We start from the raw sequence: 70,708 nt of genomic DNA, 5'->3' as shown, positions 1-70,708 counted from the left end.
TCGGTTGGGTCAGGATTGGCCACAGGTCCTCAGGGCACCCTCACCTGGGGGAAGCCCATCCTTGCATAGCAAGCTCTGTGGCAGCAGCTCAGCCTGACTCTCAGGTTAAAGCCACTTCCGGTAGCTCTCCCAAGTCTGTCCATTTCATCTCATCTCCTAGTCCTGCAGCACGAGTGGGTTGTGGGCCCTCAAACTGTTCTCAATGGCCCCTACAGCTTAGTCTCATTGACCCGGCCCCTTCCCTAGGCACAACTCTCTATGTCCCCCATGGTTCCCTGAAGAATGGGGTCCAGAGAAGCAGACAGCCAGCTCTTGTCCCACACCTGGAGCCCTGGGCTGGCCCCCTAACCAGGACCATAGAGAAGGTAATAGATGAGCAGTGATGGGGTTCATCTGACTTTGGCTCTGAAGCCTCAGGTGTTGGAGGATAAGCTTCTGTCTTACTCAGGGGTCTTTGGTGTGTAGGAAACAAAGCATCCCAAGCAAGGGAAGCAAATAAGCAGGGAATCTGCATCTTCCAGAAACTCAAGGTCAGAACCCTAACAGTGCAAGGCGTCAGGAGCCTGGGCTGGATGCTAGTTCCAGATCCTTTGTGGCTGGAGGACCTCAGGGCCAGGTCTTCATATTCCTCACTGAAGTGCTCTGTCTGCCTCTCCCTCCCACACACCCTCTGTGTGCCTGCTGAGTTTCCAGCTCCTTTCCACTCCTACTTTCTCAATTTCCTGTGCCTTAACCCTCGATGGCCCTTCAGGACTCATGACCCACACTTGACTGCAAGCTCTTTCTGGATGCATTATTTTACCTTCTTACTCCTGCCACTAACTGATTTTCTCCGTATTTTATAATCCAGATTTCCAAAAACAAGAATCTTATTTGCCATCTCCTGATCTGATACCAAAGTCTTGTCCAATTGGCTGAGTTGGAGGATTACATAGTACAACACTTGCTGCCTAGAGGGGGCGATATCAGACCCTGGGATGACATGCAAGGGGGCTGCTTACAATTGGGTGAGGGGTGCCCTGCACAAGAGTGCCTGGCTGAGGGGGCAAGTGGGGGCTGACATTCCATCCACAATCTTTAGCAGCCACACAGCTTTGTGCGGGGCTGCACCAGCCCAGAGGAAGGGAGAAGGGTGTGCCTCTGGCTGAACAGAAGTGGCTCTGTGATGAGTCAGATACTATGATTAGCACATAATCTTTTTATTACTTAAGACAATGCATCTTTTATCTAGTCTTCATTCCACCCTGTATCAGCTAGCTTTTGCTGTGTAACAAACCAAATCTCTCTGCTGTGGGCTGAATATTTCCATACCCTCCAAATTCACAGGTTGAAGCTCAGTGTGCCCATTGTAATGGCATTTGGAGGTAGGACCTTCAGAAGATAGCTCCTAAGAGTGGAGCTCTTATGATGAGATTAGTGCCCTAAAAAGAAGAGTCACAAAAGAGATGATCTCTCTCCTGCATGTGAGGTTACAACAAGAACCAGCCATCTACAAGCCAGAAAGAGAATTCTCATCAGGAACCAAATCAGATAGCACCTTGATCTTGGACTTCCCAGCTTCCAGAACTGTGAGAAATACATGTTTGTTGTTTGAGCTACTCAGTCTATGGTATTTTGTTATAACAGCTCTAGCTGACTAAGACATTCTTCCAAATTAGTGACTTAAAATAGCCACCAGCTGGATGTTTTTGAACAGTCAAAGTCCAAAAGGATAATGGCAGGATCAGAGTTTGGGTTGTGGAGCAAGAGTTCAGAGTCACATGTAATAGTGTCACAAGGAAAAGCAGATGAAGGAGTGAGGAAGAATGAATCTGGGTGATTTGTCTTAACAGCCTTGGAACATACAGATACTCTTTCTTAGTCTTTGGGTGCCATATCCCAAATGGATGGGGGTATAGACAGACTTAAATGTGTGAGAGATGTAGGGTGAGATCAGGGTTTTCCCTGGATTCTCCCAGAGGAAGCAAGGATGTTCCTGAGAAGAAAGAAGGTGGGTGGGGCCTTTTGCTTTCTTTCCTGGCCCATCTCTCTCACTGACACACACACACCAAGCTACCAATGCCCTGCCTTCCCTTTCTGGGTTGTGATAGCCAGATGCAGGGTGGGAAGGTAGCAGACAACAGAGTCTGGGGATTGTGACAGATGTCTTTCATATCCAAAATGTCCTTCAGGACAGCATGCGGCACATAGTAGGCTTTTGGTTAATACTTGTTGAATGAATGATAAATGAATCAGGACACTCATACAGATGTGGGCACGTTTGGAAGATGATTTGTCCATTTGTTGCTTTCTTCTATCCAGATAAGGCTGTTTGCACTCTGGCTTCATGAAGGCTCATGCTCTGTGTGTGTGTCCCAAAGGCCAGATGAGTTCTATCTTGTTCATACCACACTGGATCAATCCTAGCAGAACAGAGTTCTTCTCTACCACTCCATCCCAAGAGGTAATGTGCTTTTATGGGAGGAGCTCTGGACTCAGAACTAAACACTGGTATTATGGCCCCTTCATCATCACGGACTTGTTGAGTAAGCTTGAATTGTCACCTACTCTTGTGGGGGGGGGGGACTCAATTTCTTCTGGGAATAATTCCTGCCCTTCTAGGGTCATGGCAAAATTAAATAAGCTAAGAATTAAAAGAGCTTTACAGATAATAAAACATGGTGTGTGGAGGCAGGACTGTGATGATAATGATATTGAGTGTGGCATTCAAGATAAGACAAGTTCTTAGCCAGGCAAAATACACATGCTCCTTGAGGGCAGGGCACGTGGGTGATTCCTCTCTCTAGTCCCTCAGGGCCCAGTAAGAGGAGCAGTACATGGATGCCAAGTGAGTCATTGAAAGGAACTGAATTTCTGCAGAAGACCCTTAGTAGTGACCCAGACCTGGAGGTTTTAGGCCCAAGGAAGACAAGGATCTCCATCACCTGCTATTCTTCAGGGATTAGCTGTTTCTCCTTTGGCACCTATCCACCCATCTCTCTGGGCCTCAAGGAAACTGCCTGGAATCTGAACCTGCGTCTTCACCAATTGCTTCCTTTGGACTCCTTTCATCATGGACTGCTATTATCAATGCATGCAGCCTGGCTGGGGACCCAGAGGGAGGACAACGCACACCACCAGCATCTGCTAATCAATCACTCCCTTTTGAAACACTACTCAGTGTGACACCAAAAGCAACAATATGCTAACTACATCCATTTCTTGTTATTGGAAGCTATTCAGTTGGGTAGCTATAATAATGGTACATCTATGTGTCATTTCACAGTGTGCAATTCTTAGTTGTAGTTGACCAAAAATCGATAAAGACATGCACTACAGTCCAATCCCACTAAGTCATACCATGCATGGGACCATGGGGCATCCTCTGGACCTGCTGCACCAGAGCCCACATGCCTCTCCCCCACTCCACAGCTGGCCATTGAGGATGCCCAACCTCAGTCCCCTGGGCACAGTCCCAGGGTAATGTTCAAAGAAGAAGCTGAGGTGGCTGTGAGAGGGTAGATTTGACCCAAGCCCAGAGAACAGACTAGGACTCCAGAGAGAAAGGACTCCAAGTGCTCAGAAAGTGATGGATGGGGCCCAAGGACTCTCTAATGTTCATGGACATTTTACAGCATTTTGCAGACGGTCTGAGGGAAATCCAGATCCAGGGAGGCTCTACCTCTCCCAGCCTAAGCACGTGTCTCATGCATGATGGTTATGCTCATCCTCTTTTCCCTTCTTCTGCTTCTCCAAAATGACCTCAGTCCTAGTGCTCTGCCTTGATAGTGTATCTCCTCTCCACAGCCCTCCAGCCATGTCTGGCCCATATTTGACTCTGGGAATGAAGTTGGGTAGGGGGTCAGATTGGAGCAGAGAATGTGAGGAGCCTCGGCTAAGTGTTGGATGGCTCAGCAGGACCCAGCCAGCCCGTTCCCGCACACTATTCTGATACTAGAGCCTCCAGCAGTCCGAATCAGCCCTTTATGTATCCATTTATTTAATAAACATTACCTGAGCATACAATATGTACCTGTTTGACAATGTCTGTTGATTGAAACATTTGAAATGCTTGTGGGAACATTTGGTAAAAGGTTAAAATATCAGAGTTGGATGCCGATGGAATCAGAGCTCTTAGTCTTCCGTGGATGTCACCTGGCCCCACTCACTCACTCTGCAATTTGGGTGAATTATTTAATTTCTCTGTGCCTCATTTTCTGAATGTGTAATACAGAAAGAGTAACAGTGATGCTAAGGGTATGGTAAGGATTAAATGAGATCAGACGTTGAGCCATATGAAATTGCCACCAGCTGGATGTTTTTGAACTAGAAAAACATTAATTTCATATGGTTTGAACCTAATAAAGTGCTTAGCACAGGGCTTGGTATAGAACAACTGCTCAATAGATAGTAGCTTTGCTTCTTGTTATCCAGCTGGTACAAGCCTAACAGTGAGTTCTCTCACCTCGACTGTCTTTCTAGTCCTGACATTTGGAGATGAAGCTCTTTCTAGTACCACCAGGAAGGTTTTGACTCCAAGTTTGCACATTCAGTGGGTTCGTTTTACTCAAGACTGGGGGGCAATCCTGCTAGAGCAGGCAGTGAATGCCACAGCTAAAGACTAGCCAAAGAGCTACCAAATTGTGCCCAAGAGTTGACATTTCTTTAGGTCTTATTCAAAGTGGGACACATCAATACAAAGTTAACTGCTAATGCTAATTACCACTCTCATTTATTTTAACCTGAGTTTTATTTCTAGGAAATCCTGTTGGAGTGGGAATTGCCTCTCTACTTAATCACAGAGAATGTGTCCTTTAATCACAAATATGTTTTTTTCAAGTGCCAGGAGGAGGCAGAAGCAGGAACAAGTCTACTGTGGGCAAAGAAGAGTGTAGTCCTCTGTCCCAGAAGGGCAGGAAGGGGAGTGGGAGATGGGATGAGAGTCTGCTTTCCAGATAGCTTGAGTCCAGGAGGAACACAGGGCCTGGAAGCCAGGACCACGGACAAAGCCTTCCTGTCTCTGCATCTTTTTCTCTTGAATGACCTACTCAGACAGCATTGTCACTGAAAAGAGCAAAGGCTCTACCCTGCCAGAAAACAGCCCACCAAACCTGGGGTCCAGAGCTGCCCCCCTACCCCGGCAGCACTGGTCTCCACTCTGATGCAGAGTGCCTTGATGGCAAGGTGGACTTCTCAGGGCTTTGTGGATTTTCTCAATGCCCCTAGGGCTCTCCCTGCATTTCCTCCCGGCCAGGGCCCAATTCCTAGTTTTCAAGGAAGTGAGACAAGGCTGCTTGCTCTGTAGTCCCCTGGGGCCTTCGGCCTTGGCAGAGCAGAAACAAACAGCCACCTGCAGCAGCTGCAAGCCCCTTCCTATTTTTCCTTGTCTCCGTCCTCCAGCGTGTTTCCAGTCCTTAGAAAGAGTATATGCTGGGGACCCTGAATTCCCTTTGGCTTTTACCAAAGAGGCTGTATTTTTATTTACAGAGTCAAAAAGTTGAGTGGCAAAGAGAAAGCAAAAAACAACCTGCAGTTTGTCAGCCATTGCCTTTGAGCAATGGAAAGTCCCACCCCATGTGTTGCACATGCGGCAATGAGGCTCAGAGAAGGGGAGGGGCTCGCTCAAGGTCACAAAGCAGTCTCTTTTCCTTGCTCTAATAAGCTTTTCTTTCCACAATTCTGTATGAAGTGCCAACTGGAGGCCACCCCCAGAGACGAAGAAGAGAACCAATCTCAAAGTCTGCATCTCAGCCATAGAGTCCTCTGTGTTACGAGGCCCTGGGGAAATGCAACCCCCAAGTTTGAAGTGAGGAAGCCCCCTCTTGAAAAATCAGTTAAAATGCCTTCCTTTATGCACATGCCAACTTTGACTTCAAAAAGACTTTATTCCCAAGGATAAACAACCCCATGTTTGTGTAATATAATTAAGTGAAGGCATCTTTAAATGTCATACTAGCTTGTGCCCATTTCAAATTGTTATGCATCAACAGAACTTAACGAGATAGCCAAGCCTTCTCCTTGCTGTGAGACGGAGATAAGCCACAGCACTGTGGGCCCTTTAATAGATTGCCAAAATAAAGCATTTTCTATGCAAATTATTCATGCAGTGGGACAGCTAATCGCTTGCCAAGAGCCCGCCCACTGCCTCTCTGCAATTAGTTGTGAAGTTGAGGGAGCTCCAAACTCTGCAGGAGCACTCAGGGTACTTGCTCCTATAGCTAATTTTCAGGTGAGCAGAACTTGCTTTCTGCTGGTGGTGGGGCCTGGACTCCCCCACCATGGAGACCGGTGAGGGGTGTGAGGGGGTGGGCAGTCAGTAGATAGGTCAAGGTGAAAGGGAATGGGAGTTCCTGGAGTGTCATCCCAGCCCAGCACCTGTTTCAATGTTTGCAGTGGGTATTTGGGCAGCCTCAGTTCCCTCATCTGTAAATCAGGGTGGACGCTGGTCTGAGGTTCCCAATAGCCTGGTGTTTCAAGGACAAGTGGCAAAGGGAATTGGGAGTAAGTTCAGTCCTTTCCCTGCTCAAGGGAGAACCCACTTTGGGCTTGTAGGAACCAGAGACTCAAGATCAGAATAGGGATTTGGAGTCAGGAAAACCTGCAGGGTCCCAGTCAGCTACCTGCCCATCCTGCAACTGTTATCACAGACATAGGCAGTCTCTGTGGCAGCCAAAAGAGAGTCCCAGATAATTTAACCAATGATTAGCACTCAACCGCTCAATTCTCACGCAAACCCACCAGCTCTCTCTGCCCCTCCTGAGTCTGTCCCTGAGTCTCTCACTATCTCTCTCTCTCTTCCTCCCTCTTCCACCAACAACTGGCTGTGGGAGCCTCTGCAAGAGGAGCCGGCATCCAGTGGCCTCCTGAAACCAGAGCAGCTTTGATCTGGGAAAGGAAGATTGGGATATCAGGCTCTGGCACTGACTTGTGCAGGGCTGCTCCCCTGACCTGAGATCACACATTCCCTCCCCAAAGATGATGGGGCCGAGACTCTAGCCCACTTTTGGCCCCCAATCTCAAGATTTGATGAGATGGGCTGAACCTAAGTTGCCAAAGGAGCAGACTTGCTCAGTGAGGGATGAAGGAGTATCTCGAGAGTACACATCACGTTTATATACATGTGGAAGGAGGGACAGTTTTTGATGTTATGCGCAGCTTTAGAAGTTAACTGCTCACTTGGCAGTTTAGGGCCTAGGTAACCCACGGGTTCTCAAGTCAGTGGTTTGCTTACTTACCAGAAAGTTATCTTTTCATTAGGGTTTAACACATCAAAATGGCAGTCATTTAAGCTAGCAGAGTGATGGATGATGGATACTCGCCTTTGATATTCTCCGACAGCCTTTCGATGCACCCAGAAGTCCCAGGGAAGGCACGGATGAGAGGACCACTTGGCTGGGAATCCAAGGATCAGCTGTGCTCCTTCCCGTGATGTGCAGCTCTGGTGACTCTCACCGGGAGGAGCTCTAGAAATGCCTGTTAATCCTCCCATGCAGAGGTCAAGGCCCCGAAGGGCCCTGGTTCTCAACACAGAAATGACCAGCGGGGACACTGAGCCCTGCTGCTGAGCCGCTTTAGAGGCAAACGAACTGCTTGAATTAGCTGCTTGCTACTTCTCTGGGCTTCCTTCCTTCCACCCTCATCAGCTACTTGACCCCACCTGTGGCCTCCGTGGAGCCCAGGAGGCATCACTCTGGTGTTACTCGGTATCACATCTGGTCCCTGTCTCTGACCCTAGATCTGATCACTTCATTCTAATTTGTTACAAGGCTCAAGGCCCCACCAGGTCCCCTGCCCAGTGCTTAGACCAGCTTCGACCAACCAGCCCTGCCCACTGCCGCTGGGGCTGGGGCCCTGCTGCCGGCTGGTGCTCAACCCTCCTTGCCCCAGGTGCTGGCTGTGAACTTCCATCACCAAGCTCTGTATGAGGTGATTCCTCCTGCACCGAGTGGGCTCAGGCGCGTGGAGCCCGAGCTAGGTCGTGCCTGGAGTTTGGTCCTCCCTATGGCCTCCTGGTTCCCATTGCTTGACTAATATGCCGCCCCTCAGAGAAGGCGTGGTGTGATCAGGGTGGGGGACTCTCCCCACCTCCTCATCCTTGGAGGGCTCCAAGGCCAGGTCCCCCTAAAGCCCTTCTACCTGAGACTAGGCTTTGTTAGAGGTCTCATGGTGTCTGGGGGCCAGCCTGGGGACCCATTCTCCCATGTGGGACATCATTTTTGTAGAGAGTGCATAGTGAGTACCTAATGGCTCCCAAATGGGTTCCTGGAGCCCAAATCTTGTATAATCAGAGCTTGTCTACTCTGTTAGACATGTGCAGCCTTGCTCCACACTGGACAAGATCCCCCAAAAATCCATGACCATGGCAGTCTGTTTCCCTGCCTCTTTGCTGGCCAGCCCTAGTGTTTCCAGCGTACTTTGTACCCACCAGTACTCAGGGCACAAGCTTCAGTGGGAATTTGCATATTTAACTCTTCTCCGCCTCAGGTGATTCTAAGACAACTGGGAGTGGGAACTCTGATCTTGTCAACTGCTTCTCAAACTTTAACAAGCATCAAACATCTAAAGAGCTCGATAAAGCCTAGATTCCTGGGCCCTATGACCTAGGATTCAGATTCAGGAGGTCTGAGGGGGCACCCAAGCTCCCAAGTGATGGATGCTACAGGTTCATGGATCAAACTTTGAATAGCAAGGGTCTTATCCAGCCTCTCAGCAAAACAGGGCAGGGGATGCTGGCCACCCACGCAAATGCCCGTCTATGAGGATTCGGGTTCCCACCCGAGGAGGGCAACAAAACTCCAGCCAGACCCAAGTGGGCCATGTGGCCACGTGTCCATTCTCTGACCTGGCCCAGATGGTCAGGGCATCCAGAGTGTCAGCCCCTGCCATTGGCTGTCCCCTTATTGACGGGTTGTCATTGACGACAGAAACTTGGCCAATGGCAATCAATCAGGGGGCCCGCGCGGCCTTAAATACCAGCAGAGCAAACAGCCTCAGACAAAGCTGCGCCATATATCAATTACCAAGGGGCTGCGTGCTCCTCTGGGCGGAGGGAGCCGGAGCGAGCGGCCAGGGCTGCTGCCCCAGCTGATAAGGGCCCGCATTGTTCGGGGACAGCTGGCGGCCCGATAAGGGCCTGCTCGCCCGAGATAATGGCAGTGGGCAGGAGCCTCGCAGCAGTTTAGAATTTCTTGGGTCTCCAAGAGAGGTTCTATTAAGCCCACTGACCCCAATTGAATATTAATTAGCTAATTAACGGATTTATTGTTCCACGCCATTTCTGGAGAGGCCATTTTTTTCGAGTGCCATTATTTTTGTAAATGATTTTTCACATTGTGCATAATTGAATCTTTGCAGCTGCCAGCATCTTCTGCATGATTTGGCAAAAAAAAGGAAGCAGAAGCACTTAGGGTTTTTTCCCCCCTCTCTCTCCCCGAACAAATGTTTTCAGCCCCTCCTGCTAATGCCGGAGTGAGGGGGAAGTGGAGGGGCTGGTTCTGTTTCACAGGTTTGATTTTTAAGCTGAACTGCAACGTCGGCACTCCTTTCCTTCCTTTGTAGGCAGCTGAGGGCCCAGGCACTCCGGGCGGTCCTGCACCAGGCCTTTGTCTGGCTGTCTTCAAACTAGCCAGACTTAGCTTTTTGCAGCCCAAACTCCTTAAAGCACTGTGCTCTCTATTAGGGGGTAGGTAGAGGGAACAAGGCCTGAGCTTGTCCCACCCAGAACTCCCGTTGGAGGGAGGCCAGCTCTGACCAGGAGAGCAGTACCCACTGGGGGCTCTGCGTCGGTTCCCCCCCTGACCTGCCCCAGCCCCGCCCTTCCCCAGCTGAAGCCTACCTGGGTCTGGTTGCTCTGGGGGAACAGAACCCCATTCCAGCATCTCTCTGCTGCTCTTTAATAAGTCTGCTCCAAATTCCATGCCAGGGCTGCCTGAGTCCCTGGAGCTGGCATCTGCCCATAATAAGTTGACCCAGGCGGTCCCACAGGCAAATGGCTGATTGAATCAAACCCATTCCTCAGAAGAGGGTCTAGAATGCGAGGAGGGGGTATATGCGCTGGGGTGGGGCTGACATGGAAGGCTCGGCAATATTGCCAGGCAGCACTGGGGAGCCCCGCTGGACCTCTCAGCCTCCTCCAGCATCGTTAATGAAGCCAGAGGGCCGGGCTGAAACTCCAGGAATATTAGTCAGGGGTCCCCAGTGGGTGGGTCTAAAGGACGCTTGTGCCCAGGACCTGCCCCTGGCCACCAGGGGCTGCAGAGTTTTATTGGGATTTTTTATTAAGCCACCTCTTTTTGCGCTCATCCCTGTCCCTATCCTGCTGCTTGTGCTCAGAAAAAGGAATTCTGAGGACTTTCTGAGCAGAGAGATGAGTCAGGAGGAAGGTCTTGCATCCTCCTCTGCAGACACTGGCTGGGACCATGCCATCTGCCCGTGTCTTTTCCTCTGGGCTGGAATAAAGTCCGCAGACAGCATGACAGATGTCATGGGCATCCTCACCAGGTGCAAAAGTTGTGGAAGGGACCTGAAAAGTCTGGCTAAGAACTGGAGGTGGCCCTTAGAGTTGGAGGAGGTGGGTCATTCAGGCTCTGTTGTTCAGAAATGAGTCAAACACTTCCTTAGCACAATAATCCAGGGGTGGACAGCTTTACTAATAAGGATCATCCTTATATCGAATGTGCATGCTCCTCCCTATAACCCCCCTGAGAGTCTCCCTGTCCCCATGACAACCATTCAGCTAGTAACAGCAGTAATCATGGCAGTATCTAATATTAATTGAGGAACTACTATGTGCCACACACAGTACTAGGCACCTATCATGCATCACCTCATTTAGTCTTCCTAATAGCCCTGTGAGGTAGATGGCATTCTGAGGCACAGATGTGTGATGTAACCTAGGCAAGGTCACTGATAGAAGTAACAGCACCAGACACCAAACCTCACATTGCCAGACCCCAGAGCCCCGACTTGTGACCGCTCTACTCCCCAGACTGGAACACCATGGCCCTGAGGCTGTTCTTCTGCAGTTAACAAGCTCAGTTGCTGCAGATGCTCCTTGTCTAGCAAGGTCTCCCTCTCCCTGCGATCCTGGACCTCCTTCCTGATGTCCAAAGCCCAGATGTAGTCTGGCCAGAAGAAAGAGTGAGTCCATTACCTTCCATATTTTAGATGCTACACTCTGCTAATGCAGCCTAGTTGGCAATAAGGTTCTCAGCAAAGGGTCCCACAACTTCTCAATACCTCCTGTCCTCCATGGTTCAGATTCATTAGTTTGAAAAGGAGCCAAAAAAAAAAAATAGACATCAGAAGTCGAGTGGACCCCAAGTGTATACTCCCAGCAGCTTAGTGAAGCCATCAAGGACATAGGTGTTTCCATTCCTCCATTCTGACTTCCTGGGTGTCGGTTTCATTCTAAGGCTGGTTTCCTTTATGGTTATAAGATGCTTCCAGTGGCAAATAGAACTACTTCAGGATAACTTGGCTACCAACTCACTCTGGACCAATACAGGTGCTTGGTACACTCTTTTGATTTAGACTGATCATCCGTGGAATGGAGCTTAGGAGTCAACGAAATGACCACCACAGAGGGTGTCTCAGGTAGATGCTCCCTGGTTCCTATGACAAAGAAAAAGATACTTGTGCTTGACTCTGCTTCAGTTTCTCAACCAGACCTGCACTGCTTCTTCCTGGAGTTCTCTAAGAGAAATTCACCACTGTAACAAAGCTGATCTCACCAGAGGAATGCATATTCCTCCTAATGACCTGATTCTTTTTTCTCTCCAAAAATTATGACCTGGCATTATTGTGCTAAGGAAGTGTTTGACTCACTTCTGAACCTGCCTTCACAGGCTCCTCCATTCACAGAGAACGCTCCCATCTGAGTCATTTGGGATATTGGTGCCATTCTTAATTTCTTTCTCTATGAGCCCCGACTGTCTTCCCAGGTAATGGGTGCTGGGGGAGACTGAGGAGATAGCCACAGTCCATCTCAGCTCATAAAAGATTGTCTGCCCGATGTGAACACCATTCCTTCGGCTGTTTTATTCTCTGTGCCCGCAAATGCCCTAGGAACAGAACACAGGTAACAGTCCTTGGAAGGAGATCTGGGAGGCTAGGTTGTCTGAAAAGGGAAAAAGCAGACCTTGGAAGCTAGAGGTGGGTAGAGCAATTCACCTCTTCATCCCCAGGAGGGTTCTAGTATATGTTTTCTGAATGGGTATAAAAATACAAAATCCCAGCAGGGGCCCATGAAGAGCAAGTCATGCAAAACTCATTTCTCACCTGGTCAATTGAAACTGCAGGTGTCTCCACCCCTGGTGTCTGCTCTCTCTGGTTCACCCTTTTTATCACCCCAGAGTGATCTTTCAAAGAGCACAGATCTGATCATGTCCTTGTTCCATTTACAAAGCTCTGACATTTCCCTGTTGCCTCGAGGATCAAGGCCCATCTCCCTAGCCCAGCATGAGGGCTCCTGCCAGCAGCCTGGCTGCTCTGCTCCAGGGCCTCTGTGTTGTGCTGTGGTCACACCGAGCTCTGGACCACCCTCCACCCAAGCCCACTCTCTCCCACTTCTGGGCCTTTCACTGCCTGCTGTGTGCATCCTCCCTTGTTGGATGGTTCAGGTGCTCTTTCCTCAGAAACCCTCCGGTCTCCCAGGCTGTTAGTCACTTGTCTCCCTCCTTCCTGAAGCTCTGTCAGGACATTGACCACACTGAGTTACGACTTTTTTTGCTGGCTGGCTCCTGAATCCCCTTCTGCCTGTGAAAGTTTTTGAGGGGAGGGACTTTGCTTCCTCTCTTTTGTATCTCCCTTGCCTGATCCTACTTTAGACACTCAACATACATTGGATAGAGAGAAAAATGGATGGGAGGAGGAATGGAAGGAGGGAGGAATAGACAGATGAATTTAACCAACCTCACTTTTTTCCACCTATGTCACTTAACAGCTATCAGGGATGGTTTGTGGTGTCTGGACTTTTGCTAGATTCTTTCATAACCTCATCCATGCCTGTGATGGAAAATTGTGTGACATGGTATGACTCAGCTGTTTGAAGAACTGCCCTCAAAGAGCACCAAATAAGGGTACCTTGATAGGAGATGCCTAGTGACCAGCCACAGAGCTCTGCCCTAGCCTATGTCCTGTCCAATTTTTAGCCAAGAGAGTGATCATCTCTTCTTGCGATCAGTATTATTACCCCTTGGCAGAGGCAGCATTTAAAAGTATCACTTCATGGTGCTGAACTCGGCCATCTGCTGAACATTTCTGGTCTATCACCAGAAATAGCCACCATTCAGGACTCATTTTCTCTTTCTCTTTCCTCCTTAACACCTTCTCTCCATTCCAACTCCCCTCAGAGTCCTCCTCAATAAAGGGCACCCCCTGACCCCAATCATGTGCCTTGTTCCCCAAGCCAGAGACCATCCAGTATCTCCATGAACTACAGCTCTTTCCTGCTGCCTCCTTCCTTACATGCCACCTTCTGCTCAAGAACCTATTACAGCTCTTTATTGCCCTGCACATAGAAGGCTTAAACTCTTCTGCTCAGCTTCCAATTTCTTGCCCCCCCCCATGTCAACTCCAAACACATTCTATGTCCTAACATCCCTTCTGTTTCAAGCAGTCAACTTCCGCCCTGTACCTGTAAGGCCTTCCTGCACATTTCTAGCTATTCTTTCTGTAAGAAGCAACTCAGTGCCTCCTCTCAGATATTTTTGTACCCCACGGCCACCATCTTCAGAGTTCTCACAGCTTGGTACACATCCATTTGTTCTCACCATGTATTGCTGATACTGATGGCATATACCTGAGGAACCAAAGAGCAGGCATCCTGTCCCAAGATTCAGACGAGCTGACTTCTGTTCTCTCCTCGGCAACACCTAGCTGCATTACAATATGTTTTATTTCCTCACCTGTAACGTGGGGATATTAACGTGTGCTCTCTCAGAGTGGCTGTGAGACAAATACAGCAACAGAGGTGACATGGATTTAATAAACGGAAACATTTTCACCTGCAAGGTGGAAAAACCAAACTAAAAATCAGACTATCTAAAAAGGGGCACTCTTAATTTCAGCATACGTGTACGTTTGTTTTATTTCAAAAATACAATTTTCTTTTGCATTTTAGGTACTGTATTTATTTTAAATCATTGATTGGGGAGTTGTCATTGACCCTGTTGGGTGGGTAAGTTCCCAGAGGGCACAGACCTCTGACCTCAGGGATGCAAACAGGCCATAGGGAAGAAGGGGCTCTTGATATCCTGCCTCTAAAGTCTCTTCAGGCCCAAGTGCATTATTTTGCTGGACAAAAGGACTACTGAACAGTAGGGGCGGGTAGACATGTGACCATTCCCCTAGGGAATAAAGGCAACCAGAAGTGTAGTGCAGATCTGGTCATCACCGAGATGGGATCAGGAGCCTGGACTCTACATGTATTGTGGGACTCCGGGATCTGTGTGGAGTTTTTATCCTTGCCTGTTTTTCTGCAAAAATCAGAAGGCAAAGCTTGAAGGTATACAGGACTGGTAGAGTGGAGGAAGGGAGGTTAGGAATATGGTGCCTCATTCTTCAAAGTGCTGCTAGCTGGTGAGGGTCCCAAGAGACAAAGCCAGTGGTGGAAGTTAAGAGTCTGACCCCTGCTTGGCCTGAAGAGGGCCCAGGGTTTGCCTTGCAGAGGCCTGAGAGTCCCCAACAGGACAGATCATGCCACTTTCTTTTTCTTACATTCCTACTTAAACAGGTTATGGCCAAAACATTGGTGGGCAGCTACTGCTGGTGGGGCTGGGAAGAGTGCATACAGTGACAGCCCACCACCACATGTCCTTTGAGAGGGGACTCGAGGGCTCCCAGAAAGTGGGAGTGAATACAAGAGAGCCAGAGCCAGATGGAGTTGGAAGCCCAAGTTAGAGACCCCAAGCTAAGAAAACAGCATTAGGACAGCCCACTATGTGATTTAAAATAAATACAGTACCTAAAATGCAAAAGAAAATTGTATTTTTGAAATAAAGCAAACTTACATGTATGCTGAAATTAAGATTGCCCCTTTTTAGATAGTCTGATTTTTAGTTTGGTTTTTCCACCTTGCAGGTCCCAGATGGGAGGCAAAGGGGAAGAAGACGGGGTCACAAAGAAAGGCAGTGTTGGCATAGTTTCCTGCAGTTAAAGGGGCCTGAGCAGGGGCCTCCCTTCTTAAAATCCAGCTGCTTCTGGAGGTAGTGAGCTCCTGTCTTCCAGAGGAAGGCCACATCATAATATTTGGAGATATTTTCCACCACTCCTTCCTCTCTACATCTGATCAAGATCCAAAAGGCTCAGGCTCCAAAAGTTCAGGACCATGGAGAGCTCCAGGGAGCTCTGTGGCTCCGACCTGGTTCTCCTCATTGCAGGGCATGTTCAAGCCTGGGATTTGGGCAGGGACACTTTGAAGTTCCAGAGGGGATGGTGGCCACCATTCAGGATTCATTTCTCTTTATCCTTCCTCCTCAACACCTCTCCATTCCAACTCCCCCATAGTGGGCCTGTACTGCCCAGTGTCCTCCAAGCTCAGCCTTCCTAAACACACTGGGACATCTGCTTGCTGCCTCCCTTCCCAGCAGCCTGGAAAGGCTTCTGTAAAAACCCACTGCCTGAGACATGGCTGGGTAGGAGGACAAGGAGCAGGGTCCCTCTTCAGATGGGAAGTGGTAGCAATTAGCCTTAATGGGGAGGGAGGAGTAGCCCATTTCATCACAGGGAAATGGGATTTTTAAATCCCATTTTAAGAGCTGTGACAGCTCTAAACTGGCCCTTAGTGGGGCCTCAGAGTGGTTAGTAATTAGCTCTTTTGTCTCTAATGAAAGCAGAGGGGCAGGAGGAGGGGGTCACTTAATAATCACAGAGAGAAGCTTCCATATAGGCTCCAGTCTTACTGAAGTCTTATTGAAGACAGGTGTGGGGTTGGGGGAGTGAAGCGGCAGGCCTGGGCCAGCTGGGCCCCAGGCTGAGGGGCAGCCAGCCTGTGGGAACTTAAAGAAGGGGGTCCAGTGTCCCCTGAGTCCCATGAAACCAGTGCCCACCCCAACTCTACTTTGTGCAAAGTCTTCCTCACTTCTTCACTGTAAGAGAGTAGGGGTGGATGGAAGCCTAGGGGGTGGATTTCCCCAGCCTAGGAGTGAGGGGCTCTACTGTCAGCTGGATTCTGGAAATCACAGCACTGCATGAAAGGCTGGGGTAAAGCGGGAGGGTCGGCCACAGGAGGGGACAGAACAACCCTTCCCCTAGAAGCACCTGATGGGCTTCATTGTTGGCAGCAGCAGGAGCCTCCAACCTCAGCTTTGTGATGCACAGCCAAGAGAAACCCACCTACCTTGGCCCCCCTCTGGATCCCAGGAGCTGGGACGGTCCATTAGGAGCCCTGAGGCTAAGCCTTAACCTGGACCTCTTCCCCTCTCAGAACAGACCAGCCGGGCTGAGGGCAGTGAGGTCTGGAGAAGAGGAAAAGAAGGGTCATGCTGGACACCACAGTCCTATGGCCCTCTGGGCATCGCCATTTCCTGCTTTTACAGCAAATCCAGCAAATCCTCTTCTTACCCTGGAAAACTGGTCATGCAGAGTCTGCAGAGAAACCTACTTTCTTGATGCATCCTCTGTGGAGGGCAGTGATTCCAAGTGTTCAGAACAATCAGGCTAGAATCCCCAGAAGCCATGGATCTGGCCAATCTGTCCCAAGTTAGTGGTGTTATGAGGCAGGGAGACTGGTGATGGCAGCCAAGAACCCAAGCCCAGTTTCTTGGTATTTTAAGGAGCACTATTTCTTATTAACCTGGAAAACAAAGGGAGAGAAGCAGCGAGCAGGCGTCAGGGCTGAGTGATGCTTTCTCTCCTCCATGCACTGTGTGCCCAAGTAAGATCCTTGGCTGGATGCAGTTCTCAGGATGCAGGAGACAGAGAGCCCTGGGCCAGGTTGAGGAGGGCCAGGAGGTCAGGCTCCCAGACCAGGATGACTAGTGTGCCCTAGTCGTTGTTCCTCTCTGGGTCTCAATTTCCCCAAAGTGAGCCCTTGGATTTGGATGGTCTGTAAGTGTGGTCATTCCTTCCTGCTCTGTCTAAAGTAGGCCTCCCTCTAGTCACTCAGCACTATATTTAACTTGTTATTGATCCATTTTTTTTATTCTCTGTCTCCCCAACTAGGCTGTAAACTCCACATGGAGAAGGACCCTGTCTGCCTTCTCCACTGGTGTTTCCATTCTTCAGCACCCAGCACCATGCCTGGCATGTAGCAGACACTTGATTCATGTCTGCTGACTGGCTGACAGGCTGGCTCCCTGACTGAATGAATGATGATGCACTGGGGCCTGCCTCAACTGAGAAATCTCCAGCTTGGGGACTGGATAACTGACAAACCTCCAGCCCAGGGATTGGATAACTGAGAAAACTCTAGCCCAGGGACTGGGTGAGCTCCTGAAGTCATACCATTGCCCCACCCTGCACTGCCTCTGACTCCATCATCTGGAGTTGCTCATCCCACCTGGCACATAGCACAGGCCAGGCCCAGTGACAGGCTCAGTTAGGACGTGTAATAAGGGACAGAATTGCCCAAGGGCCCTCCTTACCCAAGGACCAAGTTCTCAGTTGGGGGATAGGTTGTAGTGAGAAACAAGGATGGGGCAGAGGGTCTAGGGGCTTTGTCCTGGGTAAAACCTGCTGTGTACTGTCAGTTCCTTCCACTGCATGGGGCTGCCTCTAGGCATCAGTTTCACATGGGAATTGCCTGCATGGAATCTGGAGGGCTGAATTCAGATCCAGGTTCTTCTACTTACTAGAATGGCTCTTTGAGCCTCAGTTTCTTCAACTGTAAAATGGATATGATGATAATAATAGACCCATAGCAACAGGGATGATAAAAATAGCACCTCCCTAATAGAGTTGAGGGGTGGCTCAAACAGGTTGGGCATGTTTTCACTCGTGAAAGCTCACTGAGCTCGTTTCCCACTGGTCTCAGAGCGCAATACCCTTTCCAGAGAGCACACCCCGATGCCCAGGAACAGCCTGTGGGGTGAGGCTAGAGGCTGCCGTGGGGAGCCAAGGCCTCCCGCGGGAGGGCCCAGGCCTCAGAGCCAGCTGACCTAGTGCTGGCTGTAGAAAGTGAATGTCCCAGCAGTGACTGGTGTTTACCACGAGCCAGTCACAGCTGGGAGTAAGTGCTGTCCGTGTGATAACTCAGCTGGTGCTCAAGGCAGCCCTGAGAAGGAGGTACCACCAACACCCGCCTTGTAAAGATGAGAAAACTCTTCATCTGTAAGATGAGAGCTAAGTAAGCTGCCCAAGGCTGTACAGCTGCCAAGCAGAGGAGTGATGATTGGAACCCACATAATCTGGCTCCTGGGCCACATGCCACCACTGTGCCACACTGCCCTTTGCCACCATGGCTGCCCTCACCCTACACCTTCCCTGCTGTTAAAAGATTCTTCCCAGACCCTTTGCCCATTCTCTCTCTCTCTTCTCTCCCACCCTCACCCCATCTCGTCTCTTGCCATCCTCTCCCCCACTCCCCTTTTCTCCTCCCTTTCCTTACTCTCTCCTTTCCTCCCTTCCTCCCTGCTCTCTTATTCCCTCTCCCATCTCTCACTGTCTCTCTTTTCCTCTATCTCAGGTGAGTGTGCTGTCTCTGATCCCTGATCTGTGCTGGCAGGTGGGGAGGGTGGTGGGAGAAGGGAAGCCTGGGTCATTTGGGGGAGTCCTCAGACCCCTTGTGGGGAGAGCCCCTTGATCCCCAAGTGCAACCAGAGATAAGGAAGAACAAGAGAAATGGCCCAGGAACTGCTTCAGTTCCTTAGCATCTTCAGACTCTGGAAGACAATACTGGACTTAACGGAACTATAGGAAACTCCATCGCCAGCAGGGCTCCCTGCTCTGCTCACAGAGGAGATCCAGAAGGTAGGAGTCTGGAATTCAAGCCCAGGGAGGAACCCCTGGCCTCAGCTCCTCTCTGGAATCCAGTTGTGCCTGCAGAGAAAGCAGGAGAATGAGGGGATGCAGACCCCCACCCTGGGTGCCACAGACAGCTGAAGGGCTCCTGAGCCCTCAAGGAACTCATGCTTTCCCTGAAAAGTCTCTCACTGGAATTTTCACCAAGAGTAATTAATGCACAGTTGCAGCTACAAAGCTTCTTTCCTGAACCTACCCCCGCCTGGTGGCAGCATCCCCAGATGGGTGGTTCTGGGAATCACTCAGCACCAGCTTTAGTCTGGCCTTGACTATCTCTGACAGCTTTAAGGGAGAGAGCAGTTATCTGAATGTAGGGATGAGATTCCCCAGGCAGGAATTTTACATGGACTCTATCCGCGGCTTGCACGTGTCTCATGATGTGGGGCACAGTTTTGGGGACCAGGCCCAGGAGAAGAGGGGACCTATGTGAGGTTTCGTGGGGGGCCCTGCAGCAATGTCAAGGTTAGAATCAAACTTCTTTCCAAACACAGACTATGTGGCCTAGCTTAAGACCAAGGAGTGGGGGTATAAGCAGGTGCCATGTTCCATGGGTCCCAGGCCCCTCGTTAGAATATCTCTGACACCAGGCTACCAAGGAAGGCAGGAGGGGAGATGGGGTGCCATTGGCTGGTTGGGCATAGAGGGTACTTGTGCACAGCAACAAGACCTTCCACATCTTCCCCACTTACAAGCCCCGGACTGAGTTGTTACAGCCTCTAAGGGTTCATGGTCAGTGCTCCCTGGCTCCCCCCAACTCCAGTCCTCTGTCATGGGTTACAGCCTCAGGGAGAAACAGGTAGGAACAATGCATGCCCTACACTTAACCAAGTTTTTCCTACATAGTGGCCAGGGAGACAAGGGAGGTCAGGCTCTTCCTGGGTTTCCCGTGGGGGTTGCAAACCCTCTCCAGGTGTCTAATCCCTGGCCCCCAGCAGCCATTCCAGCCCCAGCTCCGTTGCTCTGCTACAGAGAGAGATTGGTCTCTTCTTTGGCTCCCTCCCCTCCCCAATATTGGTTCCACACCTGTGGAGACAAGGCCTGAGTGGCCTCTTCTCAGGGGCAGCTGTGGACTGCTATGGGTCTTCCTGGGCAAGGGGTCTCCTACTCAGGACTTCATGATGTCCAGGATGGTGACCCTAGCTCATGTGAACACAACACTTCACAGTGTAGATCTCAGCCTTGTGGCTGTCCTGGGAAACAGATCATCCCCGTTTCTTGGATGAGGATGGTGAGACAGCAGAAAACAGAGCCATGATGCTGGATTTGGAATGTTCCATGACATATTGAGCTGAGGAAGACCCCCAGCAAGGTCTGGGGTGGGCAGAGTGGGGCTGGGGTCATCTTAAAAGGCCAGCTTTGCTCTTAGGGGGCTTTCAAAGCCTGGCTGCTTGAGTCTATCTCATTGTGAGTGAATTAATTGTTGTGCAACCTAGAGTGTGAGACAAGTTAATTACATAATTACTGCAAAATGACACGTTATTTCATGGCTGCAATATGGTAACTCTGTTGGAAACAATTGTAATTGCCCAGAAACTGCATTCAAGTGGCTCCGTTCTCTCTCGATAACCATGTAATTAACTTGTGTTACAACTTTATCTGCAGCAAACTCTGAAGTTAGGAGTTAGGTCCTTGGTGTGGGCACAGCCATCCTAGGCCTAAGGGCCCAGGGACAGTTTGGCATTGGGAGCTCTGCTACAGTCCAGGGAAATAATTTACTTGTTCATGTTGTGTGAGGAAAATTCCTCATTACGACTCCAGCCTCAAGCACACACGCGCAAACCCATTCACAGTCTCACACGGTCACATCCAGACGACAGCTCCCCAGTCTCACCAGACTCACTCATAAATACCCAACACAGCCTCTGTGCTCTCACACATACACAGGTGCAGCTCCTTCACAGAAGGTGGAAGCCCCAAAGTGGAGAATTCCTATCCCCAGATCCTTGGCTCTAGCGATCCCTTCCCACGGACTGGGCCGCTGGCCACAAAACCAGTAGCCTCCTCTAAGTGCTGGTAAGAGCGCAGCCCTCCTTCCACTTCACCCCAAGTGGAGGAGCAGGCCTGGTGGCAGGTGATGTGAGGTCTCAGTGCAGCCCCGCTCCACCCAGGAAGCCAGTTCCCTGCCCAGGAGCAGGCAGAGCTTGAAGCTGTGGGCCGACTTCTTCAGGAGTCTGTTCTGTGGCCAAGATAAAAACAGCCCCCAGGGAAGGAGGAGTGAGTGGCCTGATCTGTGGTGGGGAGTGGGGTAGGGAGGGGAGCCTATTCATATAGCCTTCTCTGTTTAGGCTTTGGACCCAAGGAGGCTCTCTTCTTAATACTGTTCAGTGATACCTTTTCAATTCCAGGCTAGGTGCTTGGCACTGTGGCTGCAGCCATGACCAAGACAGTATCTCTGCTGCCCTGGGTGAGCCTAGCTCAGCCACTGGATGAAAAACAGCCTGGGTGTCTTCCCGTCTGAGCACCTGCCGGCTTCCTGTCTGTCTGTCTCAACCTATCTCTGCCTCCACACCCATCTACTCACGTGTCCATCTCTCCTGCTTGCCAGTGCATGTAACTATCTCACTGTGTGTCCATTGGCTTTTCTGTCCGACTCTCTGGAGTCGTCACAAATGGTCCTGTATCTGTTGCAGGGAACCGGCCTGTCCCAGGTCTCCCGTTGTGTGTGTCGTTACTGCGGTGTGCTCTGTTTGTTTTCCTGGCTTTCCCCCTCCTCCTCAAGGGCACGGACTGTGTGTGATCCATGATTCATCCTCGTGTCTGGTGCTTGCAGCATGGGGCTGAATCAGAGTAGATTAAAGTTTGCCAACTGAATGAATGAGAGTCTCCAGCCCATGTGGACTGAGTTACAGTGAAACAAGATCATTTTCTTTCACCCAGAGGAGCAGAAAGCTGGGTCCCAGGTCGGGCTCAGGCTGCAAGGAGGAGAGAGCAAACACTGTCTGTCCCACTGAAAGTGAAGAGGGTTTTAAGGATGGTGCTCCCATGGCAGGGAGCTCAGGATTTGGGGTCCTACCATGGAGGTAGACCAGGGTCCCTGTCTGGGCAGTCTGGGGGCTCTCAATGGAGGGAAGTAACATAGGAGCCCAAGGAAGGAAGATTTTCATCTTGTCTCTCTTCATCTTAGGAGCCAGGGTATATGCTCTGCCGGGGAGGGGGACGACAGCCCAGTTCCCATTTCTGAGTGGGAGGAGCTTGGGGTTGTTTTGTTCCCCCCAACTTCGTCCCCCTAAAGCCCACCTGCAGCTCCCCTGCTTGGCAGCAGCACACTCTGGAGACCCATGCCCTGCTCCATGGGCCCCCTCCCTGCTGGGGACTAAGAGGGAGGGTCCCGTGCCACTCCCAAGCCAAAGGGAGAAGCCTGAAGTCTGTGTCAGTCATGCGATCAATGCAGAGTAACCTCCCCGGAAACATTCATAAGTTTAATCCACGCCAGTAATAAAATTGCATTACATTTCTCATAAAATAAATGTTCCCATTTATATACAGAAGACAGACTGTACAGGCCCAGCCTGGCCCCAGGAGGGATCACACACAGACGGGCAGCGGTGGAGGAAGGGCCGTCCCACCCATCGAGGACGGAGGCGTTCTAATCCGCAGGAGAGTGGCTGGCTGGCCAGGCGGGTGGGCAGGCGGGCAGATGGGCCTGGAGGCCAGGTGCCGGGCGTTACTGAACCTGGGATTCAAAGGTGCCATTGAGCTGTCCCTCCTCATAGTCCATCTGACACAAGATCATATTGTTCTTCAGGAAGAATTTGTCTCCCACACAAAATCTAGAAAATCCAAGCAGAGAAAGAGGCCATGGAGGGGTCCCAGTGGATGGTGGGGGCTCCAGACCTGACCTCGCCCAGCCCAGGAGGTGGATATATGGGAAGTGAGGTCCTGGCGAGTGTGCTCCTTGAACCTTCCAGAGGGGATCCCTGAAAGTCTCATGGCAAACACGGTCAGTCACTCTGGGTCAGCCCAGCCCTCGGCCAGGCCCTGCAGCCTAGGGTGTAGGACAGACAGACAAGCCTGGGCCAAGGCCTTCCATAGCCAGGGCTCTCATGGAGGTGGGGGCAGGGATGGAGTTGGTGGGAAGGTGTAGGAATAATGTATCCCAGTCCCAGAGAAGGAGAAAGAGAAGGACAAAGAAACAGGACAAGACCAAGAGGGGGGGAGGGGGGAGGTGGAGATGCGGAAGGAGGAAGGGATAAAATGGCTCACTTTCCCAACCCTCTGTTCCCCTCCCCAGCTTAAGGAAGTGGCTCAGTGAAGGGCAATCTTCCTCTAAACAGAACCTGTGCTGTGGGCTTCCTAGAGCATCCTTCCAGGAGGAGGTGACTCTGTCCCGCCATCTTCTTTCCTATCCAAAGAAGGCCCTGCTTTGCCCCCCTGCCCCTCCCAGTCCTTCTCAAGTACTGGAGGATTCAGCTCCCCCTCTCAAAGATGTCCTCAGGGTGTCTGAGGCCTTTAGTGGGACCCCAGGGTCACAGCCACAGTCCCAGAAGATCCCACTTCAACCACCAGGTGGCACTGCAACTTCACCAAGCCCTCCTGGCAGCAGGTCTGGGCAGAGTCCCAGCCAAAGCAGTGTTCCCTGCAGGTCCCTCTGGACCTCACCCTCTGGGAACACTTGTATGAGCTCCTTCCTGAACTGGGGACTCCTGAGATAAGGGCCTGTCTTCTGGGGCTCAGACCCCAGCCAGGGCTGAAGGGCTCTGGATCCTTAGTTCCCTGGGGCCTCCCACAGGACTAGGGGCACAGAGTAGGGGCCAAAAGACCAGAAAGAAGGCTGGGCTGGAACCAGAATCGCAGGAGTGAGTGACCGTTCCCCAGGGGAATTTCACCTTCCAGGTCTGGGAACCCTTCTCACCAGAACCTACACACACAGGGCACAGGGCATGCACACAGAACCCTTGTATATGCACATTTAAAACATGCATGCACAGGAATACTCACTCATCATGCACATACAGCACACCAAGACCCTCTTGGTACATGGGCATTTAAAAATACACGCATGGACATGACACGTACTGTGCACACAGTTCATGCTTGGCCCCATCCATTACATTCGCACAGAGCTGTACTCTCTCCAAACATGCATGTAAGGTATTGGAGTGCACACATATGGCTCCAGGGGTCAGGTATACATAAAACACACACATGCATATACACGCTCAAACAACACACACACACAGAACCCACATTTGCATGCACGCCTCCATGGGACCCTTGGTTTGTGGCAGCAGGTGCCAGCTGGGGTCTGCTGAGTGTGTTGGGTCTGCTATAGTCGAGCACTCACCTCTGGTTGCAGAGCTGGCAGGCAAAGCAGTCGAGGTGATATACGTTGTCCCGGGCCCGCATCACCATCTCGAAGGCTGGGATCAGCTTGCTACAGGCGGCACAGTTTCCTGTGGTGCCGAAGAGCCTGCAGAGGGAAGGGTGCAGAGGGTTCAGGGGCCTGCCAGGGAGCTAGGGGGGACAGGGGAGTTGCTTCCACCCAGGGCCCCACCTGCCTACACCAGAAGAACACTAGGCTGGGCCCTGAGCAAGGGCATACAAGCCTGAATTTAGAGGTAGTCTGCCGATCATGGGCTATGTGTCCTTAGGCCAGTCACCGAGTCTCTCTGAGCCTCATTTATTTCAACTGTAAAATGGGGATTAAAATACATCCTTCACAGGCTTGTGAAAACTTCTGTAAACTCAGTCACAACTCCTTTATTAAATGCCTACACAGTGTGTAGGCATGTGCCAGGCACTGTTCAAAGGGCTTTCCAAAGATCAACTCATTTCATCCTGACGGCAACTTTCTGGGGTGGTCTTTTTCTGCTACTAACTCATGGTGTGACTTGCCTAACTCCCTTTTTCCTCTTCTTGGACCTCAGTTAATCCCTCTTTAAAATGGGGGTGCCAGACCAGATGATCCTGTTCAAAGATGCTTCTAAAACAGTACTGATGCCAAAAGGAAGTTCCAAGGACATCTGGCACGATGCCTCTTTGGGGCAGGCACCCCTCCTTTTAGCTGCTGGTTGCAAAGCTCTAAGGACAGGGAGATCCCTCCCTCCCCATACGGGCCAGTCCTTGGCTGGACGTTCCAGTGGTCTGAGCCAGCCTGGCTCCTCCTTGCTTCCTTTCTGCACACTAGCAGAGCAAGCTCCAAGTGAGGCAAGGGGGCTGAGAGGTGGGTGGGAGGCCCTCTAATCCCTGATTTGTCCAGCTCAAGCTCAGGCGCCTGCAGATGAGCTTGGCTCCATTATTCATCGGCCTGAGCTGCCTGGTGGCTCAGATTAAAGCAGACAAAGGCTGGACCACAGCATCTGCCTGCCAAGAGGGGCCTTTCCTGCCACCAGTCCAATGAGCAGTGTCCGCAGAGGGAACAGGTTCTGGACAGCCATTCTCTGGGGCTGAGCTGCTCAAGGAAGCCCCACTTCCACCCCGGGCCACTGGCCTACCTGGCCCCAGTCATTCCTTGGTCTCTGCCAGAGCCCAGGAAAATATCTTCAGGCTCTAGTAGCTGGAAGGGACCAGAGTGCTTGGGCTCTGCTCACAAGCCCATCTTGAAGTCCTGTCGGTCTCGTCACGGGGTCTGTCGCCTCCCCTCAATCTAGTAGGTTCGGCCCCCAGGTGACATCCTAAACTCCAGACTTGGAGGTCCCTTCCAGGTCATTGAGGGGTGAGTCCCCAGAAATAGCCTTAACCCCTCCCCCTGGTTCCACATCTCTCCTCCAGCCCCAGCCAGGGACACTGAGACACACATCGTGGTTTACTGAACCACCAAAAAAAAAAAAAAAACCAACTCTGGCAAAAGGCAGAAGTTAACAGAGAAGGTGCAGGCAGGTAAATCTTAGGCTCTCTGGGGAAACAGGGAAGCCTCCGCTGCTAACCCCTCCCTCTTCCCCAACATGGCCAGTCCTGAGCAGAGGGAGCCCCACCAAGTCCTGGCCCCGACCTATTAATTAATGCGATGGGCCTGCCGCAAGGCCCGGCAGCCACCCAGCAGCCGGCAAGGGAGCCAAATGCAGATGCTGGGTCTCAGCCAAGCCTCCCGCTTCGTGGCCTCCTTCCAACCTCGCTGATGTCACAGACGGCCTAAGGGAGGGTTAATTGGGGGAGGCAGCCCCAGGGAGTAGGATCCAGGTTGCGGGGGAGGGTGGGATGGAGCCTTGCAGGGAAGTGGTAGCCTTTTCACCATTCACAGAAGGGTAAACTGAGGCTGGGGGAGATTAGGAGCCAAGAGGCTCTGAACTCATTCAAACCCAGGTCTTTAAGCTCCAACATCAGCGGTTCTTTTTCTAGGGTCTGGTTATCTCCCAGGCATTGGGAGGTTGTCTAATCCTAGGGCCCAGCTGGAAGTAGGGGAGCTGGGCATTGGGGAGACTGAGAAGGAGACTTCATCAGGCCAGAGGGGCCCAGGGAAGTCAATGCTTCCCCACCTGCTCCTAGAAGCCCCTCCAAGGCATCCCTTCCCAGATTCCAGGGACAGGGTGGGTCAGAAGTGCCCACCCTGGGCAAAGACAGGGCCAGAGCCCGGCTAGTGCCCTTGGGAAGCTTCTCTCAGGTGCCCAATGGCTACAAAGGCCTGCCCAGGAACCAGGCTGAGCACCGAGTCCAAGGGGCAGGGCAGGGCAGGGGCGGGGATGAGTGCAGACGGGGTCCTGGGGCTACAGCAGGCAGAGGCGCGCTGACCTTGAAGGAGGGGCTTTCTGAGTGGAAGGGCTGGGGGTGCAGATGGGGAGGGGGGGGCAGCTCACCTCAGGTAGTCACGCCGGCATAGGATGAGGTTGGCCTTGGTGTAGAGGGTGGAGCCCACCTCGCCCAGGCGGCAGTCGCAGCAGGCACACTTGAGGCAGTCCTCGTGCCAGTACTTGTCCAGGGCCTTCAGCAGGTAGCGGTCCTTGATCTTGCGGTTGCAGCCCGCACAGCCCTTCTGCTTCCCTTTGGGCTGGACGGAGAGCATCGGCACACCTACAGATGGACAGAGGACAGACATATGGACACGGCGGGCCCCCCGACTCCTGGTCTTGGGGCACATCCCTCTGCTTTTCTTTGCTGCACCCTCCAGGGCTGGGGTTCCCAGGAGCCCTCACTGTCTCCCCAGCAACCACCTCCCCTGGCCCTGGGTCCTGTCTTGTGGGCTGCCTGGCATGGCCTCCTCCTCTGTCCTGTGATGGTCCCTCCAGAAGCTGCAGGAGCCCCGCGCCTGCTCTGCTGCAGGACACACAATGAGCCCCAAGGCTCTGCCCCCTAGCCACAGCAGGCCTGAGGTCTTCTCATGCAGCTACCATCCCACTGGCTCTTTCGGCAGCCCTAAGAGTGGTCTTTCGCCATGGGCTTGGGGTCCCCTAGAGCTCCAGAATCTTTTTCCACTTCAAGACATCTTCACACTGCTGTGTGCTGGACCATTTTAACCCAGTACATCAGGCTACAGCCTCGTGGTCTATTCACGTAGAACTGCGGAGGCGTCAAGAAGAAAGCGAGATGCTGGTATGATACTCCCGGGTGGACCAGGAGCTCAGCAGCTCCTGGCAGGTGTGCGCAGGGAGGTAGCTGGGCCTCGCCTAGTTGGGGCTCTCTTTAGGAGTGTTTCTAGCTAGATTCAAACTTCCTACCTGGCCTGCTTGAGGGAGGGGAAGTTCTGTGCCTCTGCATCTGTACTCCTCCTAGCAGGATAAGAATCTCTGAGACGCTGGCCCTCTCCTAAAGCCATGTGAGCTTCCCAACATACGAGGAAGCGGCAAGTATAAAGGGCAGGACTCTTGGCATGGCCTTCAGCAGGGGGAGGGGCAGACCTCCCAGAAGGCCAGTGTGCACAATCACGGGCACCCCATGCACACAGGCACAGCGTGCAGGCGTGGGCATGTCTGCACAGAGGCACAGGCTCCTGGCCCCCAGTTCTGAGGCCACAGGGAGGGGCAGTTGAGAAGGAGGTGGGGACAGATGTCGTGTAGGAGCCTAGACATCCACGGAAGCCCTGAGGCTTGCGTGTAGTGGAGATCAGGCTTGGAGGGAAGTGCAGGGTCTCAGAGCCCGGCTGGACAGCAGGGTTGCCTGTGAGACTTGTCTAAGAGCTCCTCATAAAGGTGGTGGGGGTTGGCGTGGTCTTTCCCTGACCAAGGCCCAGGTGGAGGCAGGGGGCACCTCTGGAGGGAACAGCTTGCTCCTTAGTGCCTCCTTGATTTTCCAGCAAGCTCCTGAAGCCTGCCCTCCTCTTGGGCCCATTGTCTCCAAAGGAACCCTGTAGTCTCCAAGGCTCTGGGTTCAGCTCCCAGCCCCTGGCACCCCTCCTCTCCTTCCTGCCCCCCCCCCCCCACTCTCCTAGCCCAGGGTCTGAGCTGCTTCCTTTCCCTTCCCTCTTCCAGGTTGTGACCCTTCCTCAGGCTTCAGGGGAGAACCGGCTTCCAAAGGACCTCTGGCTCTGAATCCACAGATGTCAGGTCAGAGGGGCCCTCAGAGTTCTTACAGGCAAATGCTCTCATTCTATGGATGGCAAAGCTGAGGCCCAGGCGGTCCAAGGGGCTGGTGTAAGCCACTGATCAAGCCAGCCCCTGGGGTCCTTCCTTCCTCCTATGCTTTTTCTCAGCCTCACAGCCTCCTCAGACTTCTCCTGGAGATGGGGTGGCTCTCTGGGACTCAGGAGCAGCAGGACAGGTGAGGGCCGGGAGGACGCAGAGCGGGCTGCCATGGGCTTGCTCCTTCCTCCTGCCTCCAGTCCCCGCAGGGCCCATCTGTTAGCTTGGAAGTTCACTGCCTAATTTCCTTAATGCAGCTATAAAGGTTAATTGGTCTGAGAGAGCGATGGGGCTCAGGATGACTCTGTCCCTAGGCCTGCCTGTGTCTCCTCCGACCAGGGCCTGCCCTGTCACAGAGCTGAGTCGTCCACTGAGGCCAGCTGGGGGGCAGGCATCCCTGAAAGCCAAGGGGGCCCTGAGGGGCTCCTTCCAAGGCCTGGCCACAGACAGCAAGTGGGGGAGGGGTTCAAAGAGCTGACATGGGGAGGTCTGAGGGCTCCCAGGGGAAAACTACTGTCCTGGGGCTGTGGAGGGAGTGCCCAGCCAGCATTGCTATGCATATGAATTTGTTTGGAAAACCTCAGGCCAAGCCTCTATCTAGTCCCCTCAAGGCTGATTTTCCCCTTGCTCTTCTGGGCTGGCAGCATGCCTGGCTCCCTTCCCGGCAGTCCCGAGCCCTCCCAGGGCTCTATACTTGTGCTATTGCTGGCAGGGGCATGAGTGGCTGGGAACATCCTTACTCAGGGGATATAGCTGGCCCACTACCTTATTCCCCCAAATGAAGGAGCACTAGGAGTGTCTGTCCTGCTGCTCTATCTTCCATCTGGCTTGGCTCCTGGGTAGGCTGAGCCTGCAGGACTATGGACCACGTGGTAGCTGGCAATTCCATCACCGGTGGGACCGGCCACCTAGAGGACCCAGGGAGGCCACAAGGAACAAAGCCACATGCTCCCGCAGGTCCCCCAGGCTGGGCCTGGCACACAGCAGGTGCTCTGTAAAGCCTGCACACCCTGCTCTAGGGTGCTGGACTATGCTCCTGGCCCATGGAGAACTCTTAAGAAGCCATGTGGCTTCTGCCAGTGTCTTGACATCCACTGAGACATTGAACACCAGGGCCAGTCTGGCTGAGGAGGTCCCAGGGCATCAGGGTACTTTAAGCTTTCTGCCTGGAAAGGCTGAGGTCCTGGGAGAAGTCAAACTTACCCCTTCCTTCTTTACGGAACACCCACATTGTATGCTCTTACTGGGCTAGTCCAGGAGACTTGAAAACACTCCTGGAAAGGTGAAGGGGCTTTATGGGGGGGCATCTATAATCTCTTTCTCCCCATATAGAGCGGGATGCTCCCCAGAGGGTCCAGATTCTCCCTCCTTATTCTGCCTCCCCAGCCTCCACCCAGCCTGCCAGTCGGCCCTGCAGACACCCCTTCCCTCCCTCCCTCCCTCCCTCCCCTGCCCCGCTCTGGGAGCTGAGCCTCGGGCCATGCACTTTCCATTAAGGAGATAGCATCCCTTTGCTGAAGTCCATTTGGGATCCATTTTAGTGTTATCTAAAAATCAAATCTACATGGTAATCCTTTTAATGTACTCCTGACTTTAGAAAAAACCAGCTTTGCGCTCCTTCAGGAAAGGTTTTAAAGCATTACCCAGTAATTACTACTCACCCATGAAAACACTGATATTTTACAATGGGCAACGTTTGCCCCTGCATGTGTGTGTGGGCTCACGCTTAGGCGCACACATGGGACCCAGCAAAATAAACCAATTCACGCGGCCCATGTGTTCCCCCAAATCTGGGGGTATGAGGGGGATGACATCTGAGGGGAGATGGGCCAAACCCCTACACCGCCTCCACCCTGGGCAGGCTGATGGTGGAAGGAGGCAGCCTCCCAGTCTGACTCATCTGGCTGCCAGACACTTACCCTCAGCTCTTTAATCTGGGGAAAAGCCAGACAGTCCGGGTGATCGGGAGGGACTGCCAGAGGTCATTCAGCATTTTCCGCACCCCTCCCCAGAGTGGTCTGCCGGGCCAGACCCAAGACCTTAGCAACTTCTGCCCACCTATCCCAGGCCAGCCTACCCCTCAGACCCGGCACTTGGACTTCTCCAAACTGCCAAGACCACTGGCTCCCGGTCCCACTGATGCCTCCAGTTTAGACAGAACACTGAGCTGGCTGTGGAGCATCCCATCCACCCTCCAGTGAGCTCCTCCGAGGCCAGTCCTCCTCCCCAGAATGCCCACCCCATCCAGGCCCGGGTAACCCCAGGTTACGCCCTGCGGCTCCCCTGCTGGAAGCCACTGTGGCCACCACTGGCCACTCCACCTGGCATTTGAGGCCCCCTCCCACATGTCAGTATGCCCTGCCTGGCACTGCTGGCTCTGCTCCCTGCAGAATCCAGGAATAATATCCCTTTCCATCCTGCAAGTGGATCCGGTTTGCTTTTGTCCCAGGGCTTTCCTTCCACCACTGCTCCAGGAAGGAATGCCTTACCCTGCCCACTGCACTCTTCCCCCAGAAGGTCAGGGTAACAGTAGGGCTGAGGCTAAGAGCACAGACCTGTGAACTCAGAGAGCCTACTTTCTAGTCTGGGAACAGGCCCAAGTAGCCAGAGGACCTGGCGCAAAGCCCTTCACCTTTCTGACGTGCATCTGTGAAATGGGGGCCACCCTCGTCTCCTTCCACCAGACCGTGCTGAGGAGAGAATCAGGTTCTGCACAGGAGGGCCCGGCACAGGGTCTGGCAGCCAGATGGGACCAGCAGACAGGAGCTGGTAGCATTGTTAATACGCTCTCTGGGATGCCTTCCCTGTTCTGACACTTGTTTTCTTGTTCTTTTAACTTTTTATCTTGACAACATTTCACACTTTCAGGAAAGTTGCAAGAAAAGAAGGAATGCTTGTGTACCCTTTACCCTGATTCTCTAAATATGAATGTTTTACCATATTTGTTTTATCCTTCCCTGTTTATCCACTTCCCCCACTCCCTTCCTATAATTTTTTCCCTAACTCCTTTGAGAGTTGGTTTCAGACATGAAGCCCCTGTACCCCGAATACCTTGGTGTATATTTCTGAAGAGCAAGGACATTCTCTCACATAATAGCAGTATGATGATCAAAACCAGGAAATGATTACTGATCCAATACCATTATCTAATCTACAGACCTCATTCAGATTTCATCAGTTTTCCCCAATAATATCATTTATGGCAAAACAAAAGTCTGGATCATGCATTTCATTCAGTTGTCAGGTTTAGTCTACTTAAATCTGGAGGGATTCCTAAGCTTTTCTTTGTGTTTCAAGACACTGGCATATGCATATTTATTTATTTATTTATTTATTTATTTATTTATTTATTTGGTTTAAGATTTTTTTGTAGGGGGGGGGAATTAGATTTATTTATTTATTTTTATTTTTTAATGGAGGTACTGGGGATTGAACCCAGGACCTCGTGCATGCTAAGCATGTGCTCTACCACTGAGCTGTACCCTCCCCCTAAGGCACTGGCATTTTTGAAGAGTGCGGCCAGTTATTATGGAGTTTCCTTCAATTTGGGTTTGTGTGACACCTTTCACCTTTGACTGTATGAACTTAACTCTCGGTCTCAGTCTTCTTTGTTGTAAAATGAACATGAAACCAGCACTCATCTCACAGAGTTTCCGTGAGGAATCCAGGAGTTAATACAAGTGAAGTATTTAGAACTAGCCAGACCTGGCAGTCAATAGTTAGCCCTGATTAGTGTCACCCGTTCAGCACATGGGGAAAGATGACCTTGGTCACAGCTCCATCTCAAGTCCCTATGACAGTGATGGACACATTTTAAGGAAAATAAACTGATTTGAATATGCCACCGTGGTTAAAGTCACACAGGAACTGGCTGGAGTCTGGCCTTACCCAAAGGACAGCCTAATGGTCACTGCAAATGTGTGCAGGAGGTCAGCCCCGTCTGTCCAACAGGGCGCTGCAAAGACCAGTCAGAGGAGAAGGGGTTGCTGTGACAGCTTAGGTGGGGGCAGCTCACAGCAGGTCCCTGTGTGCCCTGGGAAGCCCTGGGGGCACAGACAGGTGTGGCCTTGGGATTTCTCATCTCTCCATGTGCCTCAGTCTTGGTTCCATGCTTGTGCCCACACAGCACAACACAGCTGCCCAGCACAGTTCTGGGGCTTCCCTCTCTTACACTGGGGGCAAACAGGGAGCCTGGGCAGGGCTCTCTCAGGGTCTAAGGGAAATCTGCAGAGAGATGTCACTGGAACGCTTAGCAGTGCTCAGCTTCTAAGGGCTTGGCTCACAACTGCCTTATGAGACAGGTACCATGATTATTCCCATGTTAACAATGGGAAAAGTGAGGACCAGAAAGGCTGTGACTTGTCATGGGTCACGAGTTAGAATGAGACAGAGCTGGGGTTTGAACCCCTGCAGTCTGTCTTCAGGGCCTAACCACTGGGCTCATCTGCTCTGCTGCCAGGTTGGGTGCTGCTCACCCTGAGGTGCTAGCAGACCTGGGTGGGAGACATCACACCGACTAGGAGACACAGGAGGTATGCAGATGCAGGTCACACATGCAAACCTACGTAAGAGCACATATACTTTCACACGTACGTGTAATTGCACACTATGTCCAGGTGTGGGACCGTGTGTGCTTGTTCTCCCCACAACAGTCTTACTCCAGGCTGCCGCACAGGCCAGCATATAACAGGTGCTCAGTAAACTGCATGAAAAGACATACCCTCGCACCCAAGCACGTGCGTGCATGGGTGTGACATAAATATACACACATGTGCATGAATAATCACAGGCACGTTTACTGCCTTTTAAAAAACTGCATTTCCAAAAAGTGGACTATAGCTCAACAACTCTGATTTGAACCTAGCCCACAAGTGAGAGGCCTGGTGCTTTGTTCTCAGTGACCATTTTCCCACAGGAAATGGAAGAGCACGAGCCCCAAGTTTTCGCCTACATGGATCCATGCAGAGCAGCAGCAATGATCAGTCCCACAAAAGTCACACCCACGTCAGCTGCTGGGGGTGGGGTTTGGGCCCCTGCCATCTGCAAGGTGCCTGGAACTGGCTGGACCCCTGGCTGGGCCTGGAACTGCAGAGAAGGATCCCAAACAGAGCCAGCCAGTGGCCCCTCCTCAGCCTCCATCCCGTTTAATAAGGAAATTTGAAATTGTAATCTAATTCTGCCGAATCTCTTTAAATCTCGTTTTCTCCAAAGTCACTTCATTTCGCGCGGCCACATCCAGCCTTGTGAGAAGGCCTCCATTTCACACCGGTTTTATCTCCACAATTTCTCGTCTCACTGCACTCCTATCCCAGGGCCTTGCCACACGCCAGGCGAGGCCTGAACTAATAGCATTTCCTACTCATTTGGAATCAAAAGCCAACGAGAACAACTGTTGAGCCGCGCAGCTACAGCCACCTAGAGCACGCTCGTTACCGCCCCTCCGCGCACCCCTTGCGGGCACCTGCTCATTGGGCTGGATGAGAGAGGAAAGTGGGGCTCCCGGGGCCTCCCAGTCCCCGCTGGGGCAGGTCAGGGAGGCTGGGTGGGGAAGGGGGCTCGGCTGGCAGGGTGGCAGTCAGCACAGTCAGGGGACTGGCCCCTTTGACCCAGGCAGTGCCCCTCCAGGGGGTCCGGGAGAAGAGGCAGGCAGGGTGGTCCCTGCAGACAGATGGCGTTGGCTGGAATTCTGATTCCATCCCTTCCCTGCTCTGCCTCAATACGCTCACCTGCTAAAGGACGACAGCCCGCTTTAAAGGATTATTTGGAGTATGAAATTAGATAACAGACACGAGATACTCCTAACAGTGCTTGACACAGTAGCTTAAAAAAGTCAGCCAAGAAAACTTACCTACGTCTGACGATGCAACAATTTTCTGCCTAAGTGTGCGCCCAACAGAAATGAGGGCTTATGGCCATTAAAAGAGGTGTGTGAGGATGTTCATAGCAGTGTTCTTCATAACAGCCCCAAACGGAAACAACACAGGTGTCCATCAACAGCGAACGGATAATAAACCACGCTATGGTCATCCAATGGAAGAGGCCACAGCAATGAAAATGAAAGATTCACGGAGGCACACAACAGCATGGATGAATCAGACAGTGTAACGTGGAGTGAAAGAAGCCAGACACTGAAAGGTACACACCACATCATTCTACTTATACGTAATTCCAAAACAGGCAAACCAGATCCAGGGTGATGGAGGTCAGAATAAAGGGGTGAGTTATCACCTGGCAGGAGGTGTGAGGAGGCCTGCTGAGGCCCTGGAAATGTCTTCTGTCTTGGGTGGATCTGGGTCATGTTTAAATGGGTGCATACATGTGGGAAACCACGCTGCACTGAACATTTGAGACTTGTGCCCTTTACTGCGTATACATTATACCTCAACAACAACGAAAAGACTAAGACAAAGACTCCTCGGTCCGGACGTCATATTCCTCTTCTCAAAACCCACTGTTCACCCAGCGCTCGCTACAGCTGTTGTCTCAGTGAATCCTAATATTAATCCTGATGCACTAAATGATTCCCCATTCAACAGAGGAGGAAACAGGCCCAGAGAGGTTCAGGCCCTTACCCGAGGTCACACAGCTGGAAGGCGGCAGGGTGGGGACTGGAGCCCTGGTAGGCCAGGCTCCAGAGTTCAGGTTCTCACCCAGAACACACCCTGTGGCCTCCCTGAACAGCCCAGGTAAAGAAGGTTTGTGGGGGCAGCATCTGGGTTCTCCTGTGCAGCCTAGACACAGATGATGCTAGGGTGGGAGCCTGGGGGACATGCTTAGAGAAGGGTCTGGGCTAAGACCAGGAGGAATGATGGCCCAGACAGGGCACTGGTCCCTGCTTTGGTGGGTCACAAGCCATTGTGTCTCACCTGTTGGTCCTTCAGAAGCTGCAGCTGCAGTGGGATCTTGAAAGGGCTTCTGGCAGGGCCAGAAAGGGGGCATGAACCAAAAATCTAAGGACAAAGGGGCTGGGAAAGGAGCAGGAAGGCCATTTGGAGGCAGAGCTGAGATGCTTGCTTTGCAGCCTTGAGAGGGACAGAGTAGTCTCAACGGGAAGGGCTGTGCTGTAAGGAGAGAGTTGGGGGCTCCAGACCTAGAGCCACAAATGTGAGGGGCCCATCAATAACTCAGGGCTTTATGTGCATGAAGGGGTCAGGAAAGGGGGCCCGGAGAAGGGCTCGGCTGAGGGCAGGAAATTTAAAGGGGGTCTAGCAAGGCGTGCCTTCTCTGAAGAGCCAAGTTCCTCCTGGTCCCCACAGTCTACCATGGTAGAGGCTCAAGGAAAGCACTGTCCAGTTGTGACCCCAAACGTCGGCAGCCACCGCAGCTGCGTCTGACCACAGGATAGCATCCCATGCTGAATGCCTGCTGCATGCCAAACGCTTTAAACCCACTCATGCTCACCCTCATCATGCCCCTGAGATCAGAGAAATCACACAACCTGCCCAAGAGTGTCCTGTGAGTAGCCAAGCAGGGCCCTGGACCTGGGCTGCGAGCCAGGAAGCACCCCACCCCGTTCCAGCTCTCTCCAGAGGCTGCGTTGTGCCATCTTCCTCCTAAGCCAGTGGGCAAGTGAACTTCTGCTGGGACCCCGCCAAAAGAAGGCTGCTCGGAAACACCCCTTGCAGGGCTGTAACCTCCAGAGGAACTACTTCCTGGGCAGGAGTCTGAAGCAGTAGGCATTTCCGCAGTGGGTTCTGGTGGAGGCAAACCTCCAGAGGAACCGTGTGTCCTGAAGCCCCAGCTTGCAGGGACCTTCCTGTGTGGGGAGGTGGAAGGGCTGAGGGGTTTCCACACACACTTTTTGGGTTTTTGCTGCTGATGGAAGCTGAGCCCAGCACAGCCCACAGTTGGGCAATGGCTTTAGGGGACCCAGTCGAGAACCTGAAGGGGGCTTGGATGATGTACCAAGAGACATGGGGGCAGGTGCAAACGGTATCTGAAGGGCACTTTGAAACATCAGAACTGCATGTGCTCTTTGGATTTTATCAGGGGAATGATGCCGAAGTTAACCGCACAGTTACATCCAGCGCAGGTGCAGGCCCTCTCTTCTCATTCTTAGGTTGTCTCTGTAAAGCCCTAGACATAACTAGAAGACAGCAGATCCAAAATAGGATTCTATATCTCCTCCCCAAAACTGGTATCTTTACCCAGACTTCCCGTCACAGTCCTAACACCGTCATCCACCCAGGTGCTCAGGCCAGAAACTCAGAGTCATCCTCAGATCTTCCATCATCCACATCCCCTCAGCCCTGCTTGATCCCCATCCCACCTGCTTCTTTCCATTTCCAGAGCCACCACCATCTTTCACTGAACTATCAGCAAAGCCCCCCACTGGCTTCTTGTATCTAGGATCCACAATCCAACTTCATATAGCAGCTGAAGAAATCTTCCAAAACATAGATCAGGCCACTGCTCAGCTTGACACCCTTCCTGAACTTCCAGTGGGCTGGGAATAACATCCACATTCTTCATCAAGCCTGTACTATCCTCATGTGGTCTGGCTCCTCCCCCAAAACCCCCCTCCTCACCCCACCAGGTGCTTCCACCTCACTCCAGATCTCCCTCCTGCCTCAGGGCCTTTGTACATGCTGTTTCCCCCTCTGTAGAATACTCTTCCCTGTCTCTTTGTGTGGCTGGCTCCTTCTTATCTTTGGGCTTCAGCTTAAATGTCATCTCCTCAGACAGGCCAGCCTTGACCTCCTTATTTAAATGACTCCCCAGTCATTTCCTTCTGAGTTTTTATCACAGTTTATAATTATTTTACTTTTTTTGTGATTTTACCTAAGAAAAATGAGTGGTCTCTCTCATAAGAATGTAAGCCCCATGAAGGCCTATTTTGGGGGCCTGTCTCTCTTGTTCACCACCGTGAACCCCATAGTGGTCACTTTTAGGCCTCATAGTGGTCACTTCTGAACCATCAGTTCAGTTAATGAATGAAGAGACTGAGCAGAATCTATGCAGATATTATTGGCAAGAGTCTGCTGGCCAGAGTGGGCTGATGCAGATAGGTAGGCTCCCCAGAGATGGAGCCATAATCAGGCTTGGCTGCCCTGCACCACACACCTGTAGCCATGCAGCTCTAAGAAATAAATGCAGGTCCAACTGTGTGGTGCTCCCTAGGTCCCGCCTGCCACAATCTGGAATGTGGAGAGGACCATCCCAGGGCTCCAGCTGAGAAATGACTGCTCTTGTGCAAATATACTATCTACCCCTTAGATGAAGAGACAGCAATCCTGTCCTTCGGCCCCTGCAGACCCATGAGGAATGAAACTCTCTGTGCCTCCCCTTGTGCGTAAATACTCCATCCTAACTCTCAGGGGCTCGGGGGGTTGAGCGCAGGCATCTGTGTACCCTCAGCAGCTCAGTCTTTCCCTTTGCATCTGTGGCCTGGGCACCCCTCCTCCCTGGCACAGACCTAGCCCCGCCTCCAACTCTCCACCTGAGGGTCCTCTTGACTTAAAGATGCAGCCATTCCTCCCTCTGGGCCTAGTCTGAGCCTCTGGGGGCCAGTGGAGGAAAAAGCCCCTGAAGTTTGCTACAGAAGAACCCCAGGTCCAAGCCTTTCTCTATCTGTAGCCTCCCCCAAGCCCCATCCCATCCTGGGCTGCTGGAGCCAGCCCCTAGGTCCTTTGGCAGGATGCTTCTTGGAGCTGCACAGCTGTGGGGACCAGCGGGGAAGCGTCTGGAAGCTGCTTTCCCCAGACAGCAACTCAGCTGCTCCCTGGGTACCCGCAAAGCCCGCGTCACCCATGTAATGAAACAGGGCTCCCAAGGGGCCTGCAATCTCCAGAGGAGGAGGAGGGCACGGATTCTCAGACGAGTCTCAATTTCACAGCATCAGGGACGCGAGCACCAACGCGCTGAACCAGAAAACGAGAGTCTGGCAGGAGCTGCAGACACACCGTGAGCGCCAGGGGATCGGAGATTAGGGCCCTTCAAAATCAATTTTGAATTCAAACTTTTAAATGTGTTCTCCAGACACAAGAAGGGGACCCTCCAGGCAGGCTTGGCCTAGCCAGCTGCTGGGTCCTGCCTGCTTCTTGAAACAGCCAGGGCCCACCTGCTAGCCACTGGGCAGGGTAAGGGAAGGGAGGGCAAGGGAGCTGCAGGGAGAGGAGACCCTTCAGCTCTTGCAGACCCAGCACTGCCTGTGAGGTGCCTGCCTGAGGTGCTTTCCTGGGATTCCCACTGAGGTCTGGGGGGCTGCCCCCTCCTCCTTTGCAGACCTGGATGAGAACGGCTGAAGGCAAGGCCTGTGTGAGCCAGATCCCCATTCACCTCAACCTGGCTGTGGAGGCTCGTGGGGCCTCGGGGATGAAGCCATTATGAACACGAGCTTTAGAGCCAGACAGGCAGGGATTTATATCCTAGACCAGCCAAGGGCTCTCAGGGAGAAGCTCTTGGTTCCAAAGTGAATTTCCCTTCTAGAAACCTGATGGGAGAAAGCCTGCTGTGAGTGTCTTGGAGTGCAGGCCCCCTGAAGTGAGGGTGGTCTGAAGCCCCCATCCCACCCTCAGTGCAAAGGGAGAGAAAGTGTCACCCTGCGTGTGAGGCAGTAGAGCACCTGGCTGCTGGGAAGGCTGGTGTGGCCACAGGCTGCATTCTTCGAGGCCTGGCACCTGATGCCAGGGAGCTGACAATCATGCTGTCTGTCACCTGTCAGACTGCATGTGGCATCCTGAGTACCATCCCGGCCCGGCACTCAGAGGTGGACGGGGACACTCTGGGCGGTGGGCCTCAGCAGGGAGCTGAGCAGAACAGACTGCTCCAGTCAAATGCAGGAGGAGGCAGCAGGGCCTGCAAGAGGGCCTTGGGATGCTCTGGGGAGAGGATGCCCCTGGTATCCCTGGCTATGGGCCCCCTGCTCCTGCCTGGGTCCCTGCTCTGCCACATTCGTTCTTCTGATGGTACGAACAGCCCACCGCTGATGCCTTCCCATCTCTGGGTGGGGAAGCTGGTCCATGACAAGCCTGTCTGACCTCAATGACTCATAGCCACTGCCTGCCAGTTCCCTAAACCTGAGGCTAAGCCCCAGCTGTAAGCCACACTCCCGAGACAAAAACACAAGCTTCTGGGAACCATTCCTCTGCTGAGAGGCACCAGGAGGGGAGCCAAAGTCTTGGGCCCGCAGAGACCTCAAGGGGGCCCCTTCTGGAAAGAGGAGCCTGGGGAAAGGCTGGGGTCACCAGAGCACTTCTGGGTGAGAAGACAGGGACGCCTCAACCCCTCCCACCCCCCGGCTTGGGAGTGGGCTGCCGGCTCTGCAAGGAAATTACAACATGGGCCTGGGTAATGCTCCTTTTAGTTACAGCATAAACTGCGGCAATAAAGCGTACCTGGGGAATGTTTAGAGAAAGCACTAATGATTTCTTCCCCAGTGGTTAATAAATTCACTTCCAGATCAATTTGTTCACGATAGAGCCCGGCGAGCGGAACCCGCGCGGCGGGCACAGCCGACTGTGTCTTTTTCAGTATAAATGATTTATTACGATGATTAGCGGCACATAAACAATTTAAAATACAACGCTAATTAGTTTGGGGAAGAAAGGAGGGGAAAAGCCACCCTGCCTCTCTCCCCATTATGTTCTACTTCCCTAAGTGTGTACTTTTTAATTAAATCCAAATGTCACAATAAATTTAAAGTGTTTTATTACCATTCGGCTAACTAAGGCAGTCATGCAAGCCCTCCTCTCAGGCATCGATGGGCTGGGCTTGGGGTAAGGACTGGGGGTACCGGCAGGGCCTTTCTACAAACTCTCCTGGAGACAGGTTATTGTGAGACCCCTGGAAATTCCTCCTGGTTTCCGGCAGCCCCAGGCTGGAGAACACTGGGACTGCCCACTTTCTCTCACCTTCCTGGCCAGCCCAAGGAATGGCTCCTCCTTAACACTGTCTCTGACCAATGCAGAATCCAGCCACTTCTCCTCAATGATCCCATAGCACTCGGCTCCCTCTTCAAGCCCTCCTCAAGTGTGCTATAATCTAACACCTCTGTGTGCCTGGCATCGTGCTTGGCATTTCCTACACAACATCTTGCCACATTCTCCTTCCAGTGCTACGAGGAGTAATTACTGTTTCAATTTTGTGGATGGGGAAATTGAGGCTCAGAGAGGTGGAGCAACTGATCCAAAGTCACACAGCTAAAAAGCAGATTTTTATAAAGTCCTGATTCCTAGAGCACCGTTCTGCTGCAGAGCCCATGTCTTGCCAGGTCTGGGCCCTGACTTTCCAGCACCCAGGGTGGGGAATAGGACACAGTGGCTGCTCAGATAGACCTCTCCTTTGATAATGCCCTGCTTTGCCCAGAGACACAGGTGAGGCAGGAGTTCAGACCAGGGACCTTGACTCTGATGAGTCTGGGTTCAAGTTCAAGTTCTGCCATTGACCCACAATGTAAACTCAGTCAAGCCCTTTGGCCTCTCTGAGCTTCAGCATCCCCATCAGCAAAACTGGAGTAATAATACCCAACTCTCAGGGCATGAGAACCAAAGCAACTAAGGTGAGCAGAGTGCTTTGCAAGCCTTGACATGCTAAGTAAGGACAAATTACTAACAAAAGCCCTTGAGGTGAGCAGGGATCCCTAAGAATCCCATTTCACTGATAAGAAAACTGAAGCCAGCAGGGGAAAAGTTCTACTGAATCTTAGGAACCCAGGGGAACCAGACTTCAGGCAACCTCCTTTCCCGAAGCTCAGACAACCAAGGGTGGTTTCTCTCCTAAACACTCTTACACTGTTTATTCAAAGTTAAAAACAAATATCCCTAAACATAGAGTTACCATATGACTCAGCAATTCCACTCCTAAATATATACCCAAGAAAAATGAAAACATATGTCCACACAAAAACTTGAATACAAATGTTCCTAGCAGCATGATTCATAATAGCTAAAAAGTAGAAACCATCCAAATGCCCATCAGCTGATGAATGAATAAATAAAATATGGTATATACATACACATAATGGAATATTATTCAGCAACGAAAAGTAATGAAGTATTGTGATACACTACGATATGGATGAATCCTGAAAACATTATGCTAAGAAAGACCACATCCTGTATGATTCCATTTATATGAAATATCCAGAAAAGGCCAATCCGTAGAAACAGAAAGTAAATTAGTAGTTGCCAAGGAGAAGAGAGATGGGGAGTGACTGCTAATGGAGTTTCTTTTTAGGGTGATGAAAATGTTCTTGAACCTGATAATGGTGATGGTTGAACAACTCTGTAAATATACTAAAAGCTACTGAATTGTACATTTTAAAAAGGTTAATTTTGTGGCATGCAAATTAATTCTTGATAAAGCTGTTGTAAGGCAAAAGAAAACAAGCACCAACAAAACATTCCTTTGAGAAGAGGAGAAGCCAGTTCATAAAAATGAAGTCCTGGGGTCAGGGAAGGGTGCCTGGGAGGCCCAGCAGCCAGCCCTCTGAGAGGCCATGCCCTGGTCACCCCATCTCACGTCAGCTGCTCCATAGGGAAGGGCTCCAGTGCACCCCCGTACCCCCCTCCCCAGGCCTTCCCATCCAGATATCAGACTGTGCCCGCTCTTCTAGCCCTGCTCCCCAGGCAACCCAGACCCTATTGGATCCATCACTCTGACCCATTTGTTTCCACCACCGCATTCGTGTTTTGTCTTTCTAGATCTCTCTGTGTTGAAATTTCTGCATCCTCTGAGGCCTACGCCCTACGTGCAAATTGGGCATACTTGTGCGGGGAGGGGGTGGGGTGGGTCTTTTTTTCAGACCTTGAGCTTGTCCTACATTGGGTACCACAAGTTATGTGCACAACAGATAGGATCACAGTGAGGTCCTCCAGGCCCCCAGCCAAGGTTCAGTAAGAAATGCTGCCCCTTCCCCAGGCCTGAGAGCCCTGCCCCAGACAGGGGTGCAAGCTCAGATCCAGGCCAGAGGCCAGGGAGAAAGGCACCAAGCCTGCCTTTGGGTCAAATAAAAACCCATTGCTGGAGGGAGGGAACACAGTGCCAGGCTAGGGTAGCATTCTCTGTGGCTAATCTGAGAGGGTAACTCAAGGAGATGAAGTGTACTGGCTGGCAGGAGGAGCTAGGACCGGGCCGTGGCAGGGTGCACCTAGCTGCCCCTGAGTCTGGGGGGACGACCAAGGTTAGACTGAAGGCCACTAATGGCACCTCAGGCCTCATCTCATCCAACAGACCAGACTTTAAGCCTTCCACATGTGGGAACTGCTCCACAAAGGGGACAGGAAAGCTCTGGTCACTTCAGGAGGGTATCAGGGCTTGGGGCAAATACCCCTTTTCCAGGAGTGAGGCTGGCTACATGAGTCTCCATGGTTTCATCATGGGATGCTGTCCCTTCAGAAAGCTGCCCCCTCAAGTAAACTATCCCCTAGTCTCTCCACACTCTCTTCCAAGGTCTTGTGGGGCCTGGGGCTTAAAGAACCTCTGAAGGGTAGGGGATGCCAGGAGGAGGGGTGGCAGGTACCCTTTACTTTATGTAGTCACTGTGTTCTCACCAACAATTCCTCAGGAGGGCACAGTGCTGCTCACCTGGCAAAGCACCTAAATACATTTTCTCCCATGTGAGTTCTGTGCAGGGGACAGGGAGGATGCTCTGGGACCTAATTTATGTATGAGGAAACTGAGGCTCAGAGGGGCTTAGTGGCTTACCGAGGGTCACACAGCAATGTGTGACAGAGCAAGACCTTCCTGAGATCTCACTGTCAGAGGATGCAGAGGAGGACTGGAATTCAGGGTCCATGCTTATTCCCTTCCCTCAGGCTCCCTTGCCACCCTGCAAGCCAAAAGAAAGCCACCTCTGCAGAAAGTTGTCACACCCCCCTGCAATTCTTTGAAAGAATTATAAAGAATTCAGATCTGCATATGTCTGGGCTGATGCTATGGGGTTATTCTCCTCTGGGGGGAGAGAATCCAAAGCCTTCACCCTGGAAGGGAAGGCACAGCACAAGGGAATGTGGGCCACAGAGGGGAGAGTGGAGGGGGCTGGCTGGCTCTCTAGGCCCTGGGCAGCCACGCAGGAGTTGTGCCAGGTCAGGAGGGACAGCTCATGCGGAGGCAAGACCTTAGACTCAGTTCCCCATGGAAGTGCTCTCAGACACAAGTCTGCTCTTCTCCGGCCAGTCCTACTCATATATAATCAGGGGATGGACTGTATTAGGTGCAGGTAAGGGTAGGCAGATGTAGCTCTTTCCCAGAATCAGGAGCTTTTGTGGAAGCCAGTCTGAGAGAGATAACTGGCCCAGGGTTGGGAGGACCACGAAACACTTGACAGATCACGTGGGATCACAGGAGTTTGGAAGTGGGTAGCGAGGCCAGGCTGGACTTGCTGCTTCCCCACTCTGGTGTGTTCCTTCCTGCCTCAGGCCCACGGGCTCGGGCTCACTTCTTTGCAGCCTGAAAAGTCAGGATCCTGGTCCCCTCATGGGGCAGCCACAGAAAAGGAAGTGGGAAACCTCAGGCCAGAGCTGGGCAAGGCCGGCAGCGGACTCTGGGACAAAGGTGGGGAGAGGTGGGCTTGCAGCCAGGGTCTCCGGTCTGCCTTCCCTGGGGCTCAGCTCCAGAAGCTCAGGCCCTGAGATGGGTAGCTGAGGCGCTCTACCCAGGATCTCTACCACCAGGACCTCAGATAAGCCCCCCTTCCCAAGGCCACAGCTCTAGCCATGCCCTCCACCATTTCCTTCCCAGACTTCCACTGCCTCCTCTCTGACCATCTGTGAGACAGGAGGGAAGGGGCCAGGGCACAACCATTAAAGGAATGACATAGCAGTTAGCACCAAGATGGCAGAAGATTCAACTCTCAGCAGATCTTGAGGCCCAAGATGGCAGGAGATTGACTTCCAGTAGACCTGGAGCTTCATTCTATGCTCATTGTAATACATCAGCATGGTAAATGGCACTCCCACAGGTGCCATGATAGTTCTGAGGCTAACCATGAAAAGTCAAAAAGTGGGCAGTGGCCCAATTCATGGGAATCCCAGCCCCTCCCCAAAGTAGTTAGAATAATCCTCCCACTTGTTAGCATATGAAGTAACCAAGCCCGTAACAACTAGCAACCCGCACCTCATGGCCTCTCACTCCTTCACCTTCTGAGATGGCCCGCACTCTGTCTATGGAGCATGTATCTATTTTTACTTTAACCACCACCTCCCGTCTCCCACACCTCGTGGCCTCTCTGGCCTTCTGGGATGGCCTACATTCAGTCTATAAAGTGTGAATAAATCTCTGAAAAAATCTACTTTTACTCAACTATGGTTTACTCTTGAATTCTTTCCTGTGAAGCCAAGGACTCTCACCTGATGGGGCGGGTCCCAGGTGCTCGCCTGGGAACTAGGACATGGCCATCCTCTTGTGCCCCATTTTCCTGTATCATCTGAACCCCCCTTCTGCACACTCCCTCTCTTCCCCTCCAACAGGCCCAGACTGCAAGCTTGAAACGAAGGAAACGTCAGGAAGGCAGGAAGCAGCAGGGGGCAGTCTGAGGCTGGAGGGGGTAGGGAGTGGTCACCCTATAAAGCTCAAAAGGAAGAACCCTTCCCCTCTACATCATGGCTGTTTTTTCTGCCCCTTGTTTTATCCCCACCAGTTATTCTCCACAGACTAGATGTCTAATAATACATTTTGTCTTTGTCCCAGGTTCCTGGCACAGAGCTCCTAAAACCCTAGGAATTTCCTAAGGAGTCCCTTTTGAGCACCTCTAAGTTTCTGCTAATGAGGCAACTTAGGGTGGAGCCCCTAGATGGTCTCCAGATGGGGCTGGTCACCAGAAAGACCAAGGGCTTAGAGGGTTAGAACTTTCTGCCCTACTCACTCACCTCCAGAAAAGGCAGGAAGGTGGTTGGAGATTAAGCTCTATACAAAGTCTTGAACAAGATTTGATGAGCTCTGGGTTGTTGAGCATATCCATGTACTGGGAGGGTGGCGCACCTCAGTTTGATGGGGACAGACGCTCCTGTGCTCGGGAATCTTCCAGACCTCACCCTACACCTCTACACCTACCTGTTCATCTGTATCCTTTATCACATCCTTGTAGTAAACAGGCAAATGTAAGTAAACATGTCCCTGAGCTTTAGGAGGCATTCTAGCAAATTATCTCACCCGAGGAGGGGGTGGCGGGAGCCCACTCTATAGCATGTTGGTCAGAAGCACAGGTGACAACCTGGACCTGTGATTGGTGTCTGAAGTAGAGGCAGTGTTTGGGACAGAGCTCTTAACCTGTGGGATCTTATGCTATCTCCGAGTACAGTGTTAGAATTGAGTTAAGTTTGTAGGATACCCAGTAGGGACTGCTGAGAACTGGAGAATTGCTTGGTGGTGCTGGAAAACATTCCAGGGTAGTCCAAATGATCTTAGTAAAATGGAAATCTGTCCACTCTCTCGGATAAAGGAATTCTTATGATTCTCTCTGCTCCCTTCCCGACTTCCTTCGCCTGTTAACTCATTTGTTCACAGGTCATTCCACAAATACTTACTAAACATCTACTACTAGGGGCTAGCCCCTAACACCTATATGTTGATAAAAAATTATATCAACATTGGTGATTTTTCATCAAGAAAGTAGTTCTTAAGAAGCTTCATTAAGTCAGTTTGATTCCTTGATCAATTTTCTATTCACTAGTGATAAACTATTTCCTCTCCTTTCTCCATTTTTACTTAACTGGAATGATTTTTCATTAGCATCAATTATTTTTAAATTTTTAAGTGACTGTTCTGTTAATGATCAGTTTTGGGCTCAAATCAAATCTTACAAATTAAAGCTTTTGTTGTTCTTGAGATTTCTTTTGTAGTAATTGTTTCTACCAGAAAATATTTCCTGAGCCAACTTCAGGGGATCTAAATTTTATCGGGAAGACTTTATTCCTCTGTCAATTTTTAGTCAATAACATATTTTGCCAGGTGCGGTCTTTGCTGTTGCCAGTTTTGCTTTGTGTTAATTATTTCAACCAATGTAAATTTTTTTCTGGCTCATTTTTTTCTTTACATTTTCAATAATACTAATGAGATGTTATTCTCGTGTAGAAGGCATATTTTAGTACTGATCTGATAAAGCATTCTGAGGACAAAAGAGCAGTGTGAAAACATCCTAGGGGCAAAAAGGCAGGTCAAAACATCATGCTCTGCACTTGGGCTAAGTACCAGGTCAGGACCTGGTGCCCGAGGTAATCCTGCTCACTGTCCTCTACTCCCCTGGAGCCCCAGCCCCTCCCAAGATGCCTCGCAGCTGCCTGCAAGAGACAGCCTCTGATTGACAGAAAAAGAGACAGGGTTCAGCCCTGAAATCCCACCCCAGGGTGGATGTAGCCTCTGTTGGGCCCCAGACTTTTCTACTCAGGAAGTATCTCAGACACTTTGCTAAGAGAGGAAGTAGATGCTTCTTGGAACTTAGTCCTGCCCCACCCTGAATAAAAGAAGGTAATTGACCAGGGTCCTCTCAGATCTGAGGCTGTGACTTTTGCCCACTGGCCTCCAGGCTTTGGGCCTGCTACAGGCGTCCCCTCTGCATCCGAGTTGCTTTGGGAATAGCCAGGGATGGGAGTGTCCACCTGGACTCAAATATGGCCAGACCAAGTGTGGAGGGCCAGGGGCCACAGATGCTCTCACCTGGGACCTCCACTTCTGACCCCAGGAGCCCAAAGAAAGACAAAGAAACATCAACAGGGTGGTTTCTTTCTCCTGGCCTTGGCCTCACCCCACCCCATTCCCCACCAACGGTCATGTCTCCATGGACAGTACCACTAGGCATCAAATGGCCAGTGACCGGTGAAGCATAAATGGGAAAATGTAAACCCAGAGAGGGGAAGAGGCCTGCTCAGGGACATACTGTGAGCTGGTGGCAGGGTCAGGCTGAGGATGCAGGAGTTCTGGATCCCGGTGCTGTGCTCCAGCCCATAGGAGAGCCTCCTTCAGCCATGTTCCCAGGGAAGGATCTACTGAAGTGGCCTCTGCCCACGTTGCCTCTGAGACAGTGGCCCCACCTGGTCTGGCAACAGCTGGTGATGGGTGGAGGTCCTCAGTCCAACAGCTGTGGGGAGGCTGGATCAGGAAGAAACCATTCTCACCTCCACCGAGGTTATGGTCACCACTGAGTGACAGGAGAGGTCCTGAGGTAATGGGTGGCTGCTTTGCAAGTTCCCAGTAGCCTTGGCAAACCTACCATCTGCAAAAAAAGACATCCAGCCATTCCCACCTCCAGCTCTGTTCCCTGTGTCTGTTTACAGTTAGTGCCATCCCCTCTCAGCACCAGGTCCTAGGAGGGCCTGCCTGGGAGTGTCTTCATCACCACTTCCTCCACAGGCTCATGGCAGGCAAAGGCCTGGTTCTCATCTGAACTCTGTCACATACCAAATTGCTGGGCTATCCCACACAAGTGTCTTTCCCTCTCTGAGCATAACCCACTCCTTTGCAAAATGGGGCTAGTGTTTGATCTCCAGCTTCCCAAGGGTACTGTGAAGATGAAATAAAAGGCTTTGAGACATCTGTGGCTTCCCTGGTATGAGGTGATGCAGGAAGCAGAGGCACTGGGCCTCCCGGGGATGGAGGTGATTCATTCTCTCTGGGGGCAGCTAAACTATTGGACACCTGGGGCCCGAGATGCTGTTCTAGAGGCTGACCTCTCACAGTAGGCTGGTTCTTATGATGTGGCCCAACAGTCCTCTGTCTCCTGGTATTCACACCCTGTTGTAATCCTCCCCACTTCCCTGAGTATGAGGTGGACCTACAGACTTGTTTCCAAGTAAGAAAATACAGCAAAAGTGATGGAGTGTCACATCTGTGGTTAGATGTGCCACATCTTTTAAAAGACTTCCTGCTTGCTGGCAGACACTCTTGACAGCTTTAAGGAAGCAAGCTGCCTTACTGGAGAAGCCCACATGGCACGGAACTGACGGCAGCCTCTGTTCAGCCTTCAGTGAGGAAAAGAGACCCTCAGTCCAGCAGGACTGAATCCCTCCAACAACCACATGAGTGAGCTTGGAAGCCCATTCCCCCGAATGAATCTTGAGATGAGACCACAGCTCTGGCCAGTGCCTTGATTATCATCTGTAAGAAACCCTGAGCAGAGGACCCAGCTAAGCCATACCAGCACTCCTGACCCACAGATACTATGAGATTTAAAAATGGGTGTTGTTTTAAGCTGCTAAATTGTGAAATAATTTGTTATGCAGCAAGAGATAACTAATACACCACCACACTGATATATCCACACAAGACAGGAGGGACCTTTCCTCTGACCAGAGATCTCTGCCCCACCACCCCTGTTGTCCCTAGCTTCCTTCTGGAGTCCTATTCTTGCTATGTGATGTTGTAAGGAGAGGTCAGAGGACAGAGACCACCCTCTAGCTTTTCCCAGCCATGCCCCCTGCTCTCTGCTGGGCAGGCCAGGAAAGTGGACGGAGCTGACCCACCTCCTTCTGGCACCATTGCCCTGGGTCCTCTCCAAAGAACAGTCCTCCCAGAGCTCTTTGACCCCCAGGCATATCTGGAGCAGAACAAATGTTCCAAAGCACACCCACAACCACTTTCTCCCCTGCTCCTCCCCAAACCCTAGGAAGGATAGGGAAACCACACCAGTCATCTCCCAAGACCATTGACAACAGCTGTGCTGGGTGAAGGCTCAACAGACCTAAAAGGTGGTCATTCTACCAGTTAGAAGTACTATTCAGTAATTACTGAACCATTACTGAATAGTGCAAAGTACTATTCAGTCAAAATTACTATTACTGTCAAGAATTACTAAGTGGCAGAGGTGAGACTTGAACCCAGTCAGTCTGACTCAAAGCCCATGCTAGTTCCACTTGTTTTATAAATGGGAAAAACTGAAAAACAGAGTTCAAGCATTCACTATGGTACCCATAGGCAGCCCCCAAACCCCCACAATCCTTCCCGGACAGTCTGTCACCAAGGGATCAGGAACTGGAGCTTTTAAAGATTCAGGGGAGAGGAGAGACAGGATGGATCGGGTGCTGGTGGGGGCCAGAGGGGCCCAGATCAGAGCTGCTCCCACTCATCTGAGAAGAACCAGCCTCCCTCCCTTTCTCTGTGAAGTCATCATGCCAAACGGCAAAGTTGAATTATTAAAACTCCCTTCTGGGGTACCACACAGATTTTTCTCCACTGAGACTCAGAGCAGAGGGGCGGCCACTCCCGCCACACAATATTAAAATGTCAGGAGTTTAAGCCCTGCGCTGGTTGAGTCATAAGTTATCAGCACCCAGTGAGGGCCGACAGAATGCCTCCCTTAAATTATTAAGCAGAAAGCGTCAGACTGTAATATTTTGCTAAACCAAAGTACAGACACAGACAAAGATGTCATTTCAATATTTGAAACCAGCAAGTTTAATTTAAAATAAAAGCAAACCAATAAGCTCAGAACATAGCAGCGTATGAGAGGAAAATTATACCGTGAGAGGAAAAAAAGTGGAAGGACTTAAGAAATTTATAAAAGTAATCTCCAAGTGGAAATTAGAAATCAAGGCCTAGAAACAGAATAACACAAAAGAAATATTACTGTCCACTTTCTAAATCAATATAACACTGCTCCACGCTGGAATTACCATGGTAACTCAAGTAAAAAGAATCAAGCAATTCTTATTATTTCAAAATAAAATCACAGCCTGAAGCCTGGGTTTTATTACAACCACTGATAGATCGCTGGCTTGTATTTATCTGAAATATTGCTTTTCAATCAGCTGGTTTATGAATGTACACGGACCTCTCACCAGCCCACTTCCCGCCCTGTTTTGAGGCAAGGGGCTAACCAATGAATTGATTCCTGCCTGGCTGCATCTGCATGTGTGCCCAGGTTTCAGCCAGCTCCAGGAACCACGGAGCATCACGCCCTTCCAACTGTTCGGATGCTTTGCAGGACGGAGGAAAAAGCCAGAGAAGGCAGCGGGGGCTGACCTCACTGTAGTCCCCCTCTGGGCTTGCTCATGGAGGAACGGGCCAGGGATCCTCCAACAGCAGCCCCTGACAAACTGCCCAAACAGCAAGCCTCCGTCTCCATCCCCTACCCAGTCATCCTCTTGCTGGCTCCACCCTTCTCCCGTGAACTCCCCTGAGTGTCCTTCTCCCCTATCCCTGAGTCTGCCAGCCACAATAGGCAGCTGGCAGAGTACAGGGAAGGAGAGCAGTCAGACAGCCTGGGTTCACAGCCCAGCTCTGGAGTGGTGAGCTGTGAGACCTGCCTGTGGCCTTACATCTCTACCCCTCCCCTTATCCATGCCCTTCGCCATGTGACTTTTCACCACCACCCCCCTTTCAAGGGTAGAATCTGTTTCCCCACCCCTTGAACTTGGGCTGGCTGTGTGATTTATTTTGGCCGACAGAACGTGGCAGAAGTGACAACATCCCAGAGCCAAACCTAGGCCTCAAGAAGCTTTGTGTGCATACATTCTCTCTCCTGGACCTGTCTCCACCCTGAGAAGAAGCCAGAAGAGCCTACTAGATGATGAGGGACATGGTAATGTCACCCTCAGCATCCAGTTGATCAGCCATCTGCCAGGCATGAGTGAGTCCAGCCGAGACCTGAAAAATCACTTAGCCAAGTCCAGCCTACACTACTGACAGATTTGAAAACGACTCTAATGACTGGCTCTCTGGGAAACAACCCCAATTTGTAGTTTTGGCCAATTTCCATGGTGTTAATACTTCCACCATGGCTGATGTCAAGCTACTGATGTGCTGTCACTGAACTCAGAGTTGGGAAGAGATGTGCAAAATCAGCTCTTGTAAGCCAGGACAAGTTGACATTCCTGGTGTAGTCCTCTCTTGAGCACATACCTACCAGGAAAACTCACTCTAGCAGCACCATGAAGCTAAGCCTGAGGATGGAAGGATGTCCTGGGTGCCTCAGTGTCCTTCAACTTCAGGCAGGACGGGCAGGCAGCATAGGCTACATGCCACATGCACCTCTGGGGCTTCTCCAGTCCATGAAGGCGCAGGCCAGGTTAGCCCTATCAGCACCTGCCAGGAGGACCTACATCTGAGAATAGAATCATGTGCCCTGGGCTGTCAGTAGGGCCAGGAGTGGGAAGCCCAGGCACATGGCCCTGGTCCAGCTGACGTTTCTCCTCATCAGAGACATCAACCATCCAACCTTACCATGCCTTGGGGACAGAGCAGAGGGAATGGAAGGCGGCCATGGAATGCAGAAAGATGCTGAGGCTCTGGGCTCTAACTCCCTATGTAACTGTGGGCAACTCTCTTGGCCGCTTTGAGCCTCCTCTGTGCCTTTATAAATGGATGGCCTTGCAAAGCGTGAATCTGGAGCTTCTTCCCACGATGCTACTCACCTTGGGGATCTGGACAGGTGAGTAGTAGTACAGCCTGCTTCTTAGACAGTGGTGATTGATGGCCATGGTGGATAAACTGGAAGAGAGAGGGTGAGGGCCCAATGCCTGACAGTGAACAAGGCACTGAATTGGGCAGAGAGTATTTCAGGTCATTCTGTAGCTGAACAGAGAGCACTGTCACTTCACACATCCATGAGGCTTCCTGGTTTTCAAGTGCATATATGGACATTATCTCATTTAATCCTAATAATAATCCAGCCAGTTAGATGTGGTTGTTCTCACTGTAGGGATGAAAGGGTATTGAGGTAAAGCAACCACAATGTTGTGTGCGCACAAAACACAGAACTACAGTGGACATATTGGACCTGCATACCTAGCTTGATGATAGAGGAGGCAGCCAGTCCAACGGTACCTGGCACACTGGGTACCCAGACCCTTTTTCTACCTTCTTCCATAACTCCTTTCAAACTTCTTAATACCCCCACTCGGGGATTCCTGGGAGATCCTCTGGTCCCTGGAGATGGACCCAAACAACAGCCTTGGCCTCTTGGCTACCTAGGGGCATCTCTGGCCCGTGTAGGATGCAGCTCTGGAGGAGGCCTGCATTCGCTGAGAACACCAGCCTGGCTTGGGTCACTCCCCCATCGTCCTCCCAAGCTCTGTCTTCTGCTCAAAGAAAGCCCAGCCTATCCAGCCATGGTCACTTCCCAGTTTCAGCAGCCCAACTGTGCTGAGGCCAAACCTCATGTCTCCTTGGACCACAGAGGGTCAGCCGCCAATGCTCACTGGCAATTATCTGTCGGCTCCAAGGGAGAGAGACCAAAATAGACCTCCTCTTGGTCCTTCCTCTCAAATGGGCCTGCTGAGCAGTTCCTTAAATGGAAGTGGGTGGGGCAGCAGCTCCATCTGACTCTGGGACCTGGAGTTAGGTGGGAAACCAATTCTCAGGAGACATGAGAAGCAGGCCCCAGTTCTAGGAAAATGCACATTTCCATGTGCTAAAAGCATCACTGTGGGACATGTTTATAGAGAGAGAGAGAGAGAAAGGCAGTTCCTGTGGCCACAGAGGCCAAGCGACTGGCCACGCTAGCGCCGAGCCCTGGCACGCAAAGGGTGAAAGCTTTTAGGCGTGCAGCGGCCAGTGATCTCAGCTTCCCCTAGTCCTAATGCTCCTGAAAGGCTCTCTCCCACTCCCTGTAATTGGGCATCAGTAGTTAATGCAGTATTGACTGCATTACACGCTCCCGTGCCTCCCCTTGCTAATGCCAATTGCATCACCTTGTACAGTCACCGGCTTGCTTAGCCAATAGCCGTTAAAAGCAATCCAAATCATGAATCATATGGGAAACTTTTAGCAAGACACTGCCATCCAAGGAGACAATTTACAGTTGAGTTAATCTGGGTACATTAGTGAGACACGGATTCCGGACGACAGACCAATTTATGTTGTTTCCCTGTCCCCTCTTAGTGCTCCTCATGGGCAGATGAATGGAAGAGCAGGGAACAGACAGAAGCACCTGCTTCTTTACCCCCAGCTCGGGGAGAGGGCGGGCTAGACCCATCTTGCCAGGCTCCCTGCCTGGTTAAGTTTGGGCAGGAAGGGGACATGGCTGTATGTGCTGCTCAGGTTTTGTGGCGCCTTGTCCTCCCGTGTGTACCAGGCCTGGGTCCCCACCCTGTCAGCCTCACAAGGCCTTTACCAGCCCTCAGCAGGCAGCAGTGCCCACTGGGCTCCACCTTCCTGCCGATGGGTGGGGGTTTGCGGCATGGAACAGCATCAGGGCCCACTCTCCGCCTCCACTCTGGGGCTGGGGAAGTCCTGGCCACTCTGCTGGGAGACGCCCCCAGGACCCTCTGTGGTGTAGAGCATGGTGGGAAATTCTAGGAGGTCCTGCTTGTCAGTACCCTAGCAGGGCCAAGAGCCTGCCCTCCTGGATCAACCAAGTCAGCTGTGGAGGCCGTGCTCACAGCGGTCATTAACAATTGAAGATGCACTGTCTGGTCCTCCTCAGCCCAGCTCCAATCTCTTTAGGTGTTTTTACTTATTAAAAATGCCCTAGGAATTATGTCTGGTGCTAAGTTCCACAACCTGCCTGCTGCTTCCTGCAGTCACCCCATCTATTCTGGTAGGCCTTTGCAGAGGCAGCTTACATCCAGACCTGTTCTTCTGCAGCATCCTCTCTGCCCAATCCTTCACAACCCCAAGACTGTGGGGCCACTTGGACCTTCTGCTGCCTGTCGCTGCTCACAGCCTCTTCTCCAACAGCCTGAGGGCTAATTTGACTCTCAGGGCTCAGGGCTATAGTTCCCCTTGCTCCCCTGGGACTGAAAACCTCCCCGGAAAGCCCACAGCCCGATACCAGGCCAAACACGGGTGCCAGGGGAAGAAGGGCCATTTCTCGGGGAAAGTTGGAGCTGGGCTCCCATTGCTGACAGGCAGGCCCGACCACATGGAGAAAAGACAGGACCCTGAGTTCCAGTAAAGTGGAGCTGGCTAGGCCAAGAGCAGGCATCCAAATGAAAGCAATTAATCTTAAAACCCGAAGTTTAACCATTTGCAAAACAGATCTTTCCTGTCTGTGGTGGCCCTTCACTGCTCGACCTAATGGATTACTTTATTAATAATGCACTGTGCTTAAAAGCAAAAAAAAAAAAAATTTTTTTTTTCTGACGATTCAATACTTCAGAAAGTCTCTTAAACCCGTTGCTACAGCAAAGCGATTGATATTTTATTATCTTTCAGAAGTGCAACATGAAAGCCCTGCAGCCCAGCAGAGCAGGAGCTTTGGTCCTCGGCAGCTGGCGGACCCGACTTCAACCAGAGGAGCCCCGGCCTCTTCCGACAAGATGCTGTCAGGTGGAGAAAAGGCGTTGGGAGTGGTTAATAGGAGCCTGAGTCCCTGCTGCAGCCAGACAAAGGGTGCAGTCCACAGCCCCGAGGAACATACTCCTTGGGGGCCCCGGGGACCAATGCTGCCACCCAGCCCAGACAGCCATCTGCTGGCAGGGCATAATTGCTAGGAAGAAATTAGGCAGCAGGTCTGGAGGGGAGGGTGAGTGGATCCAGAGCCTTTCTCCCTCCTCCAACGGAAGGTGCCACCTCCAAGGTTTCCTGGAACCAGGAGATGTTAGATTCTAATGGGGAGTGGAGGGTGGATTTATGAGCAGAAAGGTTGCTTTTGGAAGACAGCTCTAGGCTTGGCAGGACAAGAATCAAATAGCTCCTCAGGGCCCCAGCCAGCGCCCTTAATTGTGCTGTGATGAGACCCAGAGCTCAGCGACATCAACAGTGCTGGGCATCATACTATTTAGACTGGACAGGGTTGGGGACCATGGGGCAGCATGAGCTCTCCTTCGTAGGGCTGGTGAAGACTAGGGGAAACACATGCCCAGGGTGGTTCAGGTGCACTGCAGGCTGGAGGCAGGAGACTGGCTAGATTGACCTCCAGGGATCCATTCCCATTCAGAGCTCATCTGAAAATGTTTAGCATCACAGAGCCCAAGGCACTCTGGGGTGCCTGCACAGAGCGCTAGCTTCAAGGCCTGAGGTGGTAGTGGTGGTGTCATCTTGTCAGCAGGTGACCATCCTCCCTGCCAGAGGCCACCCAGGTAATAGGGCCTGGGTCTTCTGGATTTCCAGCTTGGGCCTGGGGAGCCAAGCATGCCAAACAATCTCGGCCAAAGATATACCCTGATTTCCACATGCTCCTCATAGTGAGAGTACCCCTGGACACCAACGAAGGACCCTCTTCATGGGCTTCTCATTTCACCAAGAGGGAAAGTGAAGTCTAGAGATGGGCATGACTGGTCCAAGATAACTCAGAGTTAGTGGAGAAAGGAGCTAAATCAAGGCCTCCTCCCTCCTTGTCTGGCCTGACCCCAGACCCCTTCTTCTCCTTCTCAATCTATGCACAACTGTACCAGCCCAGCTGTCTGATGGCCCATGTGGGGCTCCAGGGGAGGTGTCCATTAAGAGAGAAAAGCATGTGGGAGATGGCTGTCATATGCCAGCCAGACCCTGGCAAATGGATTCTTTTGGCCAGAAGCATTTCCTCTCTTACCACACACATGCCGAGAAATGGGCTTACTGGCCACAGGGCTCCCCAACATGCCACCCCTCAGGCCAGATACTTTAAATGGCCTTCCCTGCTGGAGGTCTCAGAAGGTGGTGGGGAGGCTGGGGCCATCAGCACACAGTGGCAGCCAAGTGAACATCCTGTGTGACCTTAAGCAAGTCACTTAACTTCAGATTCTCACCAAGTGCCCGTGTCAGGAACACTACTGACCTGGAGGGCAGAGGGCACAGACCTCTACTACTAGTACTCACTAGGAGAGGTCAGGAGATGGCCTCTGCCGTCACTCTAAGAGAATTCCCGCTGACTCACAGAAAACCCACCTGCTCAGTTCGTTACCAGTAGAACACAGGTGGCTGCGCGGGTGCTAACAATTATTCTCACATCTCCCTGCAACACTAACAAACCAGGAAACCCTCAGCTACAGGGCAGGAGGGCCTGAAAGGGCCAGGGAACCGCCACTCTCCTGACCCTGGGGGCTGCCCCTGGGTCACAGGACACCCACTGGTTTTACCCACAAGGGGGCTGCGTTCTCCAGCCTCCCCTGCACACACCAAGACAATCACTGCAAGGCATTCCCAGTTAGGAAGGCTTTGGGGGTGTGTGGCACTACCTACTAGTGCCTTCCAGCCACCAAGGGCCGCTCTGCTCCGACCTCTCAGTGCAGTGAGGCTCCTGACCAGGGCAGGTCCACGCAGCTCCTGCACGCGTGCTACTGGCCAGTAGCGGGACACTTTCTCCCTCTGGGCCAAACTCCCGCCTCCAAGCTCAGGAGACAGGGAGACAGTGAGACAGTGGGCAGCCCAGAAGGCATCTCTTTTTCTCACCGAGCTTTTGGGCAGCTGTCTCCCCGAGGGGCCGGCCGGCTTTCCCCTCGCCTACCAGGCATCCCCCGGCGGGCGAGCGCTGTCTTTTTGGAGTACAATTCTCCCCAAGCCACTGATTTGCTCGGCGCTCAGCGCCTCTCGGGTTACGCGGACGGCGCGAGGGTGATGGCTGCGGTAAGAGGAGCAGCCGCAAAGACGAAATGCTCTATGCGAACCGCCACTGCGCCGAGATCGGAGGGCAGCCAGAGCCTCCACGCGGCCCCGCAGAGCATCACAGGGCTGGAGCACATCTCGCCCGCCCGCGGTTCGCTTTTCGGTTCGGCCCGGCCAGAGAACGCGCAGCTCGGGACTCACTCACCTCCCTACCCGAGTCCCACTCGGCCCTCCCCCCACCCCTGGCCCCAAGCCCCCTGCGGACCGCCCGCCCGGCAAGCCCAGCACAGCCTGGTGAGTGTGTGCCTGTGTTCCGGCGAGTGTGTTCCCTCGCGCCGCGGCGGGGGCCGCGGGGGTTCGGGGCTTTGGGACCCCCGCCCGCCACCTACCGTCCTCCTTGTCCAGCACCATCATCTCGGGCGCTCCGTGTCCAGCCGCAGCTCGGCTCGGCCGGGAGAAGGGCGCCGACTCCGGGCGCGCTTCGGCGGGGCGGCCGGTCCTCGGGCAGCGAGCGGGCTCTAATTACCCGCTTGTCCGGCTCTTAACCTAGATTGCACTCAGCTAGAATTACATTCAGGAGTGAAGCACTTCGCAGATACAAAAGCAGTCTCACCTACTTTTGTGCCTCAGAATTGCAAGGAACTACGAACTGCAATTTAGAGAGGGAGAGGGAGAGAGAAGGGGGAACAGAGGATCAGAGCCGTTTCTTTGATTTTCACCTTCTAAATGGCTCAATTTGCCCAGTATAATCTGTCTTAATGTAATTGCATTTGATAGCTCATAACCCTGGCTCTGGCAACGACACAGCTTTCAGCCTCATAAAGTGTTTTCCCCTCGGATTTAATCTGAATCTCAATCTAAAATTATATTCAAAGAGATGGAGGAATCTCGGCGGCCGTCTCCCGCTGCCTTTCTCCCTCAATGTATGAGGTTTGCACTCCTGCTACTGAATAAATGCACACATTTCCCGAGGACCCCCTCCCTCCCGGGTTAATGGGGACTGGAGACGCGCGGCTGCCCGGCTCCGCAGCGCCACCTGGAGGCCTCTCGGCCCCAACACGGCTCGTGGCTCGGCTCAGGACCCAGGGTCCTCATCCCCAATAACCGTCTGGTGGACCATCCCCATCTGTTACTCCCAGACCCTCAGCCTTGATTTCTGCCACTCCACTCCCACCGGGTGATCTTTCTCTGACCTCGTGTTCTCCCTTCCTATCTCCTTGCCAGCGGTTTCTGGTTGCTTCCTGGGTTTGGCAAAGTTAACCCTCCGCAGGGCACAAATTCTCCCACTGTCTTACAGAACCACACTTCTTAGCCCAGCAGCCCTTCCCGAGAACATCCTAGTTCCATAGAGAGTGGGATCCTATCTCAACTTCTTTCTGAGCAAGCATAGTATGGCCTTGAAGGCTTTTTCATTCCAGAACTGTTTATTGAGCATGTATTATGTACCAAGCACTATTCTAAGGCACTGGGGATACAGCAGTGAAAACAAAGATTCCTGCTACTACAGAATCAGAGACAATTCTTGCTCTGCAACTCAGGAGGCAGGAAGGGAGACAGTGTTCATCTCCTCTTCTCCTCGACCCTGCTTCTTCCCCAGAGCCCAGGAGCTGGTGCCCAGGCTGCCTACTCCAGGAATAGGAGTCAATATTATGAACTTTTTTTTTCTTGACAGTACAGAGTTCCAGGATGGGATGGAAATCTTAATGGCTTTTCTCTAGACCAAAAAAAAAAAGCTCCAGATAGAAGTGTCAGAGGCTCATCCCCCGCAGTCACTTCTGAGGACTAGACCCAGGCAAGGAGAAGGAAGCTGGAGTACCAAGGAGGGGCAAAGGGCAAGCAGTTGAGACTTCATCCCACCTCTGCCTATCACCAACAGTGGCCCTTAGCAAATCATTTTCTCTCCCGGGACCTCAGTTTCCCTGTTGGTGAAGTGGGAGAGCTGCTTTGCTATCTCCAAGGTCACTGTGGGGATCAGATGAGTTAATGCATGTGAATGTACTTTGTAAACTGTGGCACCCCATACAATGGTGGGGGGCTGGTATTGGGTACAAAGGAGATCTGGAGGTCAGGCTGTGCCCTTGAGCTGTGCGAGGCCCCAAGGCAGGGTTCTTGACAAGGGTAGGGGGCGGGGGAGTGGTGCTGCAGTCCACCTTCCTCTATCCTAGGCAGCAAAGTCAGGCTTTGAGAAAACAGGAGAGGCTGCTTCTAATGATATACCTCATTCGCAGCTCAGAGGGGTTCGCTTTCCCCTTCATCTTGAATACTTAATCCTAATAGTCCTTGAGTATATTTGATGTTAAATATATCATTTTGCACAGACTCACAATCCCTCAGGACTGCGAGCTTGATCTCTCCCCTGCCACTGTAGCCGAACTGTACCCTCAGGTCTGAGGGAGGCTTTGGCACAGCTGCCGCAGGCACATTGAGTGCCAGCCCCTCACCCCAGCCGGAGCTGGAGGCCGGACAGTGGAGCAACCAATGGGCTTGACAGGCTGGCAGGGGGTAGCTTCTCGCTGTAGAAGCCTCTGTGCTACTTGCAGGCATTCACTCCACAGAGGCTGCAGCCTCACCCCAGATCTCCAGGGCTGCTTCTCCTCACTTTCGGGGTCTGGCCCTGACTCACAAACCAGGACTCGACTAGCTGAAGCCACTTTCCCGCTGTCTCATCCATGTGTCGTGCTTGCGTCTCTGGACCAACACCAGCTCCCCCAGCCTCCAAGGTACCTAACTAGCAGCCACACAGCCAGCATCCCTCCAGGGAGTCAGGGCTTTGTGTCCGAAGCCAGAGACTGGAGCAAGTCTGAGGTACTGAGCAATGAACTGCGGAAGCAGGGCGGCCACAGGAGGTTGGTGCTGTGTGCGGAGGGCTGGCAGCTAGTGCCCACAGGTGGCTCTCTCTGCATCCCTAGGTGTGAGCATCGAGCTCCTGCACTCACTGGGAGAAGGACCTCCACAGAGGCCTTCGGGTTCACAGAGCTGCCCGGCGAGCCCTGGACAGTTTGGATGACTTGAGCTCCCAGCCCAGGAAGGAGCCTGCTGGGCTGACAAACCCAGGCATGAGCCTGGCTCATTAGGCGGCCTTTCTCTCAGCTCATGGGGAATTGCTGGGCAGGCAGGTAACTCCGTGCCGTGCTCACTCCCACCCAAGCTGCCTCCAGGTTCAGGAGCGTACCCACAACACCAGGGTGGAATCCTCCAATCCCCTGGGGCTGTGGGAGGGCGCCTGCACCAGACACATTCCACAGGTGATGAACATGTACTCTCACTGCCAAGAGTGCTCCAAAATGCCCTTGAGATATCTCTGGGGACAGCAGAGGGAGGAAGATGGATCAGCCCCCTAGGTTATGGTGAGGAGAAAGGGGGGTGTTTCTGGCTGCTTTACAAAGTTTTGGGCAGGTCCTAGCTGTTTGTCATTGCACCTGGCAGTGAAGTCCTGAGGAAGGATTCCTGCAATGGGGTGGAGGTGGGGGGAGGGTGGGGAGAAGGGAAGACTCCGTGCAGTGCCGGAGGGCCCAGGCAGACCAGATATTCCAGAACTCTTCAGTGGAGCCTGTCAGATGTGCCTCAGCCTGAGGGCCCTGCTCCCAACACAGTACAGCTGTCTCCAAGACAGGGTTACAAGTTGGTCTCACAGGTGACTCTCAAAGGGGTGTTTGGAGTGCCAAGGGCCCTTTCCCTGTGGCTGCCACAGTCGATGGGACAGAGTGAAACTACAGACTTTGCAGTACAATCAGGATGCCTGCTGGCCAAGTTCAGATGCCCTCCCTGCCCTGCCCCCTGCTCACACAAAAGCAAACAGATTTGCAACCAGCTAGAGTGGAGAAGTACATAGTCGGCAAACTCTTCCTCCTTTGGTTTCTGGAAGCCCTGGACAGGCCCTCTAGGAAGCTGCAGTTATAACTTGTTAGGCTTTTCAGGGGCCTAGGCAGAATCTGCATTCCAGAAGACAAGTCTCCCCTACCCCCTTGATGAAAGGCCAACCCACCCCTGCACAACAGCCCGGAGAAGGCTGTGGATGCAGGCTGATGACCAACTGTCCTGGTTTCCCCAGGACTGAAGGATTTCCAGGATCCAGGACTTTCCATGATAAAACAGAAATGGTCCTGGGCAAACCAAGACAGGTGATCACCCTAGTGGGAGGTGGAAGGATGGGGAAAGGGACTAGTGGGGCCAGAGAGAAAGGCCAGCTAGTCAGACCCTGCCCTGCAGGCCAGCAGCTGCCTCCCAACCCCAAATTTCGCAGCCTTCTGCCTCAGGGCTACATCTCTCAGGCGCCAAGGAACTGCCCTAGCAACTGGCGATGGTCCATGGCCCAGCAGGGCTGAGAGTTCTCCTGAGAGACTGGCAGTTAGAATGGGAAGGTTGTCAGTTGGACCCAGAGGGTGGTCCAGATTTTGTAAGAGCCACGCTTCCTATGCAATCGGGTGTGGGGTGAGGGTGGTCTTTAAAAGGAAAAGGAATTAGAGAGTACTAATACAAAATTACAACTGAAGGACTTTGAAGTTTAAAATTCCTTAGCTTCAGGGTGAATCCGCACCAGATACCTTGGATATACGGCCCATCCACCTACTCTAGCCAGCGGAGAACCTCCCAACACGCTGGGCTGGGGGAACTGATAGCGAGCGTCCTCCCCAGACCTGCCAGGAGCCGGGAGACTGGGGAGCTGCCGGCTCTGCGGGGGCCAGTCGCGGCGCGGGTCGGAGTGGAGCTCTTGCGCCTGCGAGGCGGCAAGTGCCGGTGAGAAAGTTCCCGGCCGGAGCGTGCGGGGCTGGAGGGCTCGGGGTGGCCCGTATGACTTCCTCATCCAGCCAAGGAGCCTCGGGGCTGAGCCCCGCACCCCGACACGCACACACTAGCGCGCACCTCCACCGCAGCGCTTCCGAAAACCGCCCCGCGGCCCGAGGCGGCCGGGGCCGGGCGCGGGGTGGGGGGGAGACTGCGGCCGCAAGCGGAGTGGCCTTGGCCGGGCCCGCGCCGCCGCCCCGGCCCTGCACCCCGCGCGTCTCCGGGTACCTACCGTCCTCCTGGTCCAACACCATGGTCCCCCAGGCTCCAGCCCGGCCCGGGCCGACGACGCGAAAGGGCGGGCGGCTCGGACTCTGCCGCCGCCCGCCTGAGCTGCTCCCGCGGGCCCCGCGCGGGATCCGCGCCCCGCGTGCGGCGGCTGCGGACGGGGGCGGACGGCCGGGCGCCTGGAGCTCAGCCCCGCGGGCGGGCGGGCGGGCGGGTGCGACCCGGGGGCGGGGCGGGGCGGGGCTGACGCGCGTCCGCCGGGCCGGGATCGCCCAGCGGAGCCGGCAGCTGCTGCCCGGGCCGGGCCGGAGACACCTCAGCCGCGCGCCCTTCTCTCCGCGCCGGCCGCGCTCGCTCAGCCGAGTGAAGCCTGCGGTTCCCAGGGCCCCTCAGATTCCCCTGTTAATTGAATCAATTCATTATGCTCAGATCTGATTAGCGGCCCTTCCCCCCTTTGAATCAATTATTCAATACACAAACATAATTGCTTGGGCCAGAGGTGCCCGCCATTAGCTTATTTAACTCCAAGGACACTAATTACCCGCAGGGCACGGGAACTTTTCTCATTAATTCTGACAAAACACAAAAGCACAGCCAGTGTGTGCGTGTGAGGGACTCGTGTGTGTGTGTGTGTGTGTGTGTGTGTGTGTGTGTGTGTGTGTGTGTGTGTCCCCGTCCGTCCACATGCCAGAGTGAGGGCTGTGTGGGGTGGTGAGCCACTGTGTGAGCTTCAGATGAGACTTAGAGTAGAATGTGTGCGATTGAGAGTGGGAATCTGTAGGGTGCAGTTTTGAGTCCTGCCCTTATGAGTGTGGGGCTTTGGGAGTGCATGGGGCTGGGTGTGGCTCTGAGTCTGGGGACTGTGGGCTAGGGTTTCAGATGCAGCACAGGAATGTATGAGACTGCGTGAGTGCTTCTGTGTGTGGCTGTGAATGTGAATCCGTGGTAACAGTGGTAGACACCCCCAACTCTTTCTTTTTTTCCCCCTAATTGCCCCGCCATTGACCACTGCACTCTCAAACCCGCAAGGGCAAGTGCAGACCACAGAAAAGAAACCGGAAGGATCAGGAGGCTGTGGGGGTCTCTGGAGCCAGGCTGGGGCAGTACCTCTACCCCCATCACCGGTTTGTGCACCAACTGGACTATGCTCGCCCTCCCCCTAGTTATAAACCCCAAGTTCCCACCGTCCCTTTCCCTTGCCCTCTCACTGCACATCCCAATACCTCCCCCAACCTCCAGCTTTTATTCCAGAGCCCTCCCAAGTCCCAGCTGATCCTGCATCTCCCCACACACGATTTCCACAAGTGCCTGATATCCAGGCACACCCCCGCCCAACTCCACACACACTAGTTCTTCGCCTTCTGTCTGTAAGGCTGAACGGAGGGTGTGCCTATGGTTGACCAACTTCTCCACATTTTACCTCCCAGGAAATCTCTATTGAGAGAGAGCCAGTGAGAGAGCCCACAGAGGCAGGGACACAGAGGGTAATTGATTCCCCCAAATTAGGTTTCTGCTTTCTAAAGACCGGTATTGTTCCTGTTCTCAATGTGCACAGAGGTATTGAAGATTTCCTTTTTGTTTCCTCAGGCAATGAATGAGCTTAATCCATTTGGCTTTATAAATCAGGAAACTAATATTCGCTCCTTCCATAGCAGCTTTTTAAAAAATTTAATTGGTGGGACAGGCACTGTTTGTCACCCTTATGCTGTCCCCAAGCCCCCACTTATCAAAACACATTCTGATTGAGGGGTGGAGAGAGGGCTAGGGGGAGGGGAGGGCTCGTCCTGATTCCTCCTGCCCTCCTCCATCCTTGCACATGGACCCACACAGTATCTGGAAAAGTTGGTGAAATGACTGAATTAATTATATTCAATTCAGGGAAGAAAAGAGGGCTGTTCAGAGATGCTCTTCAGAATGATCTCCTAAATCTGCTGCTCTCAGTTTCCCTCTAGCACTGAACAAAGCTATGCCATGACCAAATTTGGCCAAAATTCCTTCTCACCATCCAGCATAAGCTGCTAGAGTCATCTTCCTGGTGCCAGGATCTGACCCAGCTACTCTCCTGTTCAAAAACGTTCCATGGTGCCCCTTTGTCCACAAAACAAAGCGCTAACTTCTCCTATCATTTCAGGTACTTCAGGGGATCTGGGGAAGCCTTTGTGACCACCACTGCCCTTCACTCCAATTCAATTGATATCTATTGATCTCCAACAACAATCTTACATGCCTGCCCCCTCTGGACTGCTTTAACATAATTGAACATAACCTGCAAGTTCCTGCTCCAATGATTCTTCTTGTGGCATCCCTCTGCTTAGGAAGCCCTTGACCACCTCTCAGAGTCCTTGGTGGAAACAGCTCCCCTACGTTCCTCTGAGTGTCTCTGTGTGAAGTCTGGATTATTCCACAGAAGCCTGGGGAATAAGGTCAGCCCCTGCAGGCATGGTTTCAGCACTCCCCTGGAGTGGGAGAACAGATAAAGCATCAAGAGTCTACCCTGGGTCATTGGAGACAATGGGAGCTGCAGAGCCTGGGAGGGATCCAGATATAAGAATGGAGCCTCAGAAGGAGACCCTTGAGGACCATCTTCTTTTCCCCACAGGATTTCAGATGGCATGGGATCAGAACCCAGGTACATGCTTCCTCCAGATCCAATATTTGGATCTCCGTGTTGTTTAGTTCTCTGTATTGCTAGGCATGGCCACAGCCTAAATTGGTGCTACTGTTCCCTGCACTAGGGCATCTGGCCAAAAGGACAAGACACGGCTGAAATTCTGCCCTCGCTCTGCTCTCCCAGCCATGTGCCTGGCATGGCTGCACCCACCAAAAGATGGTACTTTTTGCTGATCTGCACAAAAGCACCATGTGGACTAGCATGGCCTTGCAGTTGGGTATATCTGCTTGGCCAGAGGTGACACTCAAAGAGGCCAGCCTGATGGGCTGAGCTCCCAGCCTCCTCTGTCCCCACCCTCACTTGCACCAACAGCCTGCATGAGTTCTTAGAAAACCAGACTCCTGGTTTTCATAGAGAAAGAAAAAATTCAGAGAGCTTAAGGATAATGGTGTGTGTGGTCAGGGATACTGAAACAGATGCCCAGCCCCACCTCTGAATTTATATGGGCTCCAAGCTCTGGTGAAAGACCCTGAACTCAGTCCACAGCTGAGATTCAGATGTGGACAGAACTAATATAATGATCAAGGTCCCCAGTAGAGACCATGCTGGAGGAGAGATAGTGAGGTTCCTGAGAGGAGGTCCTCATGGGGGTCTAGACTGAGCAGCAAGGCCTGGAGTTTGGATGGGTAACAGTTCCAGGTATGGTGCAAAGGTAGGCCTGACTTAGTTCAGACTGGCACTCTGATAAAAAGAGGGCAGTGATGCCAATGAGGGAGTGGGTCACAAAGGGTCCTATAGCTTCACCAGAGGAGCCCCCTCTGGAAGAGCTGGTCACTAGAGATGAAAGGTATCTGGAGAGGGGGACAAGAGCAGCTGGGTCAGCAGCTCGGCGGCATTGGTGGCAGTACATGCGTGCACTGGATGACAAAAGGGCAAGAGGATCGGGGAGCAGCTCTAATTATATGGGAGGCATCTGGAAACCCTAGCCCATCAATCTCACCTCTCAACCCTGGGACTGCTAGAGAGAAAATGGCTTTATCCAGAACTCAGAATCTGGTGGTGTCTAGAGGGTCCTTGGGTTGCATGCGTTAGCATTCCTAGAAGGTCTTACACCTTTCTGGAGAAGAAGATCTTGAAGATCTTGAGAATTTACTAATCGTTGTAAGTGTGTGAGATCTGGGACACAGCATGTATATGGCTCCAATGTTCTGACCTGTCTTAGCTACATAACCAGGGTGAAAGGAGAAGTTGTGTGAGAAGGAAGGGGCTGGAACAGCCCCACTGCTGGCTTTGACTGGAGCAGCGGAGCTCTGCAGGAGATGCAGAGGGAGTTGTCAATGTCATCAATGTCACCAACGTCAGGCCAGCCAAAGGCTCTGCTCCGACCTGCCCTCCCCTCCTGGAAGGCCTCTTGCAGCCACACATGCCCTCGTATGCTCCTGAACTTCTGCTTCATTTCTCTTCTCTTCTCCCCAACCATCTGATCCCCTTGTTCCACTGCAATCTCAGCAGATGACGTCACCTCCCACCCAAATGAGATGAGAGACGGCATCAGACAGAAAGGCCCACCTCCTCCTGCCTCCACGTCTGTGCTCCTCCCTTCGTCCTCAGCATCTGCAGCAGGCACTGGTCACACACACCTTCCCTCCTGAAGTAGCGGAGAACGTGGCCCCCGTCCTGCTGGGCCCTGGCCCTCAGAGTGTGCTCTGGCACACCTGCTACCACCTGTCAAGGTGTTCCATTGGCTATTCCCTTCCTCTCTGATCGCCCCATTCTGCTGGACCTTCCCCCACAGCAGGCAGGCAAACTCAAGGTCTCACCCAAAACCAGCAAACAAAGGAGCTGCTTGGGCTGCACACCTGCCTTGAGCTACTTGGCCCTCTATTTCCCTTGCTGTCGTATTTCCCTGCCTCCCACTCTCCTCCTTGACTCCTATCTGGCTTTAGCCTCCACAAGGCTTGCCAAGGCCACAAGTGACTTTTTTTTGTTTGTTTAATGGAGGTACTAGGAATTGAACCTAGGACCTCATGCTTGCTAATCACATGCTACTCCAGTATTTCCAAATGCCCCCTTGACATCTCTGCTTGGATGTTTGAAAGGTATCTTAAAAATTTAAATCCAAATGGAACTCATGATTTTCTTCCCAAATCTTTCTTCATCTTGTTTCAGGAAACCAGCCACTCTGTTCTTAACACCAGAAATCTGGAAGTGAAGCAGAATTTCAACCAAGCCAGCAAAAGTAACCAAAAAGAAGTGGGGTGGTGGGGAGGAAGAAACAGCAAATGTATAAAATAAGATGGAATAAGTAAAGCTAAGTATATCAGTATATTACACTAAATGTGAAGAGACTGAATTTCCCTATCAAAAAGACAGATTGTCTGAGTAAGTTAAAAAATAAAATACAGCCAAATGCTGTTTACAAGAAATATGCTCAAAACAAGGTGACAAAGAAGACTGAAAATAAAGCAATGGGCAAAGACATACCAAGTAAATGCAAACAGGGAGGCAGTAGGAACAGCAATATTAATGTCAAACAAGACTGACTTGAAGACCAAAAGTATATACTGCTGACAATTAAGAAACACTCTCAAGTTACTACTAGATCAAAAACAAGATCAAAACTGAAATTCTAAATCATCTGGTAATGAAAAAGAGAACAGCATACTGTACAGAACTTATGAGACACAGCTGTACTCAGAGGAAAAAATATAGCCTCAAATGCTTTTTTGTGCTGTTTCTACATATTTATTACAAGTATAACAGAGGTTTTCACAAATAGTTGCATCTTAAATGCTTTTAATATTTAAAAAAAAACTGAAAGCAAATCTAACGACGTATTTAATCTAAGAAATTAGAAAGAGAACAAACTAAGCTAAAAGAAAATAGATGAAATTAACAAAGTTAAAAATCAGAAATTAATTCAATAGAAAATAACCAAATAATAGAAAAACAAAAGAAAAAAATGAAAACCCAAACCTGCTTCTTTGAAAAGACCAACAAAATAGATAAACCCTTCCAGGCAAACCTGGTTAAAAAAAAAAAAGGCAAAAACATACAATATTAAGTATAAGAAAAGAGGTATATCCAGGTACCAAAAAGGTTAAAGAATTATAACAATAATGTGTGTAAGCCTAGGAAAATAAATGTGAAAGACTAGAGGAAATAGATGATTTCCAAGCAAGGAAAAAATTATCAAAATTGAGCACAGAAGTTGAAATCTCAAATAGGCCAACAAACAGAAAATATTTTTTAAAAATGAAAACTCTGCTATTAAAACATTACAAGATACCATATTATCCAGTAATTCCACTTCTGGGCAGATACCCACCAAAATTGAAAGTAAGGTCTGGAAGAGATACTTGTACATCTCTGTTCATAAAAGCATTATTCACGACAGCCAAAATGTAGAAGCAACTCAAGTGTTCATCAATGGACAAATAGGTAAACAAAATGTGGTCTATACACACAATGGAATATTATTCAGCCTTAAAAAGGAAGGAAATTCTGACACATGCTACAACATGGATGAACCTTGAAGATATTGCCCTAAATAAACTAAGACCATCACAGGAGAACAAATACCGTATGATGTCACTTATGTGAGGTACCTAGAATCTTCAAATTCATAGAGGCAGAAAATAGAATTGTGGTTTCCAGAGGCTGAAGGAAGGGAGAAATGGGGAACTTTTGTTTAATGGGTATAGAATTTCAATTTTGCAAGATAATTCTGGAGATTGGTTACACAACAGTGTGAATGTACTTAACACTACTGACCTGTACAATTAAAAATAGTAGAGGTGGTGAATTTTATGTTATGTGTATTTTACCATAATGAAGCATGAAGTAAAAAACCACAAGCCACAGATTATATTAAACATGAGTTTTATATAACCTTTAAAAACAGATGATTTTTAATGTTACCTAAACTATTCCAGACAAGAGAAAAAGTTGGAAAGTTTCCTGGTTTGTTTTATGAGCTAGCATACTCTCAATTCCCAAGCCTTGTAAAGACTGAATTAAAAAAGAAAGGAAAAAAATCATGGATCAGTTTGAATGAGTGCAAAATCTGAAATAAGATACTAGTTAACTAGATGTGGAGAAAGCATCAGAAATATGAAGGAGGGTTTATTTTAACACCAAAAACATGATTTGGCATCAAGTAATCTATCAATATAGGCCAGTACATCAACATATGAAGGGAAAAATATCATTATAGTAATAGATGCCAAAAGTCACTTGATAAAATTCAGGAAATGTTGCTAATAAAATATAAAACAAAACAGAAATAGAAGAAAACTAATTTGATAAAGGCTATTTACCAAAACCCAATAGCAAATATCTGACATTTAGAAGCTATTTCCAGAAATTGGGAACAGAACAAGATGCTCATTATCATCACTATTATTCAATATTTTATGGAGATTTTAACTAATTCAATAAGACAAGAAAATGAACTAATCAGAATAAACAGTTATTTTTTTAAAGGACAAAAACATGTTTGTTTACAAAGGATGTAATTATATATCAAGAAAATCCAATGAAATTTAGCTTAAAAGCTACTGGAATTAGATAATTGGGTAGGTGGCTAAATATAAGGTAAATAGAAATACATAGTTTTTTCTCATAAATGTAGTGATATATTAGAAATGGAAATGAGAAAAAAATATCTTTTGCAATCGTGGCAAAACTGTAAAATACTAAGGAGTTATTTTAAAACAACAACCATCACATAGGTAAAGTTATTTGAAGAAATTCATAAAATCATATTGAAGGACATATAACAGGATCTGAACATATAGAAAGAAAACCATGTTTCAAAGAAAAGACTTATTCTCATAAAAAATGAGTCCTTTCAAAAATAATATGTATATTTAATGCAATTTCTATTAGACTCCCAAATTTAAAAGTACTTTAGAAATGTAAAAAAAAATTAATCTGAAGTATATTTGAAAAATAAATATCTGAGGCTAGTTAAGAAAACACAAAAAGAAAGACTACCAGAAAAGAACTTACATTATTAGATAATAAAATACACTACAAAAGCCACCATGATCTGAATAGTATTGGGTAAGCTAGGAAGAGATAAATAGATCAGAGGAACAAAGAGCCAACGAATAGATCCAAATTAGAAAGGAATTTAATATATGATAAAAGTTGCATTTCAGTTCATCAGGGAGAGCAATTAATAGACGGCACTACCATCTGAACAGACATTTGTCTAAGGAAGATATACAAATAAGCCAATAAGCACCTGAAAAGATGCTCAACACCATTGTAAATGTACATCAAACCACAATAAGTCAAGCACTTCATACCCACTAGGAAGCTAAAATCAAAAAGTCAGATAATAACAAATGCTCATGAAGATGTAGAGAAATTGGAACTCATAACTGCTGATGGGAATGTGAAATGGTGCAGCCGCTGTGGAAAGCAGCCTGGTAGTTCCTCAAAAGTTAAACATGGAATCCCCATATAACTCATTAATTCCACTCCTAGGTATATAACCAAGAGAACTGAAAACATGTCCACACAAAAATTTGTACATTGATGTTTATAGCAGCAGTATCTATAATAGCCAAAAAGTAGGAAAAAAATAAATGTCCATCAACTGATGAATGAATATTATTTGGCCATGAAAAAGAGTAAAGTGCTAATATAAACCACAAAATGGATGAGCCTCAAAGATGTCATGCTGTGCGAAAGAAGGCAGTCACAAAAGTCTATGTGTTGTATGATTCCATTTGTGCGACATATCAAGAGTAAGCAAGTCCATAGAGGCAGAAAGCAGATGGATAGTTGCCAGGGGCTGGGGTAATAGCAGAGTGACAGCTAAAAAGTACAAGGTTTCTTTCTGAGGTAATGACATGTTCTAAAGTTGACTGTGCTGACTCACCTATCTATGAATATACTAAAATGCATTCAATTGTACACTTTAAGTGGGTAAATTGTATACTATGTGAATTATATCTCAATAAATTTTTCAAATGGTGCTGTCATAATTGGTTACCCATCTGGAAGAAAAACATGGGATCCCTACCCCCTACTCTTGTAAAGATTATGTCCCAAATGGGCCAGAGATTTTAATATAAAAATGAAACAATGAAAATATTTAGAAGACATTTAAAAGAAAAATGGAATAGCTTTGGATAATGAAAACATGAATAAACTTTTTTGGGGGGGTAATTAGGTTTATTTATTTATTTATTTTAATGGAGGAACTGGAGATTGAACCTAGGACCTTGTGAATGGTAGGCACATACTCTACCACTGAGCCATACCTTCCCCCCAAACATGAATAAATTTGGAAGAAGACACC

At 51.1% G+C, this 70,708-nt stretch overlaps 1 protein-coding gene across 2 annotated transcripts; it reads right to left on the bottom strand.

Moving 5' to 3' along the window:
• Window positions 1-22,337: 22,337 nt before the first annotated feature.
• On the bottom strand, window positions 22,338-61,971 carry LMO1 (LIM domain only 1). Of its 2 annotated transcripts, XM_032489103.1 has the most exons (5): window positions 61,786-61,971; window positions 57,158-57,417; window positions 26,673-26,886; window positions 24,224-24,349; window positions 22,338-22,709 (listed from the first exon to the last, which is right to left on the bottom strand). In XM_032489103.1, exons 2-5 carry the CDS (start codon window positions 57,180-57,182, stop codon window positions 22,604-22,606), a joined length of 471 nt encoding a protein of 156 aa, XP_032344994.1. In that variant the 5' UTR covers window positions 57,183-57,417; window positions 61,786-61,971; the 3' UTR covers window positions 22,338-22,603. The 2 variants fall into 2 exon arrangements, with proteins under 2 accessions (XP_032344994.1, XP_032344995.1); XM_032489104.1 differs by lacking the exon at window positions 57,158-57,417 and having other exon boundaries at window positions 22,398-22,709; window positions 61,786-61,970.
• Window positions 61,972-70,708: the final 8,737 nt, after the last annotated feature.

The sequence above is a fragment of the Camelus ferus genome, chromosome 10 (genome assembly GCF_009834535.1).
Source record: "Camelus ferus isolate YT-003-E chromosome 10, BCGSAC_Cfer_1.0, whole genome shotgun sequence".
In the NCBI taxonomy this organism is placed as follows: domain Eukaryota; kingdom Metazoa; phylum Chordata; class Mammalia; order Artiodactyla; family Camelidae; genus Camelus; species Camelus ferus.
The sequence above is the reverse complement of the archived record's forward strand: the minus strand, read 5'-3'. Positions and strand labels throughout refer to the sequence as shown.

What these genes read in the sequence shown, in the direction of transcription:
- LMO1 (XM_032489103.1), bottom strand. Translation starts at nt 57,182, where the DNA reads ATGATGGTGCTGGACAAGGAGGACG. An exon ending in TGCCGGCGTGACTACCTGAG is followed by an intron (nt 24,350 to 26,672) that starts GTGAGCTGCCCC and finishes TTCCCTCTGCAG; the next exon opens with GCTCTTCGGCACCACAGGAA. An exon ending in TGCCAGCTCTGCAACCAGAG is followed by an intron (nt 22,710 to 24,223) that starts GTGAGTGCTCGA and finishes TGGATTTTCTAG; the next exon opens with ATTTTGTGTGGGAGACAAAT.